The following is a 72089-nucleotide window of genomic DNA, read 5'->3' as shown; positions in this document are numbered from 1 at the left end:
CCTGCTATAACGGCACAATGCATTACACATCCAATGGAGAGATCTTAGTCCCCAAATGTCTGAATTAATGAGATCCCACTGCAGTAATTAGGAATAGGTGTTATGGCTCTTTCAGATATGGTTCCTGGAAGTCCCAGAAATTAAGAAGTCAAAGCCTTTTCATCTTGCTGTCTCCAGAGTTACATGCCTTTAGAGTTTCTTAATAAAAGTGAACAAACAAACCAAAAGTTACACTGAAATAATTACATTTTCACCCTTGGTAGGTTACTGTAATAAAAAGTACAACTGTTTTGCAGGAAGAAGTTGCATGCAACCCCTCGTTCCTAGATGCTATTGAATTACTCCTTATATTCTGCAGTTGTACAATAGCACTAGCTCACCCAAAAAAAGAGGAGAAAAGAAGTGAAAACCGCTTTTTTTTCTTGCTCTGTGGACTCTGCAGATGAGGTAGATACATATATACACAAAGGTAGGACACACCACAGTTGCCACAGACCTCCCCTGTTCCTACAGTTCGTGTTCCTACAGCCCCAAGACAGCATTTCATACAAATGTCTTATCTCTGGTGGGGAGAAAGAGGCTTGCTGATCATGAAGAAAGAGGAAAGGCAGCTATCATTCCTACGACAGGGAGAGAATAGGTGACAATCTCTGCCCTCGCCAATGTGGAAGGAGAGCCTTCCCTCCTTCACCACTGCTGGTAGGGTGAGGAGGGGAATGAAAAGCAAAAGGAGAGCCTGTTGTGTTTCTTCTGGTGAAGCGTTGTACCCATTCTGGCAGAAAAGGGGTAAGATTATGAAATTAGATTATGTAGGTAAACTTCTGGAAGAGAGAAGTCTTATTTACACCAAAGGGTGATCCAAATGAACACATGGAATCTGACAATTAATAAAGTGAGGCTGGAGAATAAGAGGAGACTTCTGACCAAATAGACTGCAAGGACCCAGAAAAATCTTTCCATTGAATCACTGGGGACAAAATACCTAAACTGGGCTATATATTGGTAAACTAAACTACCATAATCTTTAGGACTAGCTTTTAATATTCAGACTGAAAACGCTTATACGCAATGAGTTGTCCACAGAAGCAGCAGACTGGACAGATTTTCTCAAGAAGCCCATGTAGTCGTCATCTCCTACACCCTTAAAAGCTATACTTAGGGTTGCGATATAACCTTTTACCTCCAAAATGATTTTCTAACCCCACTCAATACCACTGCTTCTCTAGCTGCAGCAGAGGCAAAAAACCTGTTCCTGAGGGGCAGCAACAGCAGCAAGGGGTGAAGCTCAGGTGTATTTGCCCCAAGGCAGCAAACTTCTCACTTGTCAGTGTATAGTTTTAAAATTCATTAACTTACAGAATAGTCCTAATTTGCAATTGAAGTAGAAAGCCTTGACCTATAAAATACACAAATGTATAATTACATCCATTATCAACTGAATGTAAGATATGTAAGTTTTACTGCAATTATTAGTTAAGCACATTTCTTATATGTAATTGCATTTAGATCTACAAGTAAAAATGCTGTAAAGCATGCCTTGATCTCCTAAATTAGACATGCAGCATTCAAGACGATGACATAAGACTCAGCCATGTAGACTTTAGGGACAGACTAGGTTGTGATCTGGTGTGGGAAGCTGTACAGAAGAGGCTTGAGCCATCTGCATTGTGCAGCGCTCGCTCACTCTGTGGATGCTGATCAGCATCAGTTTGGAAGCTGGAAGCTTCTGGGAAGCTCACCTGGGAAGACAAAATTACATTGTATGGGAATGCGTTTCTCCTCTCTCAGAAATACAGAATAGATTAATGAACTGAACCAGTGCACTGGGTTAAGGTTGCCTAAGGTGTTTGAAGCCCCTCCTTCCACAGCCTTGTGGAAGCTGAATGAAACCTCATGACTGAAAAGCTGAGAAGAACTTAATTGGGAAAAACTCTTCTGCAAAGAGCTAGTGTTTGTAACAGGCAAAAAGTCGGAATGGTGCTGGGTTGTTGAACTCAAACAGGGAAAAGGTGTTCTAGCAAAAATCTAGCCAATGATTTGTATGAGGAGCTTCTTTAACAGACTTAGGCATGAACCTGGATTTGCCAGTTTCTTTGTTTCAATAATTAAGTTCTGCTTCATGTAGGCCACATGCCTTCTCTTGTTTTCTTTGGCCAGCTCAAAGACTCCAGTGTCTTCACTCTGGTGAATCACAAGTTCCCAGGGCAGAGAATTATGTTTGGATTCCTTGAGGACAGTTTCCTTTAAATTAAGTTTTCTTTTAAAAGCCAAGTAGGGCAAAGACATTAAGAATAAAATCTTTTAATGAAGAAAACAGTCTTGAAACAATAACCAAGGAGCAGAAGCAACGTTTGCCTCATGCTGGAAAGGCATACTTGAACCTTCACCTTAGAAGTGAGCAACTGAAAACTTTGTACCTCAGCATCATTTGTGCCAGTTTTCTATGGTAAACAGACCTCCACGATGATGCTCCCACTTCTTATCTGGGTAGGTGAAGTAATGTTCTTTCACTCTACTTTCTCTTAGGTGCCAAATTTTTTTAAAGGTCTCCAAACACAAGACCAAAGGCAACAACGAAATGCACTTCTTCTAAGCACTTAGAACAAAAATGACAATGCAATGAACAAAATACAGCCTATGAAACAAGTAATGGGCGATACTTCTTTTTAATACTTAATCCTGTATTTTATTTTAGTGCGCAAGCTGCTAAAAATCTGACAACAACCAGGATTCAATCTAAAACTTGCAAGATGCCAGTAAGTAATCTAACTCTGCCTTAGCTCTGCGTATCTGAGGAAAACCTGAGGGAATGACCATACCTGTAGTACTAGCTGTCTAATAAATGTGCAAAATACTTACACTGTATATTTATACATATAATAATTCCCACACAGAATGACCTGATGCAGTTCTAAGCAATATATATTTATAAATAATCTCTATGTGCGTAGTTTCAATGTATATGTTACATAATTGCCTTTAAATGGCTCTATAAACAATACTAAATTGCTACTTTGCACTGCCAAGGCATTAACTCATTGATTTTACGCTCCTGTTTAGGAGTGAGGTCTTCCTATGGAAGATTTCGGTGTGCGCTTTGCGCAGGGTCAGGCAGGTCTGCTTCCCTGTTTCGATGCTGACCTACTTCTGAAGTGCACACCTCTGCCTCCAAACACCTGCAGGTGAGGAGCCTGCTTGGACCTACCTCAACGATAGCCCCATCAGGTAGCCTGAGGAATTGCCTGTAGAGCTCCTGGAAGCCGCTGAGGTGAACGGTGTAGACGGAGATGCGAACGGTGGTGCTACCTCTCCAGGGAGCTGCAGAGTCAGGGCGTTCATCCTGGCGCTGGAGGTCACAGCTGGAGACACCAGGCTTGCTGGCGTGGTCCTTCCAGATGTAATCAGACACTGCCACCTAGTGAGACAGAAGGTGTCCCCCCCCCCAGCCATACACACGCACACACACAGAGTCCCCCCACCCCCCACCAAAGGAACATATTTAATTAACTTCTGGCAAGAGCTTAACCGATTTAAAATGATTTTACAATAAATCTGCAAAGCCTGAACCATATGCAGTGCTTGCACACAGTTCTCTACTACATATTTTTTTATGACATAGATCTAAATAGAGGAGATAGACAAATCCCTGGTGTATATTCTATAAAGTTAATTCTGCACAGATGAAGCTGTAATTGACTCCCGTATTAACCAAAAGTAGGGAGATCAAGCAGGGTAGGTTAAACAATAAAATGGCAATGCTGATTAAAAAAAGAGAGCTTCCCGAGAATTTCACGAACGAGTATTTGTATTTCTCTCTCTCTTTGAGAAGCGTTTGCGCCTGTACCCACAAGCGCTTTTTAGTCTCTGATCTCTGTATAGTATTAAAATAACCTTGTGCTGCTAACTGAATTGTAGATGAGGCAGAGTAAATAAGGTGTATTTTAGTGCGTTGCATAAAGCTAGTTTATTGACACAGTTACCTAGTTCCCTGATTTGCTCTAAACACATTTGCTTGGGTATGTTTTGTACTTCCCTCTTTCAGTCAGAATTTCCATTTAACCTTTTTCATGTTAATTCTTTACACAGGCTGAGCAGAATTCAAGACTTCAGACGGATCATAGCACACAGTTTAAGCACCCCTTATCCTTAACTAGAACTGATGATGAGAAGCATTATTTTTATACTCCCACTGAAGTGCAAGCTTTTTAACCCTTCACTTTTGCAAGACCTTTGCGTCACTCATTTTCTCCCATGAGATGCTACTCCTATTTACAGTAGGAAGGGATTGGTGATGTTGTTATATCCTCACAATACACCAGCATGCTCTTCCCAAACACTTCTACTTAATGTAGAGGAAATAACTCTTCTGCTGATGTAGCACATGCCTTTTCTTTCAAGAAAATGTATTACATTGGCTGAAATAATTGGAACTCACCCATGAAGCTGGCCATAGAAAACCTCTAATTTAAGATAGGTGCATCAAAACCCTCTTTTGCATAGTTCTGCTTTTTCTTTTTGCTGAAACAAAGAGCTCAGATTCTTACAAGAGATCCCAAAATCACCAGATACAATTTTTTCCCCCCACCTTGGGAAAAGTTAGATTTAGCTCAGTTTGCTTGTGATCCAGTTCTCATTTCCTCAGCCGTTCTTTTGCATTACGAGGAATCCCATAACTAGCACAGTGTGCCAACGCCACGGTCCTGACGTGCACGCTGCTATTCTGAGCAACTGCCTTAGGAGAGGATTGATTTTAGGTGAGTTAAGAAAGTAAGAACATGCACTGGAAATTATCTCCAACTCTTTTCCAGGAACGACGGAACAATAGGAAACTTCATCTTAGTGCCAGCTTGCATTTGCATCAGTCCTACACAATTTTATACATTTTAAAATAAGGAAGGGTCATCTGAAATTCAAGGTAAAATATGCACAGCCTGAATTTCCCACACCAAAATGTCTGGGATTAAAAGACTTTCATTGAAAACAACTTGTTAGGAACATACAGCAGCTACAAGGACAGGACAAGCCCTGCATTTTCTTCCGCCTACAACACAAACGTGTCTTACACACCTACTGTATGAAGTTGCTCCATAAGAATTGAGGTGCCCAATGCTTTCAGGAAAGTAGAAAAGCATCTTCTTTTGGAACAGTGTGGGCCAGAGCAGGGACAAGCAGCTGCAAGAGCTGCCACACCACAGCTTGTGAAATGGGAACAAAGACCCCACCACGGTTGCCCTCCTCTCTCATCCCAGCGTCTCACAACTGAGAGCTCTGACCTCTGCAATTAAGAGCACCAAGCCCTCCCTGGCCTCATGTCTTCTCCCTCATCTATGACTTCAGAGAAGAGAAACACCTGGGAGAATCAAGTCAGAAACTCAGTCTGTGAGGGATCCACGCAGCAAATGGGATGATCTCTGTTGTGATCCTCCTTTTATGCTAGATGCATTTTCCCCTGTACTGCCTGCTTCCTTTCTTCAGAGTGTTTTCCTTCCTCCTGAATCAATCCTGCATGTTCCCCTGCTGCTTCTCTGACCTTCACCTTAGCCCTCTTTCACTAAATCTGCTTGTCTTTTGTGTTTGTCCCTACCAACAAGTAGGGGGGCTTATTTAACATGTATTTTGCAAGCCATGGATTGTTCACTGTGAACACCACATCCATCTCTGCAGCTCTGTTTTGCCTGTTTGAGCTGTGAGCTCTAGGGGCAAAGATACGCATGCTGTCCTTGTCCAGCACAGAGGAGAGAATGGACCTAAGACTACCTTCACACAAATAGATTATAACATATATTTTCAACCAGTGCCAGAGCCGAGTGTAATTTACAGCATATAATTACCATGCTGGAAGCCAAAGCCTGTCACTTAAACCTTGTGCTCAAATGAACCTTCACCTTGCCAGGGTGAAGACCTCCTTCAGGAGTTCCCAGGTCTGGATGCCATCCCTGTGGCACCATATCCATCCCAGATGAGGTGTGGCATCAGGAGCTTCTGCCTTACCACCCACCCTGAGAGCAGACAGATCTGCAGTGTAGTGGGAGTCAACAAACCAACCTGACCTGTGGTCGCATTTCAAGATCTGGTGAACTCCCTCTAAGGTCATTTATGTGACTATCCAACAGAACATGATGATACTGATTGACATGTCTTCCCCTCCCTAAAAGCACAGCCTGACCATCAGACAACTGAGAACTAAAAAGCACCACCAAAACTGATGGTGCTGTGCTGAGTTACATCACCTTGGTCCCAGGTAAGCACAAGTAAAAAGGAGGGAAGCAGGACGCTTGGCTGGAGCATCACTCATTGACCCTTCCTCAAAGTCATCTGGTAGCATGAATTTGCCTGCAGGCAGAGTCTGCAATACTTGGTGGGATATAACAGCTGAAAATCAACCCCAGGAAAGGAAAGAGTAGCGCTGGGGGTGGCTGAGAATTTAAACACCACAGATCTGAAGGGCCATTCAGTTCACTCCTTGCTTACACCATCTTAAATAACGTATTTGGCAGACGGACATCCACTGTCTTGAAACTTTCAAAACGCATTTCTGTGAAGTGATAGGTCACTGGAGAGCTGCTGTGGCCTACATAACCTGAAGTAAGCTCCGAAAGTAAACTCTACTGTCATCTGAAATTTCTATCATTAAGTTAATCAAAAATGTCCATTCATTTCTACAGGAATACAATATGAGTTAATAAATCCACTGAGACAGGCTAGTCAAGAGACTGTGCATATAGGACATGTCAGAGGAACTGAAGTTAGCTATGATCTAGATTCACAAGGGCTGACAAGAAACCACAAAATGCCAGAGCAGCGTACAGTAATCCTTAAATGAAATTCATCTTTCAGCAGAAAAACACATTAAGGATGGTAATTCAATGATAAAAGAGGCAGGCCAGAACAGGTTCAAATGCTGAATATTTCACAACATAACTTAATTAAAGCAGGAGTGTGAGGCTGTTAATCGCTTTATAATAGTTCAGCTTGAAATGAGGTCTGATGTGAATGCCCTTATAGTTTATTTGTTTATATTATTATAATCACAAAATGTTACATCAACCTAATGCAAATCTACTGTTTTCACTGGTCTTTATTGTGTTGCTTTTTACTGCTTTCGATCCTCCTGTCTTTGTGCAAGTATGCAAAGGGAAGAACTGGGAGGAAGGGTCATAAATTTAGGTCAGATCAGATGATTCAGTAAGTCTCATGTGGGTTTAAGTCTTATTAATAATTTTAATACATTCTTCCTTGACAACAATGATTTCAATCAGTGCTCCTTTAACGTACAGTGTGACGTAAAAATACACTGACTTTTAAAGGAATGGAACACGCTTCTCGTACAAAGAAGGTAAATTATATCACCCTTTGGAAATTACAGTACGTAACCTAGGACAAAAGATAAAAATACATTTGTAAGTACAAATAGAAATGTACTTTGTTGTATAACTATCTCACGCCATACCAAGCGCATAGAAATACGTTATTGAAGTAGAACATGATAACATTTAAAATACAAATATATTAATAAATGCATATTTATAAATATATTATGCACATGATACACAGCCAATGAATATTAATATTTCCAAGGTCAGGGTACAGAAAATTCCGTGCTAGTGCATAAAGGTACTATGAGGTTTTCTATTGTTTGACAGTTTTTGTAAAAGAAGAAATGAAAAAAGAATACCTCAAATTTTCTGAGCTATAGCAGGAACGAAAGGAAGACTGAATTTTAGTGTCTCATAAAAAGACAGCAGCATTAAAAAAAAATCTTTAAAAAAAGTTGAGAAATATACATATTTGTCTGCGTCCAAACATGTTTCCAAACATTATGAGTAGCACTGATTCTTAACTGCTTGCAACATTATTACTAGCAATGTCATGTGAATCAATTCCAGCTTCATGCATTGCAAAATGTAAAAAAAAAAAAAAAAAAAAAACCAAAACGTCTGAAAGAAGCATTCAAAGAAAATGCATAAAATGAGCAATACGGACCAAACCTACCAGCTGAGAATGGGCAGAACCGCGAGCTGGTCATGACAAATAATTAGCAAAAGTTACAAGCTGTTAACTTTAGGCGAAAGGGCAAAAGTGTTGAAATTATAGAAAAAAAAGACATCAAAAGTTGAGGGTGCTATATTTACTTCAAGTAACTTTCATAAACATGGTAAGTGCATTTTCTGTGGTAAGAGTTGTAAATATGGGAATTGCTGTCCTGGAGGCAATCTTTGTTAAACTAGTGTAGCCCTACAATTATAAAAACAAAAGCTGGCTAGTATTAACCTCGGAGGAAAGCTCAGCACCCCTTAAGTATTGCAAACCCCAGCTCTGACACACTGTTGTTAAAAAACTTGCCGGGAAAAGAAGAATTTACATGGACGTGCCTAAAAACACCCTTGCTGCCTATGTCAAAGGCACCTTGGTGGCATCCTGGTCTGGGTAAGGCTACCACTGAACCTCACGCAGAACTAGCTGTGACACTGGGGAAGATTTTCCAGCCACTGCAGGAAGGATGGGGTGCTTTACAAGACGCGAAAATGAACTCCGTTTGAATAAATTGCAAAATTGGAGAAATGGAAAGCAAAGGCATGAACAAGGGAAGCTATTGGGAGTGCCAAAAGTCATACTGTCATGAGAAAGGCACAGCCAGTTACACCAATGCCCCCCCATATTTAATACCAAAATGTATAAACATGAGTGTGTACACGTCCTTATACATATACAGTGTACTTTGGTGAGGTGATAGCATGTGCTGTCGCACCTGGGGCAATAATAAAGCATGTAAATGTCTCAGGTTAGCGAAGGTCTTTGGTCTGCTGTTGGCAGAGGGGCCCTGCCAGGCACGTGTGGTGTAACAGCCATACCCTGACTTACGGAGCCGGACCAGCAGCAAACGCCTTCGAACCAGTCCGATACCCCCCACCTACGACTCCCTGTAGTAACTCTGCAGATAGATAACTTGTTTCTAAATCGTCCTATTTATGAACATAATGGACCAGCATAATGGACCAGTAGTATCTGTGAATTGTTTATTTCAGTCAAATTATGAATGCCTGAAGCACTGTTGTTACAGTCTTCCCTGATTTATTTAATAAACTGACATGGACAGACTGAATGATGAAAATAACCATATACAGAGAATAACCTCTTTGTAAACGACTGAGGAGAAATCCCAGAATAGATTTATGGCAAGCTGTTCAGCATCGTAACACAAGGAAACAGCGGAGTGTTTTTTTGTTTCTGAATTGTGACAGCATCATGTTTATGGATACGTCCAAATGAACAGAGATGCAGATCTTTTCTAGGGGATGATTTTGATCTCCTGCTCTTAGATATTACAAAGTGCAGTCACATATTCCTTAGCCACTGTGCACCCGTTAGTATAGTCTGCTGCTTACCATCCTGTCATTTCAGATCTAAATCTTACATGGTTTTGAGTCGCCCATCAATAATATACAAATGTAGAAACAGACTCTTCCAAACAATAATAAATTTGGAAAAAATTGTCATCTCAAGCATTAAGTCAAGGAAAACTGGTATTCAATTCAGCAAAAACCTTATTGAGTGACAATTAAAGGCTGCAGCTTTCTTGCATTTCCTCGTGCATAGCAGTGTCTTTGTCCATTGATTTGCCCTAAGGAAAAGAGATATAATACATTCCCCTCTTATTCCAGAGAATCCTGCTGTATTCCAAGCCCAGAATGGGTTTGGTTCAGATGGGTAAGAGAAATCTCTCTCCATGCCTCATTTCCCAAATTTTATAAGACATGCTGGAATCAGTTACTTAAGAAAGCATCTTTAGTAACTTCAGACAGACAGGATTTTATATACAAAAGTGTTTAGGAAAAGCTATTTTCCCTATGGAAGTCAGGATTTTAATGCATACAAGGGCATATCTGTGTAAATAAGAGTGTCTGCTATTCATTATCTGCTCATCAACATTTGTTATTCATTACTCATCTGTTTACAAATGTAATGCAGTCAGAAAGCAGAAATAATACTATATGACTTTGGTGACCAAACATACACCAGAAACAACAAATAGTAAATAGACGGTCAGAGAAGTTCATCTTATGGGATAAAATTTGCCCACAGAAGACATTCTGTAAAAATTTGTGAAAATAGTCCCAACAGATTTGTTGAAAAACAATGTGGTTCAAACAGAATCTGTAAACAGAAAACAAAGGAGCTAAGTTTGTCAATTAACCTATTTGCAATTAACATTTTGTCTTAGACTTTTACTGTTTGGAACAGATTAAACGCAGAAAGATAGTTAAAAAAAAATAAGTCTGCACTCACAGACTTCATTCACCATGTCCAAGACCATGTGCATACAAGATGTATGTCTGGGTATGAGACACGCTTTTGCTCACCTGTGACTTATGTCAGATGGACAGATCTGTTCCTGGCAGCTAAATAGCATTTTTAAATCTGCATCACTACCTGGGCAGTAAAACAGCCGAGAACTTAAACCTTAAATACATTGGACTGGTGGCTTCTAATTGCATCTTCTCCAGATTCAGAAAATTTCCTCCTGCGAAGGCAGAGGAACTGTGTATCCTTGTGCCAGTGGGGTAGAACAAAATGTGAACTGTGCTCTTGTGGAGAGTGTGTTTTTTTGGATACCTGACCAAGTTTGGATTTTAAACTTTCTTTTTTTTTTTTTTCTTTAATAGTCTTCCAACAACAGCAAAATGGCTATGAGGTTTTTCTAAGAACACAATATTTCCTAATTTGCTTGCTTAGACCGAGCTTTCTTTTCAAACAGATTGAAGGGGGCTAGGAAAAAGAAGGTGAAAGAGGAAAGCAAACTTCAACGCTTTTGGTAAAGCATAGATGAAAATCCAGGAAGGGTTGTTGCCCCCCTTTAGAAATATTGTGCTTTTTCTCTGGTCTTTCAGTAGTCCTAATGAGTATACTGACTACTCCGTCATGCACATAAATTATGAGCAAACAGATTTACCACAGAGGCATCTAGAAACTCCATCTGCTGTACAGACAGGTAGAAATGGGCAGCCTGCAGAACAAAGAGTTAACACCCTATGGTGAGATCAAAGCCATAGCTGTATTAACACATATATGTGGCTATTTGCTTTAACTGCCCCTAAAAATTATCTTATCTGTTTTTCCCAATAATCACCAGTAATTAGCTGCTTTCTTGCAGACATCACTGCAGAGGTAGGCCATGGAGGGAGAACTGAAGGAAAAAAGCTTCACAACCATCTTCCTGGCAGGACAGACAGTAGCGGAAGGGCCTGGCATATTCATGTAAGAATTTGATGTTCCATGGCAGTAAAACAAATGCTGGTTTAATTGCAGAAAAGAAGGGAAGAAAAAAATGAAGACAGAGAAGGTTCAGGTCTTCTTTTGTGGTCAGGATTGGCATTCCCCATTCCCATTCCATCCCCTCTGCCATCTTCACCCCAAGGATCTTTTTTCCTGCCTCCATAGGGCCAGCACCCCAGTTCCAAATTCAACAGAACCTAATCCCAAAGGCCCTCAATTGCTAAGGCGTTTCCTTGTTACTCCCTCCTTTTTCCACACCAGGGTTTTATTTTTGGCTCTTGCAAACATTTTAACCATGCCCACCACTGACGCTTCGCTAGAAATCTAGAAGTAGAAATCTACTGCAGCAAGCAGAAAGGGGTCAAAGGTTCAGGGCAGTTTCCATAAGCCTTCAACAGGGTATGCAAACCAGTTGGGTCTGCAAAACTTGTCAAAAGAACTTGCAAGATCAGGCTGCCTCCTGGGGTTCTCTGATTGTACCAAAAGCCTCTAAGCAATGCCTTCTTCCCTGCTTGAGTTAAGAAACCAGATAGCAAAAATTCTTCTGACAATAATATTTCCCACTTGTAGCACAGTATTGCAAAAACAGCCCCCTTTGTGGTATTTCAGCAGTTCTGCCTTCAGTTCAAGCAGGAACCATGAAATACACCAAAAAAAAAAATGTACAAAGTGAAATCAACTGCTAGGAACCCTAACAAATGGGTTATGGTTCAGCTTCAAGTTTTGGGCAAATATGTTGCGTGATTTTAAGTATGGTAGAAAGATTCTGTTTGTATTTGATTTCACCTCAACTAGTTTGCCTTTCCTGAACAAAAAGTTACTAAGATAACCAGAAACAATTGGATTGTATTATTGAATTTGATGTGCTTTGTTTGGAGAAAAAATGGTTTGGTGTACTGCGACCAATTATCTATTATAATGAAGCTTATTTTTAATGGAGTGTACTTTTATATCCTTATTTTTTCGTCCTTAGAAGATAGCAGAGTTCAGCATCCGACAAAGATGTAAATTGCATTTTCCTTTTCACACAGGACAGATTTCAACTTCTGAACCGGCAGTCAACAAAGATTCCCCCAGCTGCTGGAAAAAAGTAAGTATTTATGAAGAAAGGCATAATAAGATCAGAGGGAAGCCTGTCATAAAAATGCACATTGCATAATACATGATGGATCAGTTCTATTATTTAACTTTTGCATAGATATAACAATACAGAGATATGCTAACCATCATAGTCAGCATTAATTTACAGTGGGAAAAATAATTAGAATCTCACTTTTTCTGAAGAATGGAGTGAAAATGTAAACAATGCTTCCCTCCAGGCAAGTGCTTTATCAAGTTGACAGGTGCATTTGAATTTCCATGGGTGGGGGACATAATAGGTTATTTATGTGTCATTTTAATAGAAAGGCCCAACCATCAAGATGGACAGGAGACTTTATCAGTACTGCTGTTTGCAACTAATCCACCAATTTAATACCCCATGAAAATACCTGCAACAAAACCTGGACATTTTTCTTTTCCACTCCATTATAGGCAAATCAATATGGGTGCTATTCATCTCAAATCTTTGGCTCAGCAGGTGCCCCAACACAGAGCTCCTCACAACGCTGGTGCATTGGCACAGCCGCATAAACATCGAGACTTGGAGTTGTGGTGCAATCAGTGACTCCAAGACAGGATCACAAAAGTGCTCTTGGGTCACTACTTCACCCCCAAATACAAGTAAGCAAGCAAATAAAAAAACAAACCAAACCTTGTTGGGGTTTTGGGTTGTTTGGTTGGTTTTTTTTGAAAGGAAGAAGATGACAACCCACAAAGTTGTGCCATAGGCCCTTGCAGGGTGTCTCTGCCAGTCAAGACTCCTGTGCTGTCTGCTTTACCTTCCTCTTGGAGCATGAAGCTTCCTACAGTGGCAGTAGTTGTTGCATGGGCCAAAGCAGCGAGCCCCCTGCACTGAACACTGCAGTTGTGCTTCCTTGTCATGGCTGTGGGCTGAGACCTGTCTTGCGTGAGGTGACGTGAGAGCTCATGTGCAGGACAAATAGACAGCTCCACCCCACAGTTCAGGCACAAACAAGATCCAATCCCGCCAGAGACTTCAACACCCCATCAATTTAGTGACAGATTATTTGTCTTGGAAACCTTGACTTTTCATCAATTTTGCAGGTTTCTGTAACTGATTTTTTTTTCTGTGCGGGTATAGTATTCACATCTACACAAAAACGCACATACCTTATTGTTAATATAAAAAAATTCTGCTTAATTATTATACTAATCATTAAGTATACTAATACACACAGCAACAGGTTTTATTTTTAACACTGAAAACATCCAGCACAACTTTTAAGAGTTTTTGATTACCGTATTTAAAGTAGAGACTCCCTAATTTTCACAAACATGTGGCATATCCTTGGTTGTGGAATAGCCACAAGCCAGAAAACCATTATGCACCTCCTAGACTTAACAGGATTATTTACATAGATTTGCCATAAAAAAAGGAAGATGATAAAATGTGTACTTCAGTCACACCTTCTTATGCATTAGCTCTGCTAAACACTGCCCTTTTTTGTCCTGTGTTGGACCGTGAGGTTCATTGACACATAGCCCTGGTCTGACCCAGAGAAGCCACACTCCAATTTCTTCTTCCCTCTTTGATATTTTCATCTGTACCAGCACACAGCTTCCCCCTGTGCTTGTCTACACAGCTATTCATAACACATTTGTAACACAGAGCATATGCTGACACCTCCCCGGATCTTCACTGGTGGGTGGGTGTGTCTACACAGTCAAAGTCTGGCCTGATCCACACAAGAAAAAAAGTATTTTCCATTAGGGAATATTTCAAAAAAAACGTTTTCAAGAGCTGAAGGTTTTCATTATTACAAATCCTTGCTCATCTGCGTGCAAAAGTTCAGTCTCCAGATTCACGACCCACCAGGGTCTACATAGACTGGAAAGACAGTCCCTGGTGAGCTTGAAAAGCCTTAGAAGAGATCTAAGAAGGATAGAGGTAATGAGATCATCCACCATTCCCATGTCCACTTAGAAGCTGGTCCTAATTCTGCAGAAACAATTCTTTCCTAAGAAGCACAGGTACGGCTCCAGAGATGTTACAAGGATGTAACTGGGAGTATCTTCGTGCCCCCTGGGTAATTCCTAAGACTGGCTACCCCTGAAACTTTTTGCAAAAGCAAGCGATTCACAACAACATCAATTTGATTAAAAACAGACCTGGGACGTTTCCTATGCTCAGTCTTTCAGTCTGCAAAGCTCATGTATCCCTGTGGTTAATTAGGAAATATTACTCATAGTAAGATCCAGTTATAATAAAATATATGTTGCCTGAACATAGTGTCTTAATAAGCCTCAGAAACAGTCACTGCCCTGTTTTCCTCCCACTACTTCAAACTCGGTGACCATGTTTTCTGGCAGGAGGACAATGCCACTTCTCCCACCTGCAAAGGAGGTCTGTATACTGTCTTCCCTCCCAGGGCATGTGGTTGAACCTCTGACCCAACACAAAAGAGGAGGTCCAACTCCATGAGGCAGAGGGTTTGCTGCACACATCTGCCGGGTTAGCCTGAGAACAAGCAACATGAGATCTGCGACATGGTGCATTGCCCACATGGGACACTGCCCACAACACGAGCTTGCAGAAATAACTTTTGAGCAGCCCAGAACTGCAGCTGAAGAGGGGGAAGCTGAGACAAGGTTGCTGCTGCCTGGGCAATTTATCCATGACAGCCCTCTCTCGTGGAGCTTACAGGAGTCAGGTTGTAGAGCAGATGAAATCCCCTGGGAGCACTCACAAGCAGTCGCACATGGGCCAGGAAAAGAGAGCCCTGGGAAAGACACGGATTGGGACAGCACAACTGGCATCACTCAAGCCCTCAGTCCACAACCAACGGGGAGGTTGTGCCTCTTCCTTCTGTGAAAGCACCTTATATTTCACTCATGTATTACCACCAGAAGTACATCACACGCTATAAATGGTAAAGCATGGGAAAGAAGCTTAAATAAATTACTTTGCTTAGTCTTAACGAATCTATTAAAAGGCAGCTCACTCTGTGTAGAAGACTACAATAGCAAAGACGCACAACTGCAGGATGTTGGGTTGGCTAAATGAACAAAATTGGAAGTCTAAATTTTCAAAGTTTTATACCAGTGTCTATTTTTCGCTCTGCTTAGATAGTGACTCCTTTCACAAGTCATGTAAGGAATGTAAGCAGCGTGTCAGTGCACCATCCTCATTACATCGGACAGCAGATACTGAAACGGAAGATGACTGTTTACTCCCTAATGATTCTGCTTCAATATTGATAGCTTAACAGATGACAGGTTTTTTCTCCACTCACAGAACCAATGAGAGATACTGCTATTTTATACTGGATTTGTTATGTAGTGAAGGCATTATAAAAAAGGTGAACATTGAAAATTATTTTGGCCTGAGTAAATGCAAGTTGATTCAGCTTATGCTACGTGGAAGAATACAAAAAATAGCACCTGTAACTGAGATGTTGCCTTTCAAAAGAGTAAACTTTGAGAAAACAATTAGTAAAATCAACAATAGAGTTTTAAATATGTAGATCTAATATCTTTTCACCATTTGTTCTAAGTAAATTTTATGTCTCTTATAGTGGGATTTGTGTCACATTTTATAAATCTTTAAATTCAATGTAAAATGTACTCTATAGTAGTTTAGATAATACAGTAATTTCATATCTCATTAAAAACTATTATGTTTTCTGCTTTGCATGTGTGCTTGATTCACTACAACTTTGCTGCTTTTATGCTGGTGTAGCTTCTTTGATGAAGTAAAATTAGAGTAAGTGACAGCAGCACAGGTGTTAATCATGTCCATACATTTTATGTTATTTAACTGTAACCAGAACATTTCCCCAACTTAGTAGAACAACATATCAATCAACAGAATGCTAAGAATAGAAAAACATCAACCAAATTGTTTTACTATTCAAGAAGAAAAGGAGCAACTGTACCCAAGAACAGAGGAATGCCTTCTTAAGTCAGCAGAGTTACCAAATGTTTAGCTGATACTTTTCAAGGATTGAAAGCACCAAGAAAAAAGCCAGTTTCTGTATACTGGCTGCCTAAAATCGATTTAAATGACCGCCCCAGTTTTTTGCTACCTGTAAAAGTGTGAGTTTCCAACCAGCACACTCTGTACTTTCTTAGCTCTTTGCCAGTTCCTTTTCTTGTTACGTGTCTTATGGGGTCAGTTGCACCCCATTCAAGGAAGATCAGAAAACACTCAGCACATCTGCAATTTCAAGCATATTTTGGTGGCTCGGTTTTATGGAAATACTACCAAAAGACTGTTGACTTCAAAAGTGTTAACACACAGAGAATGGGGATGCTCCATTTTTTTCTCAAGTTAAAATATATGTTGGGAAAAATTATTGAGAAAAAGTATTTTTGGATCCTTGCTGGGTGTTAAGCCGGGGAAGTGATATTTATGAATCATTGTTCATTTATATTAAGGATTCATTTCCCATCATTACAAGAGCATCAGCAATCTTGCTTGACTCCTCCTTTTATTTAATCACTTTTCAGCTGACTGCACCTTGCAGTTCTAGTTAAACTTAAAAATTAAAGGTCAGGCTTCGTTAGTAAGCAATCACCCCTCAAAAGCACTGCTCTGTTTGCCCAGACTATTTGCCTTCTTGAAGCAGGACCAGCTCCAGACATAAGAAAAGCCGGCAGGTGCTTGGGAGACGAGTTTTACTTCTCTGTCTACTTCACCCGCAGCAGTGCCCCAGCAAAAGCCAGGCTGGTGGCTGCTGCGGCAGCCAGGGCAGGTCCCTGCAATGGGGCTGCTCCTCCAGAGACACCAAGAGCAAGAGGTGGTTTGGGATTCTCCACCATAACTGCAGCCCAGCAGTAGACACCACCTTGTTCCTGTGGTAGCAACATCCAATTTTACCTGTGCTGCAAAGACACTGTGACTTTGACATGCCGTGGACATGGACTGAAGACGCCAATGTTCGTTGGATGTAGTTTAAAGCAGCCTAGTGCTATAGCGTCCTGTCTGGCAGAAGCCATTTCAACAGCACGCTAATTTGCCTCCCAGAGTTAGATCGTGTTTAGTCCCTTGGAACTGGAGCTATCTTAAAACCTGAAGTGCAAAGTTTAATAATCATTTTCACAATCCTGTTTCCATTTCCTGGGATAACACTAGTATTTGTGAAATAAGTGGTCTCTCCAACTTCCAGCGCAAATGGATTTATATATACAATAATTCATTGAAATAGCATTGCCAGAAGTACTGCTTTAGTCTCCTGTGCTTTCAGATGGTGTAGTTCTCTTTTCTAAAAAAAATCAACTTTTCTATACTTGCGGTTTCCTTGCAGCTTGTTTGCACCTGACAAATATAGTCTGCATGTAACACACAACTCTTTACTGACCCATTTGTCTAGCCATAACTTTCGGAGACAATTCTATCTATTTACATCCAAAGCTTTCATCTGCATATCAAGATCATCTGCTTCTAATACTCAGACAGGTGACATAACAAAAATGTTCTCAGAAGTCCCTGACCAGATAGCATCCTAAGGAGAGGCAACCCAATTAGGTTCCGGTGCACCACGCTGCTTGGTGATTTGGGAATTTCGAGAGTGGCTGTTACAGAGTCAGCCTCTACGTGGGAAGAAAAAAGAAACGGAAACAGGCACTGAGCATCGTTACAGCACAGCACAGTCAGGCAGTCTCAGGAAGGAGGGAAGTCTTGCAATGGGCTGAAACCTCAAAGATGTCATACAAGGGACTACATCCAAACTAAGAGCTACGTTATATAGCTGGAGGGTATCAGCTAAACTACAAAACTACAACTGTACAACAGAAGAAAGATGCATAAACTCAAATGTCTTGATATTATTATCTTAAATGTTTTAAGTTTATTATTGCCAATACCTGATGGAAAAAAGATCGTGTTTCTTTCACGGCTAACTTGCAAGCTGTGTCAAGTTCCACTTCTATACTGGTTACGTATGAATGAAAAAAGAAAAAGGGCATACCATAAATTTACTACAGATTTTATAGAGAGTTTAGACAGCATTAGATGCTCAGCTACCTAACAAATTACTTGATCTTTGCTTCTTGTTCTAGTAAAGGATTTAGAAGTGGCAAAGAATAAGGAAAATGCAATTGAACTGGTATGAACAAACTATGTTGATTTAGAAACTAAGCCAAATAAAAAACATTGCAGTAGAGTTTCTAAAAAGTTATGTTTGCAATTTAAAATACCCATAGGGCAGATCTGACTTACATGACCAACACTTAATGTATAATACGTGATAAGATGACACATGCAGTTTTGAAACTTGGCAGTAATTCAGAAAAAGAATACTTTGCTGGCCATTAACAATTTCTGAGCAATGTATTCATATTTATTATGTATGTCTGTAGTTGAGTTCCTGAGTGATTACAGTTATAAAAGTGTCTTCTCATGTAATCTTAGGACACCAAAGGCTGCACTGCAAAATGAAACTAAGGACTAATAAATGAGCTACCTTTTTGCTCGTGCTAACGGTACACCAAACCCACATCTTGAGCTTGCTTTCTGTTAGCAAATGCAAATGAAGAGAAAATGCCACCGATCTACAGGGGTGCAAAAGATACAAGAATTGAGTTTGCACTTTTGTAAAGGCCCTTGAGGGGTCTGGGGCTGTGTGTGGGAGTGGGGAAGAGAAGCAGCATGAGCATTATACCGAAATGTTTTAGCACGCTTTAATGCAGCTAAATAACCTCATACAGGGAACTCAAACTAAAATAGCAGGCAACAATGAGCAATTATACTTTCAGTTTTATGCTGGCAAGGTTTAAATAATGTATTAGGATTTGGGGTTGTTGGGTTTTATGTTTTTGTTTGGGGAGGGCTTTTTTAGAAATGTATGCGTATTTTCCAATGGAGCTGGTACTGTCTTGCAGCTGTTTGATATTAGATGCAAGACCTACCAGCCCTCAAACCTCACATTAGAAACAGACCTTTGGCCAAGTTGTGTCTTCGTTTAGACCTTGGCAACCCTGCTTACATCAGTGGAGGTAATTTGACCTCTCATTTGAATAACGCAGTGCAGTGATATGGTTCTGGTTTGTGTTTTCTACGATTGTTTCAGTCGAAATGCAACAACTCCCTGGACTGTATGCAATATGAAAATGCCTTCCAGAGGTAACACTGCAGATATGGGAATCACGTCTGATCTGACAAACCATGTGGCAGAGACAGGTTACAGCACTGTGCCAGCCCGGCCACAAAAACATCTGCCTAGAGCCGCTCCTGATAACCTCTACCACTGAAAGGATGAGAAAAGGTACTGCAGGTGGTGGCAAGGCAGCAGGAACTCTTGGAGCAGCAGGTTCAGCTTCCTGCCACAAGTAAATTTGGTGTGTGTACACCATCTTTAGAAAAAAAGAAGTGTCCCTTCTCTCTCTCCCCAAACCACAGCAAAGTTTTAAAGTGAGCAAAATTCAGTCCAGGCTAGGGAAAAAAACTTCCAGTTGAAAGACTGCATTAGAGACGGATTAATGTGATGGTAAACACACTTTGGTAATCCATTTAAGACATATCCTAGTTGCCTGAATCGTTATTACTCTGAATTTAAGGGGTTTATGAAAATGGTTGTTTGTGCACTGTCTGAAACTTTTACTCCCTTATGAAAAAAAAGGAAATACAGTATTAGAGTCCTTCAGGAAATGAGCAAAAGCCCATGACTGATGGTAACTTCCAAATCCACATGCTTAATACAGATATGAAAACCAAAATGTCATGGGGTTGAAAACGTGAAAAAATACTGTGAGCTCTCTGTTTATTTTTGTTGGTTTGTTTGTTCCGTAAAGCGCCTCCTTGCCCAACTGCACTGATAATGATTCTCAAAAAAGTCTGGGCTGGGAGTCTGAATCCTAAGCTTTTAAGTCAGAATCTTTGCCTGGCTACACATCAACCAGAAAGAGAAACAACAAACTCTAGTCATGATGATGCCACATCACCACGAAAACAGAATGAATGTATTTGAACTGCAGCATCTTTGCCTCATTCAAGAATTTCCATTAGGTTTTGTTTAAACTGTACAACCTTCTTTGTGCAGGCAGAAAAGAGGCTTGTTCTGTGAAAATAAAGAAAACCAAAACAAAAAAAAACTTTTAAAGCCAAAACATTTAGCTTAATCCATCTCTAAATCCTATTACACATTCAACAAATGACAATAGTAACCCTTAGTGGCCAGCGATGAAGCAATATATTGCAGAACAAGCAGAGTTCCTCCACAGTTAGCTTGAAGGGCACTGTCAGGTTCAAAAATCATAAATTCCTTTCCCTTTGTACACTCAGGCCTTTTTACACAGCTCTGGCACATCATTATACCCACGCTACAGATTTGTCAAGATGCCAGAATAGCATAAATGAGAGTCAGACCCCAGACACTTAAAACAGACACAATTACTTGCACCATCACCAGTGTAAAAGCAAAGGGATTTTTTTTTCTGGTAAATTTGTCTTATTTATTTTCATGGTGTTTGGCATTTAGCTTAGACAATGAAGTAAAAACTAACAGGCATTTATAGTAAATAATAGCGAAGGAAGTTTTGCCTCACATCCAATCGCTTACCCTCTCCAGTGCCCCAGTGTTTGGACTTTAAACACTGCGTAAGTATTTTATATTTACACAAAGATGCTGTTATTGTCATTTGGTTTTGAGGGTTTTTTTGTGTTTGGTTTTGGGGTTTCTTTTGTCGTTGTTGTTTTTTCCCCTCTTTCTCTGTCCCCCCAAAAGCCCATTATGTTTTCCTTTAGTTTTCATCACAAAATATATATTTGGAAGCTACCTGAAGGGTTAATGTCAAGTATATAACATCACATACAAATAAATTAACACAAACGAGATACTGCAATCAATATAAAAACTGCTCCTGTAATACTTAAATGCTGATTATAGCTCCTCAGGCTGGATGTATACATGAGTGACAAGAATCCTGGTCCACATGCACGCATTTCAGAGTGTAAATGTGGCAAGAGGAAATTGAGGGTAAAGACTCCAAACAGTCATAATCTGCTGTCATATCGTTCTCACTCACACACATGTGTTTATACTTTTACTTGTAAAAACTGAACAAGAAAATATTTTGAATACTTTGCTATTGCTGGGCCTCCTTTTCTTTTAGTCACTCTGTGCAAGAGCCAACTGTGAGCCTTGAGATGCTTTGCAAGAGCCTCCACGGCACAGGGCTCCCTGGCCATGAAGCATGCCGCACGGGGAGCCGTGGCACCTTGGCCTCTGACCCAGCACAGCTAAGGACCTCCATCAGGAATATATGTGGTGAATATGTCAGGAATCATGTATCAGGAATAGTGTGGTGAGCCGGACTAGGGAAGTGATCATCCCCCTGTACTCGGCACTGGTGAGGCCCCACCTCGAGCACTGCGTTCAGTTTTGGGCCCCTCGCTACAAGAGGGACATTGAGGTGTTGGAGCGTGTCCAGAGAAGGGCTACAAAGCTGGTGAGGGGCCTGGAGGACAAACCTTATGAGGAACGACTGAGGGAGCTGGGGTTGTTTAGCCTGGAGAAGAGGAGGCTGAGGGGAGACCTTATCACCCTCTACAACTACCTGAAAGGAGGTTGTAGAGAGATGGGGGCTGACCTCTTCTCCCTGGTGACAAGTGATAGGACGAGGGGAAACGGGTTCAAGTTACGTCAGGGGAGGTTTAGATTAGATATTAGGAGACATTTTTTCACTGAAAGGGTTATTAAACATTGGAATAGGCTGCCCAGGGAGGTGGTGGATTCACCATCTCTGGAGGTGTTTAAAAAAAGGGTAGATGGGGCACTGAGGGACATGGTTTAGAAGTGGCTCTTGTCAGGGTAGGCTAAAGGTTGGACTCGATGATCTTAAAGGTCCCTTCCAACCTCAACAATTCTATGATTCTATGATTCTATGATGACAAGTGGCCATTTCAACCTGCTAGGAAGCTTTGCAATAGACTTCTGCTCTCCCCATGGAGGCTAAAGCACCCTCTCCTTTACTGGCAGGACATCTGGTCAGTTTAAAGCCATCACAAACATTCACAGTGCTTTTCTGATGAGCAGTACTGTACACCTGTGCCACAGAAGGTGCTCATCGTGCTTCATCTATTTGATTGCATGTGTATTTTCTTTGAAGAATGCTTCTCAAATCCTAAAATCACCCTCCTCTGCACACATGTACTGAACTGGCACCACCACAGAGATCAGGACGCGCTTTTTCAGGTACAGAACAAAAAGGCTACCCTGGGCCCTAGCTGCTTGTCCCACAGCTGGGGAGCAAGAGATGGCAGAAACAGCTGAGCAAGTGCAAGGAAGCTGTGGTACCGAGAAAGATGACCTAAACTTGAAGAATGCACAAATTCTGCAGGAACCTCCATCAAAATTGCCTTGTAAGACAAGAATGGAAAGGGCTATGGTGGAAAGGGCAGCACTTTTAAGAAGACACTTTTAAAGACAGGCACCCAGGACCTTTTCCCATTTCAAAAGATCTTTTTCTCTGTCACTGGACGAGTGGACACCACAAACTCAGACGTTCTGAAACAGGGGACACTGAAAATACCAAATCGTGCAAGATCACCCTGTAGGGAAAGGCGCTGAGGCTGTACATGAACATGCTGCTCCAACCCTGGCACTGCTGTTTGAAGGGAAGAGCAATCCACAAAGGTCTGCTGCATGCTCTGGGCTAAAGCTGGGGGACCTAGGGGAGGTTCTGGCTCTCTTATCCTGTGAAAGGACTTGATAAATTGTGCAGGGGTCTCCATAAGTTACATCAGCATCATACCTACCTAGAGGGCCAAAAGCATTCAGTGCTTATCTGTAGCCCTGAAGGTCTGCAGACATGCAGTGGACATTGCCCAGACTTGAGCGTGAGGTGGGATAACATTTGTCAACGAAAGATTTCCCATCTGTCTCAACTACTAACAATCACCTGAACCACCCAACAGCCACTTGAAAAGACACTAGTTCTCAAACAGCAAATTAACTAACATCCTCCAAGCTGTTATTCAAGCTGCAGTACACACTGCTCCAAACAATGCCATTTATAAAGCGATAATGAAAGGAACTAGTCTATAAACCTTTCCTTAGCAGCGGGAGGGCTTAGGCTCACAGGTTCACAAGCCTTCAGTTTATTTGAAGCCCATCAGACTTCAGCAAAGAGGAACTAATCAAGGGAAAGTGTAGAGTAATCCTAAAAAAGCTTAACAAGACACTATTTGAGTATGTTTTTTTCTCCACCTATATTGACTTTGAAAGAAACAGAAACCAGCTTTCTACCTTTACTACATTATTTCCCACTTGTTAAATGGAAATGCAAAGCCCAAACGTGTTGAATAAAGCTAAAATAAGCATCCTTCTTTGTGAACAAACAAGTGAAGTAAGGATCCAGTTGGCAGGCTTGCTCGCTCAGGCAAGGCCCATTAATAAAAAAGGGGGTTTATCTGAGAAAAGTCTAAACTACAAGTCCTAAATGGGTAATCTCAGCTGCAAAAGAAAACAAGGCTGGGGAGATTTTTATGCTGTGAGTAAGTTTAAGCCTCAAGCCTGCAGGCTAGCACTACTCAGAGTGTTTCTGATGGGATAATTTTCTATGCAAAAAGACTGATTCATCGAAGAATTACTCGTGTCACAACCAACGTGCTAATTTCAATGGCTGTTCATCTGACAGGTGCTACAAACCCTTCAGAGATGTTTTAAATGACCAGGTGCAATTTTCCTGTGTTTAAATAACCCTTCACAGTTACTCTGGCCAGACAAATGCCCTGCAAAACCAGACGGGCTGCTCCCATTGCTGCAGCCTGGGGAGGGCTTGGGGGTCCCCAGCTCCCCAAGGTGCTGCCAAGCTTTGCCCTTTGCCTTTTCTTCCCTCATTTAGAGGACGTGGGAATTCAGTCCCAGTGCCTGACAGTAACACTAAGAGTTTTACAGCAACACGTTGATGCTAGCGTCACCGGATAAATGATGTACATTTAGGGCTATAATCGGGGATCCTGATGTGTAAATAAGTCCCTGCCCCCAGTCAGTGAAGAGAGATAAACACCTCAGAAGATCTGCCGAGGTGATCCCAAAGCTTTAGGTTAGGCACAGCAAGAGGTGCTCAAGCCAGCAGGAGAGGAGGCCCTAGGATTCATGTGGAAGTAGATGGACTGAACAGTGCCCACTAGGATCAAGGTGTTGTGGGGCTCAAAGCTTGGCTCTGTCTTCACCATGCCAAAGTTAGCAGCTGCCCACCTTTTCTCTCGATCATTTCTCTACAGCCCGGCCAAAATTGCAGAATTTTATTTCAGAAATGTTAATTTTTAAAAGTCCATTCTGTTTTGGACAAAACCAAATAAGTTTTGAAACAATAAATCCATAAAACCTGCTGTACTTACATGTCACCTGAATGGCATGATTATCCCTCTCTGACCACCGGACCCGTCAGATTTTCCATTAATATACAAATCCTTGCAAATGCAACTGCCATTTAACTGTTTAGGGTAATATTTTGCAGGATGAAAAGAACAGCTTTCAAAATAGAGGAAAAATCCAGAGGACGCGACCACATTTCACAGGTCAGTGGCTGGGATAGCAGGAGCTGCTGAAGGAGAGCTGAAGGAACATACTCGCTCAGGGGCATTTTAGCACTCTTGTGATACGATACCCATATTCATCAGCATGCAACAATCCCCTCTCCAGATGAAAAACACTACAGATCATGTTCCTAATAAAACAGTCAATTTGCCTCCTTCTCTTTTTTGTTGTTGGCAGGAATTCCTTACAACCTCACCTCCCTGGGGCATGGCTTCCTCTCCCCCTTTGTCGATCAGGAGAAAACAAGGCTCTGTGCAACAACAAAGTCTCGCTGGCTGGCCTCAGAGACATTCCTGCCAGGTTTCAGACAGACCTAGGAAATTATTGTTGCTTTAGATGCCCTGATTATCACTAAGATAGAAAAAACGATGTAAACGTGAAGCACGGTGAGAGCATGTTTCTGTCCTGACAAACGTGTCAGGGTGACAATCGTGACCCCTTCAGAAAACTCCAGCAAATAAGCTCTGGACAGAGCTGTCAGGCGTCAGCAGAGGAAATCTAACTCAGCCCACCCTGCAGCTTCAAAGGGTAGATATTTCAAACCTTGTGCCAGGGCTGGGGTTTGTAGCCCCCTCTGACACCACAGCCTTTGGCATAGCTACACTAGGAAGGACGAGTGTCCTTGCTGCGTCCTGTGAACCACATGCATTCTGCCCACACTTGGCTTTAGCCTAGCCAAAGCTCACCCGAAGGCTCAGGCACAAAGTTTACTTCACCTTTTGAGCTCAAGTTAAGACAGAAAAGAGGCTTGAGGACCAGTGTGCATCTTTGCTAAACTCACCACGTAGACGGGCACAGAGTGGCAAGACCTCAGCCCTCCCATGGAGTCTCCTAGACCTGTTCTTATACACAGTCGGACCTTGTTCAGTGCTTGCTATATCCCTCCAGCCTCATTCAGTGGGCAAGGAGATTTTGTTCTGCTATCTGCAGATGTCTTCAGTAGTCTCTGCTGTTAGTGTGGGGAATTTTACTTTTAAAGAAGAAAATATAATGTGATCCCAGAATATTTAAAGGTCATTACTAGAAAGCCAACCACTTCAGGCTTCAGTTTTGTAACATTGCTCAAGTATTCGCTAATGCAGTTACATCTGAAGTAATTCGGTCTTTGTTAGCAGCCTTTTGTGTGACAATCACACAATGGTAGTAAAGCCATTTCCTCTCAAGGAAGAAATTAAGAGCCTGATCTGCAAAAACATGCTTGCAATTACATACGTAATTGGCACATGAACTTCATGCAATTGCATATGCATGCTCACAACCACATGGTGACTTAGATGTTACGTTGGTAGAAGCATTTCAATTACCCCTTGCCTGACTAGATCAATGTGCATTGACAGTACCCTGCCCAAGCTCAGAGGATGACTGATGCCAAAGAGGTAAGAAGATGATAAGATGAGCCCAGTAATTAGAGAGGCTGAGATTTTTTAAAATCATATAATTGGAAAAAAATAAATATGTACAACACCAAGGAGGATAAATCAAAATAATTAGGCAAATACTAGCTTTTAAACAGCTACACCCACCCATAACGGACAACAACACAATAACTTTTCCATAAGGTGAGTTTCTTCTTAAGCCCCATCTGTTAGCAATTACATTATATCTTTAAATCATCAGGGCTGATATTTCACGTAACACTTTTACTCACTGTTGTAACTTCGAATGTTCTCATTATTCAGATAAATTGCTAATTCTTTTCAGAATCCTGCCAAGTTATTGGACTTAGAGATGTTGCATGCGCCAATGAGTTACCTGTATTATACACCCCAACAGAACAAACAGTGCAGGGACTCAAAGGTGTTAATGTAACCCTGTTTACAGCTCTACCCGACAACTGTATGAGAGACCTATTGGCTGATTCTGCTTTGTGCAGAAATGAAGAGTCAGCTGATTTTTGTTACAAAGAATAGGAATCACCGTTGTTAAATAAGTGACTGTCCTGGGGGGTTTCAGAACTGATCACATCATACTTCAACCTACCAAGGGGAAGAGGGAGTCATTGTACGAATTACTCCTGCAATATTTCATGAGCTAGTAAATTTTCTATGGAAATTATCCAGCTTGATGAAAACGTCTGTATTTCAAACCTCACAAGAGTCTGATTTAGAAGAGAAATAGTGCTCGTTTACTGCAGCTTCATTGAAGACAAAGATGGAGAGAACCTGAAGTGTTGAAATGTTAGCATTCCAAGAAAACTAATTATCATATTTTCACTTGCAAACTTCAAACCTGCTGCTAATTAATCTCTGTGGAAAGGCTGTGTATGAATCAAATTATAACGTGAGTCAGATTATATGGGATGAGATGTATAACATGCCCTGCCACTGAGGAGAAATGAAATGGATTGCTTGCACAAAAATGACAAAAAACCCAAAGAGCTTGCTCTTCATTAGTGCGCTGATCGGTACCAGCCAGCTGATGACAGATTCACCCCAACGGAGTGTTGCAAACCACCTTGGATTTTCAAAAGTTTGCCTGTGGTCACAAATTATCTAGATGCAAGGAGAAAAAACTATTTGACTGAGCAAACCTTGATGTGGCACTTGCAGAGTTCTGTTGTGAAAACATCTTGAGGGCAATCAAGTGCCATTAGCACATGTCAATGAAGCTTCCCATGAATTACTACAAAAATTACAGTTAAGTGTACTCCTCCTCCATCACTGTCCAACCTCTCTGACAAAACAGTTTGGATATCTGTTGAAGTATTACAGAAATTAACACCTTGCTGCCAGTATAGTAATCAGAAGGATGTCAGCAGACAATTAATTTGGTCCATCTGCACTAACGCCTTTATATAATTCATGTATTGATTATAGGATTAAAATGATTTCTTACCATTCACTATGGAAATACTATATTGTGTATATAATGGGGATAGCAAAGGAGACTTGAATAAATCGGTTCTCATCGAAAAGGGAAACAAAATATATGTTTTTTAAAAAGAAGATTGTGTTTACAACCTCCCTAAGTAAATTCCATGGAGTTTGACTAAATCATTTTGTTTTCCATTTATAGTATTATCATGTGAGATATCACATGGCAACCAAAAAAGAAATGCTGTAAGTAGCTCATAATACTTGCCTCAGCATAGTTTGGCTTACTTTTTATCGTTTTTTTATTCCATTAACTTACTGTCATACCACTTTCAAATTCAGAGAAGTTTTCATAGCTCATTGGGTTTTTTATCCTTTTTTCATCTCTTTTTTTTTTTTCTTTAAGATGGGTTACAACATGGAATCAAGAAAGTCCTGTGCAGTGTTACTCTACTGGCTCAATTTCTAGTGCCACTTTCATTAGTTTATTTGTTGATTATATTTGTTTTAACATTGTTATAATTTATTACAAGGCTTCTTTTTGTGTGCGCATCTGTTTACGCAGTTCTACTCGTTAGACCTATCCACCCAGGCAAAAGAAACTTTTCCTTTACCTAGGCTGCATTGTCTTATTTTCCATGGCTCACACATGCACACTTTGTGACGAATAACTAATCAACTGTGGTGAGGTTTAATGGCATGCCTGGGTATGGTCAACGTAGTTGGCTATTTCAGATGCTTCCGACCATCCACCTTTCCTCTCTTTCTTCTTTTCATCCACCACTCCCTGGGGACTAAATACTCTAAAAGAACAGCAAGGGAAGTGTTTCAGAACCATCTGCCAATTTGATCCTACACGGTTCAAGGCCTCATTGTTTCACACAGAAATCATTTTATTTTAAATCTAAGAGGCGACAGAATTCTACACTCTTTTCTGACCTTACATTTTGCTCTGTTTTCTCTAACGTCCCATTACTGGGCTGAGCCTTCCCTCTCCTCATCTCATGACTTTCAATCTCTATTTAATCTTCAAAAAAATACAGACTGTGCCTTCAATAATTTATCCCAGATGAGAATCTGACCTTATATACACAGATCACGTAGAAGTTCAGTGAGACACGGCCCTATTTCCTCCCTTCTCCTTTGCTTATATAGACAGATGGAAATTGTGTCCCTAATGAAGTCAGTGCAAGTTTTGCTGCTGACTGCAAAGGAGTCAAGGTTTCCCTCCTACAATTTTTATAGCAGATAGGTGATTATTTCATATTGCCTAATCTTGTCATCTCAACATGCTGAGCTGAATTGGTTTACTTGTAGTAGTTAAAACAATTGTGCATTACCCCAGATCAACATAGTGATTTATTCATACTGGCGTTTAAGGAATTAAATTCTGTATTAGTGCTAATTTTTCTGGATATGCTCAAAGTCAGTTTTGCCACCGCTTTCTTGTCTCCTGTTGTACTCTTATAGCAAACTTCATTTTGATTCTCGGTAGAATCTAAATTGCTGGAGACACTGTACGGAGAGCTCCATTGAGCAGCTTCGAAATGTTTTACAATGTGGGTTAAGGTTAGGAAGAGGAAAGCTGATAGTGAACTCACAAACTGCTAGGCTTCTAAAAGATCACTGAAACTAGTTTAGGGAAAAGAAACCACAAATCAAAATTATAAGACCATATCTTCTACTGCAGCTTGAGTGATCTCAGCCATTTGTTATTTTTGAAAGATATAATACAGAGTACATGAGGTAGAACTTACATATATAAGGTATAACTCGTAGTCAGAAGGAGCTTGCAAACAAAAGAGTGGATAAATAACAAGGAAATTTACACTTTCTATATTTTTTCTTTCTAAACATGATTTCATTTCTCCATTTGCAAACCAGTGACATCTAAATCAGCAATTTCATGAGGCTCATGAATTCTCAGAGGAGAATTCCTTTAGGGGAACGAAGAGTAACACCACTGAATAGCTATTTTTTCCCATCAACTTCCCTTACCCGGCATTTCTTTCAATTTCTTTCCATTTTCCTTGGCATGGTTGCGTCTTCTGCACAAATTCCCGAACAGCTTTCCACCTCGTTCTTTGCTGACTTTTCCTTCAGGACCCCACAATTCTGTACCATGGTATTACTCCTTCTAGCTCATTTCCTCAGTCTTTTTTTTTTTTTTTTAATTTTTTTTCTAAGCAAAAATACCCCTGCAATTTTTCACCTATCTTTTGGAAACTGAGCTTCCTGAATGGCAACGGCAAAATTTCTATTTGTGTTCATGGGAAAATTTCACCCTGCAACTTCAGAGAAAACAAATTTAAGATGGTCAGATCTATTAGATCCACAAAGACAGGCTGATGTTCTTATTCAAAATTTGGCCTGGTCTTGCCATCCATTTCTAGACGTCATCTTTCTCCAAAAAAAGGCAAGGAATTGCACTTATAGTGCTAAACCTTCAAACAGAAAATACGCCAATTATGCTGTCAGTGGTTTTTTTAGCCTTTTATGAGCTACACTACTGTCTACTTATACAAGGGGAGCCAAAGAACTTGATTCTGGGATTTTGGATCGGGTCAGGGTAGGAGATCCTCCTTTTTCTCTTTCCAATATCCAACTGCAAGAAAGCTATGTGCCTATTTCCATTTAGCACTACGTGCTATGTGCCATGTCCTCAGTGTAGCGCTGGCTCTCAGAGGACTTCAATCTTTGCTCTTGGCTTCTCCCTATCCACCACCCACCTGTCTTTGCAAGCAAGGTCCAAACTCCAGCACAGGAGCAAGCCCAGGATAGTAGGAAGAGACAAATTACAGTGACCTCAGGTGTGGTACCACCTGTCTTCGGCAGCCTCCACCTGTGGCCGAGCAGCTTTGCTGCAGCACAGACTAGCTGGAGGCTCATGAAGCTTCGTCCAAGGCAAGATGAAAAGTTAACCTCCTGGTGGTAAATGGGTTAAATGACTTGCTCTCTACCAGCTCTCATAATGCCGACACTGTCTGACATCGGTTTCCTCTCCTGCCACTGCTGATTCCACTAGCAAGGGCAGGATTTTGCCCTCAACTATTCAAAAGTAATTAATGCATTATTGAACAGGAATAAATAGATAGCAATTAAATAACAAGTATTAATGACTTATTTATTAACATATTAATAGTTGGCCTGAGAGTAATAAATGCAAATTAGTGTAAAGTGGTACCAAAAATTGTGTCGATAATAGGCCCTGAAGTAATCTTGTGTGTTCAAGATAATTACAAATATATTTTCCTTTCAAAAAACTACTGCCGGGTAATTTTTTATGGTTTGCTATAATATCATTTTAGAATTAGAAAATTAGCCCTAGTCTCATTAAAATAATTTTGCAGTGCATCAGGCTTTATTTCAAGTATAAGTTTCACATTATCTTCTTGCCTATAGAGCTTGCATTTTTTTCAGAAACCCTCTCTATGTACAAACCTTTTGAGCCTATCCTTGGTATACTAATGGTGTATACAATGGTTACTGCCTGTACAACTTTTCTCATCATCAGTAGTATTGTGTAAGAAGTTCCACTGCAAGCAGCGGTGGTACCTGGAGGGCTAAATCCAGTAAAAATCACCGGGGACCATATTTTTTTCCTTTTTACCCCTGCTGCTAGCAATACAGCTGATAAATAGTTCAGAGGCTTTAAACATGAGCAAAGTGATGCACTGGGCACTGCGCACCTAACAACTGATCCAGCCACAACAGACCCCATTCAGAAAACCATCCCTGGTCAGAACCTGTTTTACTAGAAATACTTTCCTCTTTTTTTTTTCCTTTTTTTTTTTTAAAAAAAAACAACAAACAACCCAACAGCACCCTCTTATCTGTTTGGGCAAAATAAAACCCCACTTGATACTTTGGCTCTGAACTGTCACCTAACTTTGGGAAACTGATTACTTTGTGAGGACAGCAAGTCATTGTCACTCTTATCACTTCTACCAAAAAAAAAATCAAATTATTGGCTGAAATCCAGAGTCCTGACCTCATAACTGATCTGCTGTTATCAATGGCAAGGTAATGTATTCCTGTCTGACATTGGTCCTCATATTCCTGATTCTGGAATGTGACATACATTTAACACATGCCCATCTCCAATAAAAGATCAGTAAATACTCGGCTCTCTGTACATATTTGTAACAGGTTGAGGAATGAGGGTCCAGGCTTCCTCCTAGCAGAGGAGGCCCAGAACACTGTTTCTGCAAATGTTTGTTTCTACAAAGGTTTCTGTAGGTGGAATTTTCACCTCTTTGCAGCTTTCCTCATTAAAGGCATTGTAAATGACTTCTTCCAAAATAGTCTGTATGGTAGGGGGCTTTGGTGGCTCTCTCCCTACAGTGCTTTCCAAACCTCTACGTAAATGTGATTGTGGCCGTGTAATCTGTGTACCTGGAAATATAATTCGTTTTGTTGCTAATGAAGGTCCTACGGCACAAATTTATTAAAGGTATACTTTTCCATGGGATAATAATTGGGTCGATAATATTAAACTCATAGGCTCATTATTTAATTGCAAGGGCAGATTATGAATACAGCTTCTAAAATGTATTTTAATGAAAAACACTACATCCTGACCTAATCATATCAACCTTATGCTATCTAATTAAGGATGCAAAAAATCATTAGAGTTGCAAAATATTAGTTCCAGCTCCATCAGGCTGCTAGCTGCCCCTTCATGAATATATATATTTTTTTACTCTATGATAAATAGTTAATGAAGTAAAAATGACAAAATTTGCATGTAGGCAAATTAGTTTAATAGAGTGATGTCTTCCCAGTCTACAGAAAGTGACCTTTTTCCTATCAAAAGAATGACTAAAAATACTTTGAAACGATGGCATGGATGTCATTCCACAAATGACAAATCGCTTCTCTGAACAATATAAAAATTATAAAACGCAATAACCTTAAATTCTCATCATATTGTAAATGTGTCCTCTGCTGCTGCATTTATCAATTTAATAAAAGGAAATTAAGCATATTATAAAATACCCATTTATGGGGCAATTTTTAATCCAGGGAATAAAAATGAGAAGCACATGGTTAATAGCAAGAAAATATTGCAAAAACGTAGACCTATTTTTTCCAGAAGGTTTGACTGACTATTTACTTGAATGACCTCCATTTAAAATATATTTTTTATGTGGAGTGATGTAAGATATGGCAGTCTCATGCTTCCCTTTATAAAAATTGCTCACAGTTAATTTGGTATCTTATTTAAAAATTAACACATTAATAATGCACGCAATAAGGCCTAGTGATGTGTCTTCCATACTGATTACTTTGTACAATTAGACATACAAAAAGAAAGGGACAAGATAAATACCTTATGCAAATTCATAGCAGAAAAAAGAGTCTTTCAGTATCTGCAATGCCTATGAGCATAAAAGACCTGAAAACATAGTTTCTGGTTTTACAGGGAGATGCTCCATGTGGAGAACATATTTCTGGAATGGAGCGGGTTTTTAATCCAAAACTAGATTTGCCAAACACCTAATGAAACCGAGTTTTGTGGTTCTCTTTTCCATCAAAATAAACAAGATATTGGAGCAGAAGGGGAAGATTTCAAGGCTCTGAAGAACACTGGTTGTATTTTCACAGTATTCGTGTTTTGTAGAGGTAGGTTGGGAGTTTTTGACAGTAGTCTCCAATCACAAATTTTCCTCATTGTGAGGCAGATTCTGTGCCCGGTGAAGTAAATGACAGAGATCCGACTGATGTCAGGGATGCAAATTTCTGCACACTTTCTACATGCTTCCTATCTCCTTATATCGTGTAGTCTTCACCAGTATATTCCATAGAGAACAGGAATGTTTAACACTGTCACGGCCTCACATTTGGTTAGGACTGATATAAAGGAAAAGACATGAAACTCGTGCAGATGTAGAGAGAATAGAAGTCAGAATCTTGGGGACTTAGGCTAAAGCCAAAAGCGTCCATCACTCCACTTTGTCAAATGAACTGTGCAGTGCTCCCTAGGGAGCACAGGGGAGTCCTCCCTCTACTCTGACTGCATCCTCCCTGCTGCTGGATCTGGCTGAGGCTAGGTCCATTTTAAAGGATCTCAGAGTAAGGTCAGGTACTCGCATTTCAATACAGCATTTCGTACGTGCCAAGCTGCACATTGGGTGCAAAACTAGGCACTTAAATATGTCTATAGCCATGGGTCATGTTTTTCAATGTTCTGTCCTCTTAAGTATGGCTTATAGCAGTGGATATGCTCCTCTACTCTGCTCTGGTGAGGCCCCACCTGGAGCATTGCGTCCAGCGCTGGAGCACTCAGCACAGAAAACACATGGACCTGTTGGAGCAGGTCCAGAGGAGGGCCACAAAAATGATGGGATGGAGCACCTCTCCTATGAAGACAGGCTGAGAGAGCTGGAGCTGTTCAGCCTGGAGAAGAAAAGGCCCCAGGGAGACCTTATTGAGGTCTTTCAGTACTTAAAGGGGACCTACAGGAAAGATGGGGACAAACTTTTTAGCAGGGCCTGTTGCAATAGGACAAGGGGTAATGGTTTTAAACTAAAAGAGGGTAGATTTAGACTAGATAGAAGGAAGACATTTTTTACAATGAGGGTGGTGAAGCACTGGAACAGGTTTTCCAGAGAGGTGGTAGAATGACCCATCCATGGAAACATTCAAGGACAGGTTGGACGGGGCTCTGAGCAACATGATCTAATTGAAGATGTCCCTGCTCATTGCAGGTGGGGTTGGACTAGATAACCTTTAAAGGTCCCTTCCAACCCAAACTATTCTGGGATTCTATGACAATGCAGATTTCTTCTATTCAGGGGAAGACTATTTGTATACAGAGGAGTAATTTTTCTTTCCATTCTTTTCCATTTGTCTTTACCCCCCTCCCCCATCCTCTCCTTCTCCTTGCCTGCATTTATTTTTTTCTTCCCCTCCCCATCCCCCTGCATCCAGCCCTTCCCGTACTACGGTAAGAAATGATATCCTGGTGATATCATTAGAAATACATTCAGCATCTGAAACAGAAAAGTAGTTGTTTGCGGTTGCCTTATTCACCACTTTTTCCATATGGCATTTGTAGTCCTGGCATGTAAAATGAGGTCCAGTATGTATGTTCTTTCTTTGACCTTACTTAACATGTAACAAAGGTAATAGAAACCAGTCATCAGTGGCTATGATTTGACTTACTGTAGAAAGTTTTTAAGTGCAAAAAAAGGGTGATTTTGCTTACTGGGGTAAAGCAAAGAAGTGCTGTCTGTATAAAAACTGGGAATATCTGAGGCAGGTGGCTGTGGTAGCACATCCAGTTGTTCATACCTTTTCCCTCCCCTCTGTTGAAATGCAATGTGGTGCTCTGCACTTTCCCACAAAAATTAAGCTTACTGAGTATCTGCTTTTTCATTCAATTGGCACATTCACCTTTTTATTTTTCCTTTCAGGGTCCAAACTGTCATCACGAAAAAAAGTGGAAAATAATTACAGCTGTGCCAGATGTTTATAGCAGTGACAACTGAGGCTATATATTTATATAAACTGCTGATCTTTCAGAGGTACCTATAGAGACTTGAAAAACCTGCAGACCCTAATCTGAAACCATTTGTTCCCGTGGGTTAGAAACAAAAACAAAACAAACAACTCATACATACTTAAGAGGACTAATTTCTTTCCTGTCTGGAATCTGTTTGTTTTCACATTGAAGCAGGAGAGTTACTGAACAAAGCATTGTGCGCAGAGGCATTCATAGATATATAGATCCAATTGATGACCACTTTAACAATTGTCCAAGAGCTGTTTTATAAGATAGGCCTATGGGAATTTATAATGCTAATGCAAAGCTAGAAAGCAATGAAGAAAATGTCCCTCACAGAAGGAAGACAATGACGCTCAGACTACTGACCATATTATTTCTGTTATTTTCAACTCTCTGAAAGCAATTATGACCAGAAGCCTCATTTTTGGATGGCACCCCCATCACTGGACACTTTGCAAACACAGATATATCTCCTGCACATCACAGCTTAAAGTCTGTATATGGGACTAGAGGCTAGTGGCTTAATGGAAAAGAAAGAGAAATTATTTTGATAGCCAAAGTACAGCAGACCAACTTCAGACCTCTTCTACCTCCCCCTGCACATTTCCAATTCAGCCCACTCCTCCAGGTGACCCTGGAAGGACATGGCCAGGAAGGAGAGCATGGCTATCGCATCTGACTCACCAAACTCATACCCCTTCCTCAGGGCAGCCCCATCCATGCCCTTGCAGAGGAGCAAATTCGACTTGTCCATGGAGCTCCCCAGTTTGCTGAGCTGGCTGAGAAATTATCTGGGATGGTACTGATATTTAAACAAGTAGCAAGTCTCTACGACCCAGTCAAGAATCACCAGATAGCACAGGTAATTTTTGTCATCAGTGATGCCGCTAAGCCTTTGGATACTAAGCTGAGTGTAACCCCTCAAGATGTTCAGGCAACGCACATACAACCTTCTCACAAAATTGTCCTGAACATGCTTCTTAGCTTCTCCATTCAAAGAATCACCCTGATTTTCTTGTGTACCTAGGTCCTTTTACATAATACCCAGAGTCACAGACTCTCTTCACCACTCACCATCCGTCTTTCACCATTGATTCCTCTCCACTGCTCAGCCCTCTTCATAATAAAGCTCAGCTCCTGACTGGAAATCTCCAAGTCCAGTGGAACGAAGAATGTGCCTTCCTCACCATGAATCCGCTGAAATACATCCAACAGCCAACCTTCACTATGTAACCTGAGGATAGAAATGACACTTTTGGTCCTTCTTTGAAAGGACTTTTCATGCAAAAAAGAAAATGGTGTCTTACCCTTTTGTAGACTTCTAAAGCTTAGGTTTCCCTTCATGACTATATTCCCCTGCCCATGAGTAAGAAGCTTCTTTCCCATAAGTTCTCCAACATACAACCCTCTGCAACGCTCTGGAGACTTTACAATACCTGAATAAAATCACATAAACTTAAGCAGCAATTTCTTTTAATTATTTCAAGATAGTGACTTCCCAAAAAGTTCATGATCTTCCTTTCCTTCAGAAATGTCCAACGTCTGTCCTTAGCATTGGCCTGGGTAACTATTTCCAGTGCTTACATGGAGTACCTCAGTTAGGCATGAATGGAAGTCCTCCCGTGCCAGGGTTGAATAATGGGCAAACCACATCGTATAGGAAGGAACTACCCACCATTCTTTTCAACTCCAAGGCTGAGGTCTATACAATCTAAACTTCTCTTGATGTTAGAAAAGTTCATTTTGTTTGTTGGATTTGTTTTTCTAGGACATTTCTGTGCTGTGGTAGGGAATTGAATAATCGCTATGCAGTAAAATGCTCTACCACAAGAAAGGCTTGCTGTGTGGTATTTCTTAATGTAGGTGAAACCAAGAAATATTGTGAGGCTTTTGGAAAGCCTAGTGTCACATTTTTAGCCTTAGATGAACTTTAAAACTTCAAAACATTGCTGTTTAATTCAAATGGAACCTCTTCAAGTTAATATCTTTCTCATTCTACTTTTAGTCCAAAACCAGCGTTTCAGAAATAAAGACCAGAAAATCTGGAATCTCAATCTTGGATATTGAACTGAGGTCTTTCCTTTTGTACCCTCTTCCAAGCTAACACTTCATTACAATTTGGCTCTTGCTTGGTGCCAATCTCAGCTTTTCCATATTTCCCAGCGACTGGCTGGGTAGTCATCAGAAGCGCAGGGATTGCTCTGTGGCACTGCAACCAACAAAAAGCCTAGATTTCTGTGAGGCAGAAGAGGTCCTTCATTTCTTGGCAGGTGGGAACGAGAGCACACACACAACTCCTTTGAACACTCGTCCCCGTGTACAGCAGCACTAGATGTAGTTCTTGCGGTAGATCCTTGTTCTTGGGTCCTGTATTGGCACGTATGTGCTAAACAATGTGTGTGTGGGTGGAGAGCAGTGGACTGTTCAAGTAAATCACATTTACACTAGCTCTATATCTCACCTTACAGTGCACACATTAATTGTAGAGAAGCACATTCAATAAACTGCTTGGTACAATTTTGCCCACAACTGAGATTCAGTGTGGAACAGAAATAAGGAGATGCACCAACAGACCGTTTTTCAACTTGATCTCATGAGGAGTTTTAGCTCTCTCTTCAAAGGGGAATATGTACCTTCGGGTCAAGCTCTACATCCAACAGTTTCAATGATGGAGTAGCTGTTCTGATACTGAAATCTGGCAGCCTGGCTCAACATCAGATTAGGAAATTATATCTCCTGCTTTGCTGCAAAGGCACTCTCTGTACTTTTTTTCCCACCCTTCTTTTTTGAAACATTCCTTTTTGAAGCTGCAGCCCTAAATTTGCTGTAGTTTCCAACATGTCATTTTGGGATTCTCTTATCAAAAGATGAGAGCAGCTGGAAGGTAACATAATTGAGATGTAGGTAGTCCTCGGAATATACACAAACTAACAAAGAAATAATAGAACAAGCTCTAAAGGATAATAAAGTATCTTAAAACATGCTACAGAAGAGAAGATTTTTGAAAAATAACTAATACACTTCATGAAGTAATTTTCCAAATTCCACAGCATCTTCAAAGAAAAGTTTGTCTCTTAATCCCTGGATCTATATTAGATGTTCTTTCAACACAAAAGATACATTTTTGCAAACATTGACTCGTAATTTAACATTGTCTTGTGCTTAGTTGAAAAACTAGCAAACAAGCTGGTAGGCTTTCTGGCCTTCCACTCATCTTGAAACAATAATATTCTATTGTGTTCATCTTTGAAATTCCAGGTCAGCAATTTAAATGACTTGCCACTTATCTTGCTAAACAAGAAAAAGACCTTGCCATTTATTTAAGCTCACTTAATGTAACACTCTTATTTCAAATGAAGTAAAATTTAATGCAGTTAAATTACTGTCTATTTGCTGCCATAAACATTTTCTGTATGAAGATTTTAAGCACATGGTTATAAACAATATAATTAACTTTGAATTAATTAAGAATCTTGAAGCCTGTCTTCCAGCTTTGTTCCTTTTGCCCAAAAGTACTCAGCCTGTTCCTGTTACCTGCTTTAATTTCATTTCTTTGACATGAAAACTAATAAAACACTACTTCTTGTGTCTTACCATGGCTTCTTATGACAGTAATAATTTCGATTGCTAATGCAATAAAGAGCAAAAGAAAACTCAGATGCTATTTTCTAGAGATATGAGACCCAGTGTAATACCTTACAAGTTCGCTTATTTATGAGAAAGAACAGAAAACATTGAAATGATTTGCTATCCAGAGTCAGATCAAAAAAGCGGACTTCTCGAAACTTTACACAAACAAAAAGTTGAAGGGCAGAGTGGTTTAAAACAATGTATTACATCTTTGCTTGAGCCTTTCTCATCCTTTTTTGGAAAACAACTGTAAAAAATTTAAAAATAATTTTGCTGTTAACATTGAAAAATGTATATTTTTGAAGCCTTTCCCAAACAAAAAATTTCAATACCAGGAAATTTAGACTCGTTCCAGCAGAGGCTTTTAGTTGAGATGGGTCTGCATTTTCTCACAGTGCAGAAAACATTTCACCACAAGTTTCTGACTGTTTCTAGTGTCTAGTGGAATTAAGATGAAGGAATTGCAACCAGTGCCACTTATTTTTTCCAAAAAGTAATTAGAATATCTCTCCATGCTAGACGTACTACAGACTTCCAAGGCACCCAAGGGGAGCCAGATTTATTGAGGTATGTTAGTTTATAAAGACAGAAATAGATGCCTACTGCTGTTTACCCCCTGCCCATGATTTTGTTAGATTCCTGGTTGTTCATCAGTGCTACCATGAAGCTTTCTAGCTGTGTCAGAAACAGACACTTCCCCTACTTGCTTTGGTGGTCTGGTGGGTTCACTGTTCTCATCGCTTTTTTATACTCTGCTGAACACTTCTCTTAAATGGCAAATTGCTGAGTAACTCTAACCGTTGGCACCAACTCCACCGTCCAAGAGCCAAAGTCTTCCCTGTGGACTGGTGTCTTAGGACACAGAAGACATCCCTCAATATTTATATTGGTTTACATTACAAGAGAAAGTGGTGGATGCCTGGGTGAAAAATATGTTTTCTGAGTCAAACAACATTACATTTGAATATCTTTGAGATATAGCACCTGAGAAATATTCACACAAAGGGATACTACTGCCTTGGTTATAATACTATTTTCTTCTGAAAATGAATGCTGTTATATCAATATTCAGGAAACAATGTTAAAAATTGCAAAGATTCTTTCCTTAAAAACATCTTAAAATGTTTTAATGCTATCATTAACGGACTGGTAGTGTGCTGCTCAAGAGTCCTAGCCAGGTCCAAGGTTCCACTGTGCTGGGCTGTGGACATACAAGGAAGAGAAAGTTGATCCAATTCCAGAAGCTCATAGTATAACTTTACTCATTCAAAATGTTTCTTTTTGTTTTCGAGCAACGAACTTCAAAGACCTTATGCACTGTAACAGATTTTGTTATCCTTCCTTTGCTTTTGTATTTTGCTATGAATCATTTTTAAAATGTGTCGTACTAAGACAACTTTTTTCCCCTAGTAACATTCTCCCCCCACCCCTCTATTGGAAAACATTATGGGAAAATTGATCCAGAAGGAAAGGAACCTTTGATGATCTTGCACCTGTTCCCCAGACAATGAAGATGTTGGTAATATTCTCATAAAAACCTGCCTTACAAATGTTTTAATTTAAATTAATTTTCCTGAGTAATAAACGACAGCCGCTAAAACCTATGAAGCTATTCAAAACTATTAAGTCAATGATTAAGAAGGCATTAACATCTCAAAAACTAATTAACTAGACTACCGGTACATTGGAGTTGTGTACAGCTTCCAGGAATGCAGGATCTTTGAAATACTTTGCAGAAATTTAGATTGCCATTTATCTTTTTCTGCCTGCTGCAACAGAGTTTGTGGAAAAAAGGAGACCGAGGGATGATTCTGTCAGATGGAGGGTGTATGCTGAGCTTTTCTGTTCTTACACCTGCCTGCATCTTGCCTTTGCGTACGGCTTTTTATTGGTGCTTGCCACCACTCAATGTTCATCACTGGGTGAGTCGAGGGCCAGCACAAAATTCATACTGGATTACCTACAAGTCACTCAGAAAAAAAGAAAATACACTTTTTCATTCCATATATTAGACAACCTATCTCGTTCATTTTCAGTGTCCCACACCTGTCCTTATTGACTGTACAGCTAATGGTGCCTGCTAGAAAGGTGGCAAGAAAGGTAGCTGGACAAATTTAATGATGAACTCAATACTGACAATGGGCTAAAGTAATGGAAAAATTATTTGGATTAAGTCATATCATGCAGTGGGTTAAATCCTCAGTCACATCAAGTCAAAAATCCTGTGTCATCAAAGCCGTAAGACTCCGGGGGCCACTGCAGATTCAGAGAGAGATTTTGCACTTTGCGCTATATGCAGCTTTCTGAATTTTTCCTATTTCTCACAAAAACCCTTCTTGAAAGACTAAAGACAACATCTTCCAAAGTACCTAAATAAAAGGTACACACACTTCAGAGCTCAAACCCTTGACACAGACACCATTGTCTGAAGCCAAAGGAACAGAGGCTCCCAGACTCTATGAAAACTCATTATATCAGTTGTGTTCCTGTTGGGAAAATAGGTGGCTCCCTCGCTGACTTTCTGTGCCCACCAAATACCAGTGCATTAAAAGTTAAACAGGAGCTAACCCCTCCTTGATTGGCAGCAATTCTGGGCTCTGGACATGTGACGTTGATATATCTCTTCTGTTGTCACCTTATTCTATCTTACAGGGGAAAGGGCCTAAGCTCCTAAGAGAATAATGAGATAAACAGACATACCTTAAAAAGTACAGGTATAACACTGTCGATGAGATGATGAACAGGATTGCATAAAGCAACACAGTGATTAAGGCACCAGGAATCCCTGAGTCCTCTGCTCTTAGAAAGACCCAGTAGAGTTTTGCAGCATCAGCAATGGGTTTCTCTACACTGTTCCCAAGTCTCTGTCGTGGGGGAAAAAAATCAAGACAAGAAAATGCCAAACCTGATTAGACTATTTACCTATAGAAACAGAATAACTTGAGTTTCTTTATAAGAAGGATTTAACTCCAATTTGTGGGGCAGACAGCTTGAAACTTAGGAGTCTGCTACACAGGATTTGAAATTGACCATGAGATGTGAAATAAATTATTTTCTGGCTTATTTTAGTACAATTAAAATCTACCCTATAGAGGTAGCTTATTGAACAAAACCCACGTCACAGTGAAAATACCCAACGTGAGCTTCAATAGCATATTTCAGGAGGAGCGGAAGGGGAAGAAGGCTGAAATGTGCCTTATTTCAATGAGCAGAGGCACAATATTGAATGATTTATGCTGCTTAGGAGCGCTGCGTGAGCAGAAAACACTTGTGCCAGTGTATAATTCCAAACTGACCAGTCTCAAAATGACATGACCTTGTCACAAGAAAAATGCTGGTTCCTACCAAACTTAGCAAGTTGCATTATTTTGAACATGTGCACTTTGGAGGGTGTATACCTGCCAATTCCCAATTTCAGATTGAGTCAGTGTTTGGTGCTACCACTGGAAAACAACAGTAACCAACATGTTATCTGAAATGCTAAATGGGAGCATCAGGGCATCTGCATGCGTTGCTAGCTGACACCTAGGATAGCTTTTCCACCAGCCTTGCAAACAGCAGCATCAGCCAAAGAAGGTACTGTATTCACAAAGCTTCACTGGGACCCAATGAGGTGAGAAAAAAGGAGAAAGCAACTACAAGCAGATCAACAGGGGACACCAGCAGGGTTTTGTTAAGTTTTGCCCAAAGGGGTTGACCTTTTTTCAGTGCAAAAGAGACAAGTTCACCCTTATGAAGCGGTATTTTAATTTATGTGCATGCATTATCAAGACTGTCTGCAATGTTTTAAGTCAGAAAATCAGATATTCCCTTCATCCCCCACTCCTAGTGTCCAGTCAGTCCAGTTTGGAAAGCCACAAAGAACAGCCTGTAACCAACAAACATCAGCATTATTTTATGATATAGCTGTCACTTAGTTTCTTTCTTTCCTGAAAGAAATAGAGACACAACGAGACCAATACCTCTGAAGAGATCTGTCTGTACCATACTCCCTCTGCTGTGGTGGAATTAAAGATACCTTTTAACTATACAAAGTAGCAACCATAAATTGTATCATTAATAGCTTCTCCAAAGATACATGACTGTCATATGCCCTACTTTAGTTATGCTATTAATAGTTTATCTTCAATTGCTCTGTAAACAAATAAAAATTTATAACTATTTTAATTCTACTGAAGGTGAAACAAATCTTTAGCACGCTAAATATTGGTAAGGAATTAATATTCATACAACAAAACTAGTAATTTAATTGGGAAGAAGGTGGTTTGTGCAGTTTTGCAAAGATTCACAAAGAATCCTGAAGGTTTCATAGCATCCCATGTTTCATTATACTTCCAGTAAAAAATGGAAAAAGATTTTCCAAAAATCTATTACTTTCCTTTTTTTTTCATATCTAGTTCTTAAGAACTAGCTACTGTATTGACATATTATTGCCCTCTGCTGGATCAATTTAGAAGAATTCAGCTACATATCATGGGTCTTCTACTGCTCAGAGCTAAAAAAAAATCCTCTCTTCACCTTTCTCTTTTTAAAGTGACACAATGACAGTCATATCCATATTAAATCATGTTAACACATTTTGCAAGGATGTGAAACTGCACCACCAAAAAATCCAATATTTGTCATTCAGAGAGGGAGTCCGTAACCTCTACGCTTCAAGAAACCTGCACCTTCCTGAGCAACTTGCCTGGACTAGTCCTTAGGAAGAGTCAAAACTTTCTCCCCACTTTTTTTCTACCTTTGCAGTGACATGCATAATAAAGTAAAGACAATTACAAGTCCAATGATGAGCTGTACAAGGACTGAGATTCTTCAGTATATTTCTGTGCGCTCTCCACCCTTTGCAACGCTGCCAGGTTTCTGTAATGGAAATTACAAGTCCCAGGAGAATGGTAACGGCACATAAAGACTCTCGCTAATTAAGATGTGTCCGTATTCTTTACAAAGAAGTTAAAATACATTATTTCCTGGTTCGGTTCTATCTCCCTGTCCTATCCTCTCTTCTTGCAAATTAAAAAAAAAAAAAAAAAAAAAAAAAAAATCTGTCTGCCTCCACCACTTTCTTAACTGAAGAGACTGTCTACCAAGGAAAATCCTCTGCACAGCAGTCATGTCCTGACATCCCTCCAGAGAGGCAAAAGTCTGAATGGCAAATAAGGATAAATTTATCTCGTACCCAAGCAGTTCTTTCTGTCAAGGCAAAAATGACGTGGGGGAAGTGTATCTTTCTGTCCATTTTTTTCTAACAAAGAGATTGTGTCAATCCTTCTGAGGTCCTCAAAGACATCATCCAAGAAAGGTTTCCTCATTTTAAATCGTTTCAATAATATCTGTCAGTATCTGTCTTAGATACTTACCACACCACAGAGTGACGGTCCTATGAGCACTTTGCAGTCTCTAACGTTTCTTACGATGACACGTATCCATGTGGCTAAAGAGGTGTTTCTCTCTGCATTTTACAAGCTACAGAGAGACCAAGTGAGAGGTCCCGGGAGAGCTCTGGCAGAACTGGAACTACAACTGCATTCTCCAAAATCACGGGACAGTTTCTTACCCCTGGAACACCCTGCTACAAGCTGATAGTAAATCAAGCCTGTAATCACACGTTTGATAGAGTATCTTTAACTTTGAGTTGAAACACCCCAAACATGAAACTGCGCTCTAGTTTCCCTTAATAATAATAATTTAAAAAAATTAGTTTGTAAACAGAGAAACCTTTGTCTCCAGGGCTATCTGTCATCTTTCATAAGTATTAAGGCCATTTAGGATACTAAAATACATTCTAGGGCTAAAATATTACCACCACAACACCACATCTTAAAAATGCTTGATCTAAAATAGATTGGCAAGTAAATCTAAAATAGCTGCTGAAAGAATGTCAAGAGAAAAAAATTACAAATGCAATAACGAAAACGTGTGTAAGAGATATAGTTTCATCTTGGAAAGGGTACACACAGTATATTGTGTAATGATTGAACAAATGACTTTCTACCAAAGATAAACTCGGTGGGTAAAATTGCCAAATTTTCAGTATGAAGTACAGAGAGGGGTGTGCTTTTTTAACACTGTAATGAAAAACTTAGTTACTTTATTCATATCTCACATTTCCCTCTGACCAAGCAAAGAAGCCCTATTTGAAACTGATAACAAATCTTGTCTGACTAGAACTGAACGCAGTTCCATGGAAGTCAATGGCAATGATTTTCTCAATGCAAGTGTGGGAAAGACAAGGTAGACCTCAGCCTTTCCTCCAGTTTTTATGAATAGAAGGGGAAGCTTTTTAAATATTTAAATATTTCTAGTTTGGATCTTGGGGAAATACCCCTTTTTCTCCTAGGAAAATAAATCATCATCAGAATAATTACAATTACAATTAAATTCTGTGCATGGCTTACACCATGAAATTAAAAAAAAAACAAAAAAACAAAAAAACCCCAAAACAGCAGGCTGACCAAGTGAAAACTAGAGTGTGTTGCCACATGCTTAAAATATTGCAATTACCTCCCAAGTGAGCTCAAATTAAATTTCTTGAACAGCTGAATTTTAATTTTCAAAACCACTGCAACGGGAAACAGCATGTAAACAGTTGAAAATCACATTTTTAACAGGACTTCTTAAAAGCAGAGCACAGGTTAGTGAATGAGGAACCAAGAGACCTGAGAAAACCTGATCCACAACAAGGACTGTGGGTTACTGCTTGACCTGGAACGAACAACAGAAACAAAGATGCCTTTGAAAGGCAGACAAGGGCAGGACGACAGCAATACCATGCCCTTAGAAAAACTTGCTGAGTCCTGCACCCGTCAAAAGGACCCCGTGTCACCAAGGGAGTGAGAGCCAAATCTGAAACGCACGTTCTGGGAGGCTGGGCATTACCTCGGATGTGGGCGTTACCCGGCCGCCAAAGTACAGATGGGCTACACAGCGCATACGTAGGCACAGGGAGAGTTGGGAACTTTGCTCTCATAATTTTACATGTGGTGAAGCTGTTTCCTTAAAGACGTCTGTCTTTCAATCTTACAAATCTTTTTTGGTGTGCCAGCAAGTTATGTTAACTACGTTGCATGTCAAAGAAGTGCACAATAACATCTCCTTTGGGTTTTGCTATTTTTTTCGGTTTGTCTGTTTCAGCACTTAGAAAAATCTGAAGCGCTAATAATCAGGACTGCTCATTAACCCATCTCCATTAACATCCAAAATTGCAGTAATCCTTTTCAAAGCAGATGCAATCATTCCAGTGGTGGATTTACTTTCTTATCTCCATATATGGCTTGTACAGTGCTCTTAATTTTATGCAGAAACAGTGACTCCATTAGATGGGAATTTTGTTAATAAAAAGGTAATGTATAACATTATTATTTAATTTCTTTTTAACTTTCATGTTCTATTGCCAGAGGTGGAATTTCATATCTTTCAGTGATTCACTGAATAAAACAAACTTCTACGTCAAGGTCTCATGTCCAAGTTATTTTAAGTGACTTACCCCCAGGACTGAATCCACTATGAACACTGCCAAGGGGTCTAACACTGTCCAGAGTCCCAGAGCTATGATAAACTTTGACAAGAAGGAAGGGAATGAGTCAAACAGCTGCTGACAGCCCCATCTGACCAGCACCATAAGAAGCAGCCCTGCATTCAAGGTTAGGGGTCCCACCACAACCATGACCAACTCTTCACTGGTTTGCAGCAAGGAGTTCTGGTAGCACAGCTCGACAGTGTGAGGGAAAAGCTGGAACCTGTAAACAAGCAAAAAGGAGAGAGTTTGTCTGTGCTCCTGGGCAAAGCATTAAAAAAACCCATAGAATAACGCATACAGCACGTCGCATTGTAAAGTTGCATCCTTATCTCGGTCACAATCCTCTGGCCAAAAACTGTATGATGCTACTCAAGAAAATAGAATTTTTCTCCTCTTCCTGCCTTCATGTCCTTTGATCTCCCCTGACTCTCAGTTCAGTGGATGCGCGCCCAGGCCCTTGGGACTGTGCCTGCAGGGCTGTGGGAAGGTGTTAGCTCCCACAGGCTCCAACGTGAGCACATGCCCCAGGAGCTCATCCCTCTCTGCGTACTGCAGCACCTCTGGACACTGCACAAAGTGGAAAATGTGTCAAGGAAGACATAGCTTTTGGCATCCTAAAGTGACTGAAAATGTTCTTCTTGCCACCATGGGGTGGTGGGATTTGAAAAGCTCACGCAATGAGCAAATTTGCTGGCACTATAGGAGACAGGAACTGCATGGTACTGTGAGCTACATCCAGATGCTGAAATTTAAGGCAAAAATTTCAAGTGAATCAAACTGGCTTAAATTTTGCTCCCAAGTAAAGGCAAAGTGGTTTGATTCTCACTCTAGTTCCAACTCGTGAGCACTACCACTGCATTTGGCGGGACTAGAGAGCGCTCAACTCAGTCTCTTCTGCGGGCACACGGCTACAGATTTGGATGCTGATCCAGGGCATCTTGGCTCGAGAACATTATCCTTTATCTAGCTGACTGCCTGGGACAGCTGTGATTAGTGGCTTCGAACATGACCACCTCTCTCTCACATGTTGTTTCCTTCTGTTGTGTTTCCTTTGCTTTCACAGAGTCTTGATGCTTGGCCTCCCAAAAGTTTTAATGCCAGCTGGCTGAGGCCACCTGGTCTGTGCAAGGCCAGAAGCAAGAGATGGCTGGCTTTGCGTTAAGATCTAGAAGACCACCTTAACAATACCCACTGCTGTCCAGAATCCGCTCAGGCACCCTGTTCCAATTTTAGCTAATAATCAGCAGACACAAGTCACAGAGTTGCATGTTACTGGCTCCTAGTGACTGATTCAGGTTTGCATGATGCTTTAAAGCGAAGCAGAGAAAAAAAAAGTTTCTGTTGAGGAAATCTTCCCTTCCCTAAGCATGGCTGATCTTTTTTGCTCTGTAAACCCATTCTCTACCCCACAGCAAAATACAGAGAAACAGGTATATATCACCTTGTGGACTTGTTCTCCGTCTTTTTCTGTTTTTTTCACGTCAAGTAATGACAAGTAATGATTTTCCTGGAACTCTCGCAGAGAGCTCTGATTCCCGAGCTAAAGTTAATGTATCATATAGTTAAAATATGTCAACCCATTGTAGTTCTCACAGTAAAACAGATACATCAAAGCTAAATTCTTCAAAGTATTTTACTCGTAGATCACTTTGGTAACATCAAATACGATTTAAATTCTTCTTCAGTTTTATGCACTTCTTAGGCGTTTTGAAATACTCGATCCAAAATGATAAATGATTCTTGTGGAAGATACGTAACCTGCTGGGTATCTCAGAGGGGGAGAGGTAGGCATGACACAAGATGCACAAATGGACACATCGTGTTCTGGGTTGAAAATTTACACTATTAGCACCTTCATCTTCCTGTTAGGGTCATATTTACATATCACGTTAAGAACAAGGATGTGGTCCTTGTTCTCCTAGTCTCTGTACAGGTTCCTATCAGGGTTTGCATGCCCTGTTGTAGTCATCAGTTCTATTCATAGTGCGAAGAAACTGCTTTGAATCAAGCTACTTGTAGAAATATTCCAACAGAGAAAGAAGGCGGGGGGGTTGGAACTAGATGATCTTTAAGGCCCCTTCCAACCCAAACTATTCTATGATTCTATGGTTCTAGGACTTACTTTGTAACAGGAACTGAGATGGTCTGAAGGAAGAGCCATTGGCTCAAATAATGCAGGTAAAGTCTCACGAACCAAAGCAAAACTACCAGCAGCGTGAGGAGCCAGAAGTCCCTGGAGCGCCAGTGTGTGGCTCCCAGCTCTGAGAAGGCTGTGTATACTACAAAATGGAAACGCTCAACAACCCGCCTGGACAGTTTCTCTTCAGCAGCAGAACAGCAGCTGGAAATACATGGAAATAAACCAAAGAGTCATTCGGAAAAACATACAAGAAATAGCAATCCCTAAACCACTGTAGAGTCCTACTATACAGATAAATGTGGCACACGCTCTGATCATAACTTCTGATTGACCGATGCATCTGACAGGAAAGAAAGGAACAGTATTTTCCATTGCAGTCTAGATGATAGGTGGCTTCCTCCCAGAAATCATGCCGCTATTTTATAAAAAAAACAACAAAACACATTTAAAACAAAGTTTTAAAAAGTATTTCACTTTCATTTTGATTTTAATTTTCTCACAAATTGCTCTCTGAGGAACACTTTATCACTTATTTTCCTTCTGAGAAATGGTAAAACAACTTGTCATATTTTTACTGAAAAAGTATTCATTACATTGGAAAAAAGCGAACAGCTTTTTGGCATTTGGGTAAGAGAACTTCAGTCAAATATTTCAGCACACAATGTGGGCTAAAACTTCTCCTTAAACCAGTTTCAAGTGAAAGAGAAAACTGAAAGGAACTTGCACCGTATTGTACTGTATTCTGCTACTGAGTGTGGCGTGATTTGCCCTTTAAGATAATTACTATACTGCTTCAAAGGAGGGGAAAAAAAAGCAATGAGATGCAGAGATGCAGCCTTGGCATTATGTTTCCAACAAACTGGAGTCTCTCAGCTGATTCAAAGCGGAAAAGACAGTAGCTTCTTTGACCTTTGGAAACTTCTAACTGCTATGCTTATTTCCACTGATTTAAATGACTAAGCAGCTGAGATGCACAACTCTAGGACCAAATATGATGTCATCATGTTCAAACCATTATTTATATCCATTAACGCATCTGAAAGTTCAGAAATATAAAGATCTTTTTGTGGCAGAAGACATCCTGGCTTTATGAAGTGTAGCATATGACTGGAGGAGGAGCAACAGCAATACTTGCACTGTATTTCCTACTATTTTAAAGCATTTTCCTGCCTACACATGTGAATTTCTTAAATAGCCGTGTGTATTTCTCTCTCCAGCAGTCACAAAGAGAACTGCAAATAGCAATGGAGAAACTTAAAAGGGTTCTGCATCTGGTCTAGGTTTGAATGAGCAGGAGAAATAAAAATCCCGAACTTGCCATTGATAGGTCTGGATTTTGAGATCAGCCTTGGCATCACATTACTCCTGACCCTCAGAGTTGAGCAGGATGTGTGTGTGTAGGAGAAGGCATGCTGTCAGCCAACCCCTTTTCTCATGAGAAAACTCATGAGTTTAGTTACCTGGCTGGTTGAAGAACAGGAGGAGAAGTTGTCAGGGACACACCACAAAAAAATATTTTTTGGGTCATTAAGAAGGCCTCAAGTACAAATCACCAAAACTTCTCACAGAAGTATCTGTTGACCTGAGACAGGTGATCCTTGCAGTGACTATAGGTTGATCTGTCAGGGGTTTTGAAGGTCTTTTTTAGACACTGCAGTCCACTTTGCTTATATCCTAATCAGTCACAAAGTCCTACTTTACAGACTTAGGTCCACATCATGAATCACCTTCCTCATATTGTAATTATTTACCCACAGCAGCCTAAAGAAACATCACAACACAGTTCATTAACGTTATGAAATCATAGTCTAGGCTTGTGTGAGAAAGAGACAAAGAAAAATGTAAAATAAGAAATATAATTGACTGTGGTATTATACTACAAAACCCGTGGCATTCTGAATGTTCTGAACTCTGAATCTAGAGTGTACTACATTTCCTTTTATATAAAGAAATTTTTGTCATCTTTAATCATTTCCATCAAAGTCTACTCTTAAAGTATTCACTCCTTGAGGAGAGTTAATAGAGCAGGATTAGTCACACAGTTATTTTAGTCAGACCAAATAGTTTGTTGTTTGTGCAAAAAAAGGAAAAAGATTTTTAAAAAAAGATAAAAGAATACTATCTTAGCTCATAACACTCTTCTCATCCTTCGTCAAACAATCAGAATTACACAGATGTCCCACCCAGCCTCACCCATGTCAGAAATCCACATCCTACAGGGATCACTGCCAATCTTCGCCTCTGTGCCGAGAGCATGAGTAACTATGTATTTTCCACAAAAATCTGGATTGAGATCACCTTCTCATTTCATGTCAGAGTCAGTGACTGCTAGATTATTTGGGCTCAGTTTACTAAATGAAGCTACCTCCAAAAAAGCAACACCAGAGTGAAACGTTCAATATAACACCTTTAAATTGTTACAAACAGCGTAAGTCCCTCCTCTAACCCAACACACCTATCGAGAAGGATAGAGCGCAGTTCGAGTGCTGAAATTACTGAGCCCTCTTCCATTCGCAGCTGTCCTGGAGCGCCAGAAACACTGAGAAACGCTGGGTTGGGAAGGTGAGGTAACTTCTTGCTTACAGAGGCAGGATTCTGGTGATGCAATCAGCACTTTCACAGGAGTTTCATAAATACACTTATTCCATCTCTGTAATTCACCGTGTGGAAGCTGCTCGAGTACGCACCACGAGCACACAAGACAAAGAGGGGGCTATCAAACCTCCCTAGCAATGAAAATTTAGGCAGCAATGAAAATATTCGACCTGTGCCTTCATCGCTCCGTTGCTCCCCAGCCTACTTCCACTTCTGAGAGGTCAAAATAGAGCTAACGCCTCCACCTGTGAGCTATCAAGAAAGTCGCACTTTTTTAGGACATGGAGATGACAAAGAGCAGAACAGAGGTCTGTGCGTTGTTATCCCTGCTGAGACGCTGGCTCTCAGCCACAGGAATACACCTAAGCAGCAAACTTCCAAAGTACAGAAATTCAGAGCACATTCGCTGTTATCAAACCCTAGACATTTTCCACTGGCAATGACCCTGCTTAGACCAGCAGGGCAACACCTGTGATCCCTTTACCTTGGTGCATCTTTCCCTGAAAAAAGCAATAACGGCCCAGAAACTCTGCAGAAGGCCAAGCTTGCTGGAAGTCAAGGAAATCAAGAAAAATACATCCATTAGGCAAAACCAAACAACATTCATTTTGATTTTTGAAGAGCCATTTTTTCTTTAAAAGACATCATGATTTTCATGACACACCTTGCCCATCGTTTCCAGCTTTTAAATGGAAATTAAAGTCCTCCTTTTAACTTGTCAGACAGTCCAGATTCACTCCTGAGCTAGCTTGTACTTCCCTGTGACCGTGTAACACCTTGACATGCACATCATCAGCCAGTGGTAGAAACTGGTGGAAAATGCAGCATATCTAGTGGCTCAGTGAAGGTCCCAACCCACAACTGGAATATCTTCATTTGCTTTAAAACAAATTCAGCGGGCCCCAACTTACTACTTGTAAGTTACAGCAAACTGTTTCTGAGTATACTTATTAATCATGGTATGAGGCTGTTTACCAGTTGTCACTTCAAAACGCTGGGCTTATATGATATCTCTTACTGACTTTTTTGAAGAATGAAGAAAGAAGAAGGCAGAAACATGAAACAAAATGCACCAAACAAGTGGAAACAGCCCCTTTAAATATTTTTAGCTGGTGTTACTAGCGAAAGCTTGTGGGTGGAGTGACAGTGCTGGCAGATACAGTTTTCAGAAGATTTATATAAAGTTGCTCTAGGGCAGAGAGCATGAGCATTACCTTTCAAAAACAAATCAACCCCTCCACCCACAAAAACCCCAAATCTCAACCCTTGGGTGAAAACTATATAAAGCTCCAAATGAGAAGCCACTTGAGCAATGGATTTATCCATGATTCCTTGGATTACTGGTAAGTAATTTGGCTGAATGTTTCTGTTCTAGGGCATTAGTTTTGCATTTTTCTTTGCAAAATGCTGCAGTAACAAATAGCAGAGACCAAATTACCATAAAAGCAGGTCAATTATTTCAATGGAAATTGTTCAGAAGGAAAGAAACGATGCACAGATTCTCTTAAGCTACACTTGATGATGATGACAGAAAAGTAATGGCTGATAGAAGGCAGTGTGTACTGTTGGGTGACAGCTTTGCTGCTGACAAACTACGGCGAACATTTGTATAATGCACTCCAAGACTGGCACTTACAGCTGATGGTGGGGGTAGATTCTCAACCGATGCAACTCTGCTTCTTCCAGAGCTACATTGGTGTATACAAGCTGAGGTATTCAGGATCTACTCCTGAATGTATCTATTATTTACATTGCATAAAATAAGGCAAAATAAATGTTTTATGTTACCCATACAGACAGAGAAGACGTAAAGAGCAAATGCAGACATGAATGACTTTATGCAAATTACTTTCAGGGAATCACAGGACTTGCAGCCCAAGAATCTATACAACATATTTACTCAGTTCACAAATAAAAGGGACCCCTCCCCATCATCAGCATAAATGGTAGGTGTTTAAACTTAGCTATAAAGTCCTTTATGGCTTATCAACAGTAACGAAGATGCAGGAAATGCTGCCCATTGTTACTACAATGAAATGCTATCACTTTCAGTGGAAAAGCACACCTGAAGGTTCAGCTAAAAATAATACACGAATACATGTGGCCCTTAAAATGGAAACCAGTTAACAGCACCACTGAGGAAGCACGAGGCAGAATGGAATCTGGTTCGTTCCACTGGGCACAACATAAACATATATTAAAAAAATATAATTTTATTATCATTAGAAGGATTTTATTATTATTCCTTCTGCATAATATTTTTCCTTTATAAATCTCATATTGCATTACAAAGAGATTGTCTTTATCCCAGGCTGTATGGTGATGATACAAATGAATTTGCCCAATAAGCCAATGGCAGAGCTGTGAACTGAGCTCTGCTGAGTTACAGTCCATTATTCTATCCACTGGATTCCTAATAAAATATTAGGGTTTTTGTTTGTTTGTATGCAAAATGAATATAATCAGGGAGAACATTTGCTAAGGATGAAGACACTGCTTTTTCTCATCTTTTTCTAGGACACACCTATGCTTCGTATTCTTCAGTTTGCAAGCACCAAGAAAGTGGGTACCACAAGAAGTTACAGGGGCTACCTGCTGTAAGAGGGGTGGCAAAAGACCTGAGGGGACATTAGGCAATTGCTTAACATACAAATGCTCATAGGAGAATTTGTTCTACAGTGTACTGAAAAATCTAAAATCACGGTACAGAAGAAATGCTGGAAATCGTGACAGGTTTATTTTTCAGGTACAGCTGTGGTGGAAAAAAGAAACTGCCAGAAGCATGCAAAATCCAAAAACTCTGAAAGAAGGTTTTAGGAATTAAACATCCTTGCAAAGCAGGAAAAATAGTCAGCCAATAACTGCAATAATTGTTCTGGGTTGCTGCAAAGAACATGACGCAGGTATGTGAGTGCACCTGGCAACACCCACGCTGCCCCACCAAGCTGGGGAGAAGGAGGGCAATGGTGGCCGAGTTCCTTCCAAGGTCCAGACTGCGCCAGCTCACAAGGAGATGGCCAGCAGGCAGCAAGCTCTGGATCAGCAACAGCCCAGGTGTGTTTGCATCACGTTCATAGCCAGGAGCCAGAACAAACACATCAGTTGAATTTTTCCCACAACGCACTTGCGCCAAGAAGCTCACAGGGATACACGCTGGCACAGCTGTTGCCTTGGAGGGACCACTATGTTCTTCAACACTGGGGATGGACAGTGTGGGTCAGTGGACCAAGACATATGAGTTAAAGAGGAAGGGAAGGAAGTCCTAACAGCTTGATATTCCTCTGTATGCATCTGTGCTAGCCCCAAAATGGTGGACACACAGCTTTCACTATAAAAGAGTTTATGGCAACAGAAAACTGGCAAACAGCAGCAGATTCCTGTCCTCATCGGTCCCTTTAGCCAATGGTGTAAGGCTGGCAGGAGAGCCCATCTTCTGCCTTTAGCTAACTAAGAATTTCCTGAGGGAATTAACTAAGCAATTCACAAGACGAGATTTCTTACCAAGCTGGGAAAGGAAGCATAGGAGGAAGGAGGAATCGCAAAATTTAAGCAGAGCGGCAATAGTGCTGGAAGACAGTGTGGTTCCTTGTAGAGAGCTGGCAGAGCTTTGCACATTTCAGCTTTGAGTAGCATCTGACAATGACAAAGCAAAAATGACAAAAAACCCCAAATTATTATCGTCATGGCTACAGTTTAGGTAGGCAACTAAAACTTTGCCCATTTCATGCTTAACTGCATTTTCATGATCCTATTGGCTTGGCAAAACAGTCTGGAAATCTTACAAGAACAGACTTTGTTAAAATATTCCAGTCTGTCTGGTTCCAGCTCTGGATGGGAACAAACATGAAACAGGGAAACTCGAGCGCAGCTTTCAGAACTTTTAAGAAGCTCTGTTTTATATTTCATTCTAGAAAGGAACAAAAGGCAGCAGACAGTCTCTGTTATTCATCCTCATGACATGACTAGGCCAGTCAAGAAGAAAAAGAAAGCATGTAACTCCTCCCCTCCTCCCTGCCTTCTGACTGCTTTAAGCTAATAAGACGACAACGAATGAATGAGAAAAAGACACAGCCCATATAGGGGAGGATGCGAGAGGCATAGATCTCACAAACACAGCACTATCTGTAAAGCTGTTCTACCAGGAGGTAACCACGAATGTTCAACCCTGTGCATGAGCAATAAAAGAAAGACTTTACGACTTGGAGAAGAACATCACAGGGCAACCAGAGTAATAAATACACCCTCAAGTTCATCACAGTTAAAAAGAAAAGAAAAACTAAAGGAGGGGAGCTGTTAGGGCTAAAACAACTGTGGAAGGTCAGGTGAATCAAGATGAAAACCTTTACATTTATGTTAATAGTAACAGCGTACCCTACCCAGGAGAAAAAGAAATACATATACATGTAGGTAGTACTCTTGCTTTAGCTAAGAGAGTCCCCTGTACCTGATGTGTGGAACAGTTTCTACCTTGACACAGAAAACATCCCCAAGGACATTTGCTCTGTCTGGAGGAAAAATGTAATCTTCCTCCTGACCAAATACATATCTAATTCTGAGAGCCACTAAACACTCAAACACCATCTGTGAGCTGTGCATTCATCTGTAACACACCAATTTAGCTGGCAGGCCACTGGGAAACAAGACTCTGAAGTTGCCAAGTTAAAATGGCAATCCAATACCAGCCAAAACTCTACCAAGCAAACAGGTGAGGTTTCCAGTGAGCGCCGTAGCAGAGAGCAATGAAGCTTCAAAATAAGAAACAGCCTTGTGGTGTAGGGGGAAAAAAAAAAAAAAGAAAAGAAAAAAAGAAAAAGGCACAGCTTTGATCTTTACCATCCTGGGCTTAATTAGCAGCAGCATCACACTAGGAGCGGGGGTCTGTACAGCTGGCATCAAACAGTCACCTTCCTTCGGTGAGAACCAACGGGCTTGTGGCTGCTGTGGACAGAGCGGGCAGGAGGCGCGTTGCACCGGATGGTCCCACATTTCAGAAAGACCTTATTCTGGCTGGCTGCGCAGCAACGAAACTTCATCTTATACAAACATAGGCAAGCCACGAGTCAAAGCCCCCCGACTTCTTCGGTTGTGTCTGTTTTTCACAGCGACAGGCTGAAGCACAAATTGAATTTCTGCATGCTTGCGTTGTTTGCCTTGCACAATTAAATTGTACATGTGTGAAGGTGCTGGAGTTAGGATGTTGATTGTTAAACTGAATGCACCGTTCGCTTCATTTGCAGATTTATAATACTCATGCACCATTAGAATAAGTGGGTATAAAGATGAAAGAAAAAAAGTGAATCTATGGCTGTAGATTGGACATAAACGTGCTTCTAAAACACCACTAGTGTTATTCCAGTCAGATCTCTAGAAGCTTCTGTAATGACCTGACAAAAATGACCTTTCGTTTTTCATAGCAAGTTTTACAAGGAAGAACTAAGCAAGCGAAACAGACGGAGTCTGGGGGAACAATAGGACATGTATTTAGAGCAATTTGACATTGAGAATTAATTTTTTACTTGATATCTATCACCTTTGTTTAGTTAATTTTAGTTTGCGCACCAATGTGTCCATGCACAGAAAAGTTTGATTGATACAGGAATAGCAATCCGTGAAGAGAGTGAAGTATGATGTGACCCAGGTAACACCAATTAGAATGCAGTTAAAAATAACTCCTTGCAGATTTAAACAAGGCCAGATAAGGCAATTCATGAAACTACAATGAAAATGTAATACAGCGAAAAATAAATCTGACAAACAGAAAATTGCCTGAAATATTTAGAGCATTTACAAACAATACTTTGTTCTAATGTAGCTATAACGAACCATTTTGGAAGAACTACTCTTCCTGAAGGTTTTGATGAAAGAGAGCAATCTCGGGTTTGAGCAGATGACTGATGTTATAAAACTACATTTTAAAAAACATTTTTGCTTTAATAAAACCTGTTTTCTGAAAGAAAAAAATATCTGTTAGACCAGATAAATTAAATCTTTAAAAGCCTTAGGGGAAAAAAAAGGGAAGAGAAAGGGAAAAAGTTAGGTGCTTGTGCAGAATACGCTAGGATACTATTATATTTAAAACATCATTCAGCAGTTATCAAGATGAGAAAACTTAGATACTGTACAGATATCTTAAATTCAATTACATGATGAAAAAATACAGCTATAGGAAATGTTAAACTGAAATCTTTTTAAAAGATCTTTATAAACACCACTGAAATTATGGTGGAAATTATCCATACAATTTAGACAAACAAAATGCATCACATAATAACAGTATTAACTTTTTCTTTTCAGTTTAATGCTGCATTATTATATTTAGCTGCCTGTTTTAGAAAGTAATTTGTGTTGATGGCTCTGGAGAAAAACCAAGCATTAAAGAACTAATTTAATTCCTTCTGAGCTATGTTCGATTCAAAAATATTTCTTTTAGAATGTCCCAGTACTGCAGAATCTGACGAGAAATCCACCTTGAACTATGTGCACTTTGACTAACTCTCTCCCCAAGGCAAAATGATCCTGCATTCGGCAGGGTTTTATCCCGGTCTTCTAAAGGACTTACACAGAATGTACCTGATATAACTGGACCAGAATGTCAACCATGATAGAAATTATGATCAAGACATGGAGGATACATAATGAGAACCTTATCTATTTTACAGTGGACTGCTATTGGTAGGGGAGTACCTTTAGGGGGTTGTTTACAGAAATCAGGTCTCCCGCCTTAAAAAAAAAAAAAAAAGAGAGAACGAGAAAGAAAGAATGAAAGAAAGAAAACTGTGCAATTTCTTGTGCAGTGCTTTCCTTCTCGCTTGTTATGCTATATGACATAATGGATACTAGCTGTATTTAAGGTGTTCAAGTAGTGTTATAACAGGCTGCCTGGCTGCCTTTGGAATGAAACGTTCACAAATTTTCTTTCAACGTGAAGATATGGCTTTATTCCTCTGGTTCCACAGTATAAAACAGAAATTAAAAAATTGCCACAGCTTGTTTCTCAAAAATCAATGCATGATCGCTAGCTGCACTGGGAGTTTGAGGGATATCCCCTTATCAGAGACAATCTCTAGATAACATACTTTCCTCTATTGCCCATAGCTGCATGTAAGACATGGCAAGACAAATGCAGGCTTCCTTCTCTGTTGGTGTCATCTATTGATCCAGTGAAATGCTCTTCATCTAAAACTTCCTTCCCAAAGGGGACATTTGCTATGAGAAGTAAACCTTTCTGCCTGATACTAAGAAATCCTGAAACTTCCTGCTAATTACTGCACAGCGCCATGGTAATACATAGCTCTAAGAGTGTAAAATTAAAAAAAAAAAAAAAAAGCTCAAATGAGAGAGGGGCCGTCCTTTTCCTGGTAGAAATGTTGCTTTGCAATACTGAAAGTGTGCTGTAACAAACTCATTTTGTGTTTTCTGTGTGCTCTCGATAAAAATGTGCTCTGGGCCTGTGTTTTTCTTTGGGGGCATTTCCTTTCAGACACATTCAAAACTGCTGTCCCAGGTGTGACTAAACGACCTCCAGTATGAGCCAAAACACAAAAGAGCGTCACTGTGAGAAACACCAGTATCAGAGAATAACGAGAAGCAGAGTGGTAGGTAACGGATTTTATCCCTCTTGCTGAAATTAGCCAGCAGGTTCAGAAGTTACTAGAATTACAGGCAACCTTACTGCACACACCCAGACTTCCTAAAAAACCTGGCTAAGAAATAACCCCCGATGTTCAGAAGCCATTCACGTAAAGCTTCCAAAGCAGAAGAATAATGCATTTGGGCAGAACAAAAGCCTTGTTATTTTGCTGTCTCTGGTAAACGATAGTCGGCGAGTATTGAACTTACCATGCAAATAACTTCTCTGTTTGGTGTGTTTTTTTCTCCTGTGTATATTTTTCTGCAAGTGTATTTGTAAACAATACAGTTGAAAATTTTTTGGAAAAACTCTCAGGAAATATTTTTTTTTACTGTCTTTTTATAAAGACACGATCCTGCTTTTTCTTGGAAGCTTTAGATTTTTCATCAAAGAACTCCTAATACCTGAAAGACACAACTGCAGTTTTGCAAAGAGCCAGGTTCACCCGGACAATAAAGGTAAGAAACACTTCAAGAGGCACCACAGAGGCGGTTCCAAATTTAAACTTTAGGGTTCCCTTATTCTGCTGAAAGGCTGGATTATTTGGAGGTGTGGATGGGGGGCGGGGGGGGATGTGTGTCAGTGTGCCAATCAGCTTTAACACTTACTGATTTTCTACCTTTCTATCTACAATAAAGACAGCCACACAATCCCAGAGGACAAAATCCTACTATCTCAGATCCATAAGGTTTTCCACTACTGGTCTGAATTAGACAAAATTTCACTGACTTGCAGTAGACTCTGTTCCTTTGACTCAACACAACCGATACCTCATTTAAATAGAAGCACCTACCAAATAGTCACACCTTCCCCCTCCTGGACAAACTGCCCCTCATCAAAACTCAGCGTGATGGGCTAACAGCACTATGGAGTCTGGTGCTCCTTTCCCCTCCAACAGCTCCTACTGCAGCAGGATCCTTATCGGTCCTTCCTTCCTATCTAGAGGCAAAGCCTAATAATCAGGTATGCTTACACAGTATTAATTCAATTTAGTTAAGTAGCCTGCTCGTCTTCCCGTGGGTTCCCATAAGTTTGGTGACAGTGTATGGATGTAAAAACCTCAAGAAGTCAGGCAGGGCAGTCAGGGTGAGGTTTCCAAAAATACCAAAGGAATCCGGCTGCTGAAATGCAACTAGAAAGACCACTGTGGTTACAGGATACAGACTACTTTGAAAACCTCTCCCTCAGTTCAGACAATAAGGCGCTCTCACGCTCTTGGTATTTTATAGCCTCTTTTTCTTGCTTAATATGTAGCTTTAATAATCTTTATTTCCTTAAGGATCAATCTAAAACTTCCTTGATCCACAACGCATCAGAACTTGCATTGAAACTTTAGTTTTCACGTCTCCTAGTTTCTTATTGGTGATATTTTAGTTGTGTAACCTTAAAATTGTGTTAACACACTGTGTTATTTTTTATTTTGCTTCTGTTTTAACCTGAAGGCAAATTGGTTCACAGGTCGTATTTGATGTTATTCTTTCAGCTTAAAGACTTCAAATCATTACAAAAAAGAAAGAGAGAAGGTTTTGGTGGTTTAGGTTTTGGGTTTTGGTTTTTTTTTTTTTTTTCCTGCTTATTAAATATTTTTTGCTCGCTGGGATCAAGGTTTGAAGGTAAAATTTGCAAAGACAATGCCTTTTGTCAGTGAACCTTCTGCTACATTTTTAGAGGCAGTCAGCAAATTCCAGCAGTGGATTTCTAGACACAAAAGACAAATACAACCACTCCATGATTTAGATTGGCTTTCTGTTTGTGGGTCATGAGACTCACTGCTGAGCACGTCAGAAGTTGGCTGCGGCATTTAATGAAGGTCATCAGCAACTTCATAACTCCGGTGGCAAAAGAAAGAGCATGCTCTGGCTTTGGTTTTGAGGTATGGGGGTTTTTTTTCCCCTTCCTTCTTTCGGAGCTTTGATTGGACTCTGACACTGGAATTAGTGGGTAAACTCAGTTACTGCAAGAGAATCAAATTAGAAGTCTGGAATAAGCTAGTGCTTTGAAAAATGTTGAATTGCATAGGTTTCTTTTTTTCAGAGACACCATTTAACTTTGAAAATAAGTATTATATTTCCCTTCAGTTCAAAAGTTAAGAGTCATTCATGAAATTAGGAACAATAATCATACTATATTACACCCTGTCTCATGTACGTCTCAGGAGGGCTGTGACTTGTCATAGCATGAAGGAACCTGGAAAAATGACTGCGTGCTGCTTCAAACAGAAGATGCAGAGCTAAGATGCTCGTTAATGAGGCAAAGGAAAATTAATTGACATGTCTAATAGTACTTTTAATATAGCCTCTAAGCCTTGATGTGTCAATTCCCAAATTACCCTGACATCCTTTCTTTCTCTCTCTCGGTGATCTTGTGTCACCTCACTAGGAGAGAGAAATAACATTTCTTTCCTTGGCCTCTCTCAGCGCACTTCCTGGGCAAGGGCGTTAGACCTCCAGAAAAATGAGATGCATTAGCTCAGCTGCCTTAGCCTCTCCCCAGGTCAGGTCTAACCTCCCAGACTGCAGTACTCCAGCTTTGTGACTGCTCTGTGTTAATGATGCGTCTTTCCTGGGGCATACAGTGGTAAAAACACAAGCTTAAAAAAGCCTAAATGTGTCACCCTTTCTGCATGTCCATGCTGCTCTTGAGCACTCCTTTGACTGAGATCAGGGTTCCTTTTAGCACGTTAGGGTCTTCTCTACCCATTTCCCACCAATGGGATCATTTCCCACCAATGATCTCTCCTCTGAAAGAAACTGTCTCGTCCACCCTGCGATAGTCTTTCATGCTTTCTCCAACACAGCCAGAGAAAGAGCATTTCTCTTAGGGCATCCATTCTTTTCACGTTATTATCACCCAATCCAGCCTGGAAAAAAGATGTTTCCATTCATTTGCAAATCCTTTGATCAAGACAGTTATACTGTGTATATATGCTCATCTAAGCTTATTTAATGCATCTTTATAATTGCCCCTCCTATTTCATCAGTTGGTATTTCTGTCCTGCATGGAGTTAGGAAGAAAAGAAACAGTGAGAAGGTGGACGGTCACATATTGCATCTGCAGTTTGTCTTCTGGCACAGAAATCTGTGGGATTCCCAACATTAAACAGCATTTGAGAACTTCACACTGGCAGATTCTTTAAGCCATAATTCCAGAAGCTGAAAAAATACTGCCTACAATGTGATTTGTCTGGCGTTGTTTTTTCCTATGTAGATTAAGTGGTGTGATTGGGAAATTAGTGCCTAACAGATCCAGATCATAGTAACAAACCTCCTAATACAGAGCCATGCTGGAAAATACAGCTCTTTGTGCAGAATGGAAATCACTACATAACAATACGTCAGATCTCTATGATTTTCTAAAAATAAATGGGTACAATCATCAATATATTCTTAAATTTGTATTCAATAATTTCAGCCATTCTGCTTAGTGTAGTCGCATCTCTGGGCTTTCCTGTAAGAAACAGCTCCGCATGCGCTGCAGAGCATAAACACACTCAGAACAATAGCCAAGAAAGTATTACAGAAGTACTGTCCATGGAGCTGTATGTGTGCAGCAAGTCCAAGGCATCTAGAGAGCACGAGATTTCTTGCCCATTTCAAGGCTATTAGTCCACACACAATGGATCTAACGTCTCCGGCACAGAGAAGTCACTTCTCACGTGCTATAGAGCAAGTCTGTACAAACCGGTGGATGCATCTGGATTTGCCACATGGGCTGTCAAAGGTCTAGACATCTTGAACAAATGTTGAAAGCCTTCAGCTTCCACCCAGGCCCAAAAGGGAGAATTCAGGAAAAGCCAGGTTCTATGAAGTTGGGTGAGAAATGAAAGTAAAATTCAGTAACATTTCTCTGTGAGTGTCTTTCTATTATCTGACACTTTTTGAATATTCCAACCAATCAGTACTAAAAATTCAGGGAATACTGTAGGCCTGAACTCTATTGATTTTGACAGAAAGTGAAATAAGAGAGCAGGGAAAATATAAGAGAATCGGCAGAGAAATCACAGAGGGGGAGTTCGTGAGCAAGAACAAAGACATGTAAAAAATATCCACAGGAAGCAGAATGAGCGTGAAGGTCTGTATCTACAACATTTTTCCATGATACACATCATAATAAGAATACAATAAGGATGCTGAGGCACAGACAGCAAGAATATTCTCCAAGATAAGGTAAGTCAGTAGCAGGCTGGGGAACTGTCTTTACCGTCCATTTGTTCTTCTTCCATGCTGAATCTAATTCTGTGTTACTGAGATGCGGAAGTTACACAAGGTACTTACTTGCGGGCAAAGAGAACCTGTATGACTTATTTCATGGGATCTCACTTTAACTAATACATGAAGGTTACTTAGAATTTTTTAATTGCAGAAGAAAGATGGATGAGAATTAACTTCCCCTTCGTGTAAAGATTTTCAAAAAACAATTCTGATCCCAAATTGGGATGAAAATGTTGAAAACAAAAATGTTCATGTACTGATATTCTGGTTAATGAAATGACGTATTTTGATCATTTAAACTGCTTTGAAATTATTTTGACCTTTTCATAGATAATGAACCCTTCTGTATATATTAAAACATGTGGGAAAAAAAGGCCCTTCAAAACAAATGTTCTTTTCAAAATATCAAGACGGAATGTTTCAAGAGTGTCCACACTTTGTTCCAATTATCCTTTCCTGAATTGGAAGAAGAGTTAACACCAGCTCTTTCCCACAATTTCATTTTTTGAAAGTCTTTGTTTTCCAATGAAAAGTGCTTTGCCAAAAAAACCCTCAACCATGGCAGTAATACCACACATCCATGATTCTGATGGGGTCACATGCTTCCTTCATTTCAGTGGGTAGCTTGAGACAGACTGTAAAATTCTGATGTGTCACCCATTCCGGCACCGCTCTAACAAGCATCGTGGCAGACTATACGAGGCACTGAGGCTGCACTCATAGTGAGAAGGAGGAGTGTAAATTGGAAATACATCTTCCATTGTGCGATCCAAGCAATCTGGGGACTGTCTTTATGTTAAAAGAGTGTGCTCTGACTTGGCCAGAGGGCTGCCAGAGGCTGTGTGGGAGGACTGGGGAATGCTTGGCAAGTCCTGGGAAAGAAAGAGAAGGGGAGAACTCTGCACCGAGCAAGTGACCGCCCAGGATGCCACCGAAAGGGAAAACCAAGTTTCCGCCACACCAATCAACCAGATAAAAGGTGATTGTGGATCCATTTAACCAGTTAAAGTACTGAAAACCCTGGACAGTGGTCTGCACTGGACTTTAAAAATGTTTTTCCCACAAATCTTCTTTTCCTCCTTAGTAACAAGTAAGCTGAGACTCAATTGTAGACAAGGGCTTGGTGCAGAGGCTTGAACAATAAACTGGTTATATCTATTATGAGCAGAGCTGGATGACACAATGTTGGAAACATATGCAGCCAGCCTATGAGACTAGGCTTGGTTACAAAAGCATCCACCACCAGTCTACTTAAATTCAGGGTGCCAAAGATGAAGAATGTTTGCTGTGAGCTACAGTTACCCAGGCTCCCTTACTGAAATATGAACAAATCAGCACACAACCACACATGCGTTGTTTTTCACACTTCCTTTCTTTAAACAGCATTTGTAAAAAGTGCAACTAAACTTCAGTTTTTTAGCTGACATAATTGCCATGCTGAAGCCACCAGTCTTGCAAGCTGATTCACACACGCTAGTGAAGTATCTGATCTATTTTCATTTTACTTATTTTCTTAATATGCACTTGATGGCTTTTATTCTACCACTATATCCAGTGATTTTAAAATGAATAGTAAGCTATCTTTGTAGTGCTGTGTAAGTACTAAAGCAATACATTGCTTATATTTATCAGAGTTATCAGAGTTCAATTCTGCTAAGATAGTAGTAGGGCAACCAACAAAAGGGCCCTCCCAAGTACAAACCTATTCATTTTCCACTTTGCTTCTGCGCAAGCTTATCCACAATAAAAGTCATCTCTACTGGGTGAAAACACACTCTTTTTGTAGTCTTTGCTTGGAGATTTCTAAGGAACACAAGGGATGAAGGTACGCTCTGGGTCCAAGTCTCTTTACGCTATCCAGACCAGCAGACTCAGACCCCGCAGGAAAGAAGGCAACACTCAGTAAACCTGGTTCATGTGGAGGCTGCAACTTTATTAAATGTAAACCACATTATGGGCTTATTTAAATTAATGGGCACAGCGGGTGCTCAACACCTCTGAAAGAGTCTGCACTAGGGCTAGCCATAAAATTTTCCGTTGAGACTGTTGTGTGAAGGAGGACTGAGACTTCTGACTAGCAGTGGTTGCCAGAAAACTGCCTTTCTGTGAGAATTTTTTTTCTTCATAAAATGTTCGGGTTTTCACCCTGAAAAAAAAAAAAACTGTTTTGTTTCAGCAGTCCCTCTCATCAGAATCAGCAACTAGCTCTTCATTCCCTCGGCCCACGCTCTGTGCGAGGCACTTTTGCCAGATCGCCTCACTTGGATATACCAGAATCAAATGTCCCAATGTGCAAAGCAAAGGCTGAGAGAACACGCTGCACAGGGGCCATGCATGCAGCCCACCTGGGAAGCTTTGGGGAGATGAGACCCGAGTGCCATCCCCTCTACCCTCACCCCATGTACCCAGGTTTCCGTCAAAGAAACCCAGGAGGACAGGCAAGGTAGGAGACCACCCCATGATCTCCCTCTGTCAAGAGGACCAGAAGACAAGGACTACGGAGGGTACCACAGGGCCTGCCTACACCACAGCGCGCATGCAACCAAGTGGCAACCTTTCCAAACTGAGCCACTTAATTCTTCTGGACTGGATGTTTCAACTTTGTCAAAAAGCTGTTGTTTTCTGGAGGGGGAAAAAAAAATTCCTTTTCCTAAATATAATCAACAAATTAGGGCTGTTAAGTTAAGAATGGCTAAGGGAAAGTAGCGGGTGGTATTTGATCAGCGACTCACCATGGTTATGAACAATGAAAATCCCTACAAAATACTCAGCTGAAAACTGAAGGAGACATTTTTCCAGTTAAAAGACAGGAGCACCGTATTGTAATTGGTTCTTGCAAGAAATAGAAATATCTTAACTGAGTGAATGACAATTACTTGCATTATTGTCATACTTAAAATGTCAGTGTTCAATGATTGGTTTCAGCTCATAATAATAAATTCTAGACTTTTAAACATCAGAAACAATAAAGCTACATGGAGAGGATGTTTGTAATTGAGAGAAAAAATATCCCAAATATAGGCCTGAAGCATCGTTTTTTTAAAAAAAACAGAAATAGAGCTGAAGTAATTTTAATAGAAAATAAATAAATATGGGAAGATCACACAACTGTAGCAACTGAAAAATTAAAATTTAGAATTACATAAATTGCTAATTGAACTGTACCAAATGCAAATAGATTTATACACAAATACTTGTAAATAGATAGATCTACATTTATACTTTCACATTCTGTATAACACACAACCTTGTGGGTGTAAAGGAAAAAACATATTGAGGATGGCCTGCAACTTAAAAACACAGCCTTTTGAGTTAAAGTATTTTATATTCCTATTTCCAGTCATTTATAATGACAAGATAATGATTCACAGAACCACTGATAAACAGCAACTGTGTCCTTTTTATTTGCTTCCTAACACTCCTGGAAAGCTTTATAGTAAACAATTTAGAAGATAATGAAAGGTAAAACTTCCATCTGAAAAGGTTTGATTCAACAAAATTATTGGGACAATCACTTAGGTTAAGTGTTTAGCCCAGAGGGCAGTATAAAATTTCATCAAAATTCAAACCATGCATAAATGATCTCAACTTGCAGTGTCTATTTATACCACACAACATGTTAGTCACATTTTTCACTGCAGATTGAAAGTAATGATGAAGTAACAGATAAGGATGAAAGACTGAATATGTGCTATGCCACCCATGTATAATTCAGTTAGTGGCAAACATGGATTAGAAAGTATCCTGCAACAGCACGCGTTTTTCAACTGCCTGAGAAAACCTGTGAACCACTAACGAGGCAAAGGGGACAGCAACGAAACCAGAAATATTTCACATACACAAATTAGCCAGATAAAGAAGAGAGAGTTAGTAAATCAGCGGGTCAAGGGTTCAAAGACAATGAGAAATGCAAATATGGATCAAAAGAGTATTACAGATTGGTAACTTTTAAGTTTGGTGTTTCTTTAAAAAAATTCACTGGCTTTTTTAAATCCAGAGAAAAGTAGCGTCAGCGCAAATGGCATCATTTTCCTAAAGCCAAGATCTTCAAATTCTGGTGAATACCACATGAAGAAAACTTCAGTGCAGACTCTCCATTTAAAGTATAGAATACTGTCCTCAACCTCCAGGAAGAAAAAATCACAGTGGAAAAAAAATTTATGCGAAATCTCTAGTTGATGACAGCTGCCGAAAGAACACAAAAACTATAGTACATAGTGCTATTTATCAGCTGATTATGGATCACTCCACTGAGTGTATCAGCTGTTCTCATAGGCCTGCTCCAGTTTTTGCCTAAACTATTAGAATCAGCTTCTTACAGTGACACTGACCTTCATCTGAAGTTCTGTTGTTGCTAAACGGGGAACAGAAATTATTAATTGGCATTCCTTTTTTTATTATTCTAGAAGCATCCAAGGTGCTAGATGAACTAATAACATTGCCAGTTCATGCTTCAGGGAGATCATAATGTAGCACTGAAACTGCATGGCGGACAATTAAACATGAATGTAAGTTGAAAGCCACGTATGGGGCTGCGATTTCATTCGACATCACGTTAGTCTCCGCAATCTCCGGTTATCATCACTCTAAGCAGAGCGAGATGTTAATAATTTGTAGCTGCCTTTTTGGGAAGGATGGGATTAGAGGAAAGACGTCACAGATATTGTTAGGAGTTACCTCCAAGTAAAAGGCATAGGTTAAAGCTGCACGTGGAAGTAGGGGCAAGGGGAGATGAGAGCCGATATCTTTGGGTGTAGAATAACATCACCACAAGCCACGCTACTGAAAAGTAGAGGGAGGCTAAGTGGTAGAAGACCTTACAAGTGGCTGGTAAAGATTATAGTGTGACAGATGCCTCCAATGATAGCTAATTTGAATGCCCTTAGGTGCATTATATTTCACGTGTAGACAGTCCACAGTGTGATGGAAAGTATTACAGTAGGTTACCATGAAAGTTTACGCTTCAGTCAGAGTAAATTGTCATCACTCCACTGGAAATGGCACTTTAGCAGCTTACCTCAGCTGAGGATCTGTCCCTTTGCATTACTGCAGCATTCACTGTCTTTAGCAAAAGAGCAGATGCTAAAGCTGGTGGAACTTAAGCAAGTTTCTGGTGACTCATTGCCCCAAAAGAGAAATTAGAGCAAAGTTAATGAATGTTCAAGCATTATGCAGCATTTTTAGTTTATTTGGCTGTTCTAAGCTTCCCATTTTTTTCAAAAAAGGGTGATATTAAATAATATTTTTTTCCTGATTAGCATTTTTACGTCTTTAAATTTAGTGTAATGCAGCCATTCTTCCAAAGAAGTCTAGGAAAATGGCAGAACGAATCCTGGAGTACATTATTTTTGGCTGATTTCCCTGTAACATCAGTAAACAGTTTGATGCACGATGTCACTAGTAGCACTATTCTCTCTTGTCTTCCCCCGTTTAATGAAAATCTGTGAAATAAATGCTACGAGGCAGTACTGCTGGCATGACAAATTCCAAGCCAATAAGTCTTGCAGTTGCCAAGATGTAAGCTCTGAAACTTGGCATTTGGCATTCAGAACTAGATAACCTTACTATAGTAACTACATTCACTGTATCTACAAGAGGGATGAATAAATCAACAATAATTGAACTACTAAAAGTGTCTAATTTCCAGCATAGTGCTTCAAGCAACAACTGAAATTAAAAAACTGTTAAAACACAGCTACATACCCATACAATCTTGTCATGAATGCACTGAAGCAAAGGTTAACAAAAAAGAATGAATATGCATTCTTTGCTAAAAGTAGCGTTCTTTGATCTACAGTAGTGATGAACTGTATAAATGTCAGGTCCCATCTAAGTCCCACAGAGCTTGGCGTTCCCAGTACCAAGAGTTTTTTATTGTTCCTGTAACATTACTCAAAGCAGGGAAAAGGCTACTCCTGGTGCATGTGGAATGCAGCCCCTTTTCTGAAGCCTGGCAGTGTCTCCAAAGTTAGCAATGACCATAAACCCTTGAAATATGTCTGGTATCTCCAGGGCCTGATCCAAAGCCCAAGTGAAGGCAAACGGGAAGATTCCACATGGCTGCAGTTTTGTGCAGGCCAGGCTTAAAATACCACTTCTCTTGTCTCTTGCTTCCATAATTGAGAATTTCTGACGCTGCCCAAGTCAGATTTCACTGAATTTTCCATCTACCCATCTTTTCTCACACCATTAATTTTTATTTTAAAAGTACAGGTCTGGAAATCTTTAGGAAAATAACTAGCACAATAGGTTAAATGGACTAAATGCTTTAGAGAAACAGAACAGTCTAATAAACAGGGTTTCTAATGTAATACACTTCCACACTAATACACAGGAGAGAACACACCATTGGGACACCAGCCTGCTGTACGCTACTTTGAAAACTCTCTCCCAGAATTAATTCAGACTGATTATTAGCATAGCATGGATGCGTTCACCTGGGGAACTAACTAAAAATAATAGCCAATTTGCCAATGAACTAGAGTAGGCTTTTTAATCTCCCATGACTCCACGGATTGGTGGCAGTACACTACAGAGTCACATCTCTGTGATTGCAGCACAGCTGGCATTAAGCTTTGGGGTATATGCAATCACAAGGAATTGCTGGAAGCTACTGAAATGTTAGATGGAGCCATTCCTTGGGCCACCGTTTGGACAGTCCTGCTACAATCTTAATATCTGGGCTGCTCATTCATTAGGGACGGATTGGAAATGCTTCCTTGATATTTTGGCTAAAACCACTGGAAGATCATTTGGTTTCCAGGACCAGCTATTTACCTTCTTTTGGGACATCAAATCTGGAAATTCAGTATTTACTCCATGTTGGCATTGAGGAAAGAAAAATATAGGCATTATGTTTTTTAAACCTTTCATTTCCCATATCTTTCCTGAAAGCTGAGGAATAAGAGAGACGCTACCACAGTGGAGATACTGGTTCTTATAGCTATCTCCAGGAAAACTGGGGACTGTCTTCATGTGTTTACTTATGTAACACATGCACAGACAGGGAAGTATTTTTCTGGATGCACTGCGTGGGATAGTGAAATGCGTGATAAACTGGTCTGAATATACATCTTTCATCCTCTGACGTTTTTTAAGTCAAACTCTGTATCTGATGTACATATGTTAAAGCCAGAGAGAGAAAGGCAGATACTCAGACACGAGAAAGTGTTTTCTTTCCTCAAAATTCCTGCCACCTCTGAGGCTAAATTGAATACTTGTGTCATGAACACACATACGAGTGTCTTTTAGAAAATGAGGATCATGATACAATGTTTTGAAGTGGAAATTGTTCCAACTTTGAAATACTATAACTTACCAAGCAACCAAAGATGCTAGAAGTCCCCTGTACTACATTTAACTGAAATGCAAAGCAAATACAGACAGTTACTCTGCATAAAATGATACACATGATGGTTAAGGGTGGCATTGTTTCCTCTATATAAAGCAAGCTTCAAAGGGAACAGTAATTCTTGGATTAATGGGCAAACAATGCAGAACAAATTACATCAGTAGTTAGTTAAAAGCTCTGCAAAATAGCTTGCCCTCTATTTCTGAGTAATGGGACTGATGAAGGAATGGGATTTTTTTTTTTTTCCATTCCCAGCTCTTTCCCCTGCAATTGTTTAAACTGGAGGATTAACAGTCAGAGAGCGCATCTCTGCACATTGTGAGAAAGACGCAGCATTCAGTACAGTTGCAAGAGAGAATAGCTGAACCAGGAGTTTCATCACTGTGAATCTCATAAAACAAACCGTCTGGCATGTTTTCAGTCATTATCTCTCAGCGGAGATCTAAAACAAAAACTGGGATAGATCTAGGTACCAGTCCGAGAAGCTTAAGAGGACAAAGTACACCAGAGAGCTACCTAGTCTGTTTAAAACTAAGCTCAAGACAGTGATTCACGCTTTCATAACATTCAAGCATGACTACTGCAAATTCCCTGTTTGCTGGACTTCCTTTTAAATCAAAAGGCAGACAGACTGCATTTTATCCAGAATTTTGTAACCAGACTCCCAAACCTGGCAGGTTGGGTTGTATTTTTGGATCCAAGGCCAGGCAAACAGTAGGTGCCCTCTGTTCTTTCCTATTCACCTTTCTCATCTGCTCCCTGCCCCAATTTGATATTGCCAGGGAGGGATATATTGTTTTCTACCTGAAGCAAGGTCAAAATACATGGGGTGAAATATTGGTCCCACCAGGCGACTGAGGAGGAGGATTTTGACCGTCATCCACAATTTTATCATTACCTCTGAGATAAGAAACAAGAGTCACCAGTTAGAAGGCCCATATTTTCCCAGACTTCCCTGCTCCCACTCTTTTCAGCTTACCATCAGCTTCTTGTTCCCACCCTTTCTGAAGTGTCTCAGTTTGTACTGGAAACCTGTAAGGACAGAGACCCTCCTAACTTATCCGGCTGTTTTGTCACACATCGCTGTATATTTAATAATAATTATGCCTCTGCAGAGGTATTTTATTCTGATAGATTCAGAACTATCCCACCAGGATCTTCAGCTACTTATTCATTTTGCTACAGGCTACAACAGAAAGAGTTAGAGAATTTACTGAAATAACAAAGTCATTTTACATACATATGGTCTATGCTTCTGTGCCACAGCAGTGACAGATAAAAAGCAGCAATCTGTCATATATTTCTCTCCACACTGTACTCAATAGGATCCAAAGTGTGGTACCCATTTTGCTACTAATGCACATGTATAACTCCCACTTATTTACTGTAGTGCCCTGAAGATGTGACAGTTAGCTATGTAATGCACTTATTATTTTTATTCATTCTATTCATTAGAGATGACCGTGTATGGCGCACTTATAGCTTTGCTTTTCTCCACTAGTCATCAGTAATGTCATCTTTTCTAGCTCATGAAAACAAAATGTGTATTAAATGACAAACAACAACCAAATCTCTCTCTACCCGATGCTTCACAGCCAGTTTGCCAAGCCTTCCCCCTTCCTATGAGTCTGAATAAACTAAAGAGCAACTCAGTTATGTCAAAAAGTGCTTTTACACTGAGCAGGAATCAAGGCTAAATGGCGTGAAACACCTGTGAGGGAGAAATGCCGGCAGTACTCTCTCAGAAACATGTCGACTACCCTCATGGCAAAGGCTCCAACTTTGGGAGCCCAGGCTGCTCGATGGCTGGACAGT

Source organism: Larus michahellis, chromosome 2 (genome assembly GCF_964199755.1).
Source record: "Larus michahellis chromosome 2, bLarMic1.1, whole genome shotgun sequence".
Classification (NCBI taxonomy): Eukaryota; Metazoa; Chordata; class Aves; order Charadriiformes; family Laridae; genus Larus; species Larus michahellis.
Note: the sequence above shows the minus strand (reverse complement) of the source record.